Source organism: Pinus tabuliformis, chromosome 3_1 (assembly GCF_031772625.1).
Source record: "Pinus tabuliformis cultivar Carrire ecotype Pingquan chromosome 3_1, CPIR1, whole genome shotgun sequence".
Lineage (NCBI taxonomy): Eukaryota > Viridiplantae > Streptophyta > Pinopsida > Pinales > Pinaceae > Pinus > Pinus tabuliformis.
This window is the reverse complement of record NC_142301.1, coordinates 909,139,815-909,211,903: the sequence shown is the minus strand read 5'-3', so window position 1 is coordinate 909,211,903 and position 72,089 is coordinate 909,139,815.

Here is a 72,089-nt window from a genome sequence, read left to right as displayed (position 1 = left end):
ATCCGTCTTAGCTTCTACATCTTTCTTTAAACCATCCATCTTAGATTCTGTTCCTTTTTGTGCAAGGGACAGTTGTTGCACTTGGTCTTGTAATTTTGATATATCATGTTGCATTTCTTCCTCTTCTTCATGAGTCATGCTAGAGCTTTCAGGTTCCTTACTAGGTGTTTGCATTTTCTTTCCTCGGGGCATCAGTTACCGATAATAATGCTCTACTATGCCCTTTGAATTCCTTCAAAATAAATTTTCAAACCAAGCTTAAGCAAAAATTTAAAAAAATCTACACACCTTTTTTCACTTTGTAGGAGCTTGATATTGCCTCTGATGTATCTCTGTACTTTCCAATCATCTAGTTCTGAATTTGTGACCTGTAGTAGCTCTCTGTGTCCTCTTTCCAATGCCACCAGTCTGATCCAAATTGGATTCTCCAAGAAAGAGTTATGCACAATCTCCCAAGATGACCTGATTATAGACCTTTCCAGAAGAGTGAACTTGTATGAAGTGCCACGTGTACATTTTTTTGACCTTTGGTTCTGAAAAAAATATACAAGAAACTACAGTCCGTCCTCTTTCTGTACCTTCTTACTAAATTTCAATCCGATCCCCAGAGAGAAAGTTATGATGATTTTCCCTAGGTCACCTGTTTTGAATGTAATTCAGGAGTCTGTAAAAAGACCAACTTCCTCAGAGCATAGCTCCGCAAATATCGCGCGAAAAGATCTGAAATTTGGACCCAAGGTTCAGCGTGATTTCTTCTCAAATGGGTTTTTTTTGCGACTTCTGAAACATCACAGAAAAAAGTTATAGCGAAAATGCCACGATGACCTGTTTGGAGCAGCGAAACCCTAGAATCCAAAGCTTTGATACCAAATGTTATGAAACCAGCTCAAGAAAAGATAGAAAAGATAAATCCACGCCTTAGAATTCAGCCTCTTCGAGGGGGCAACCTCCTTTACATTACATAAATGAACAATTCTTGGATGATACAAATGACAAAACCTCCTTTCTATATATAGGATTCTAAGGAGTCACAATATAATCCAGCCGACCTAACAATAATAATATAAAGCCACAAAAATAACAATAGAGGGATTCTATGGGGCACAGAAATAACAATATGGGGGTAATAGGGGCACAACAATATAAATAAGGGGTATAACTACAATAGTAATGGGGTAATCACTAGTATTATAGGGACCCAACACTAACACAACTACAACAAAGCTCTCCATAGATCAACTGGCCACAACCCCTTTTAGGTGGGGTTGGGATTCCAACCAATATGTCCCATTGATGTGGCCATACTATTTGTACCTACTCAAGAATATTCAACTCATGTCTAGTTCGAAGTTGATCGAGCTAACAACTTCATTGAATGCATTCAACACATCCACCAACAGGTCCACGAAATATTAGATAGAGCCAATGCTAAGCACAAGTAGTGTCATGGTTTGCATCGAGTGCCACATAAGTACCAAGTGGGCGACAAAGTTTGGTTACATTTGCAGGAGAACCTCACTGGGCCACATTGAAAGCTTTTCCCACTCTGATATGGGTCCTACACCATCACCAAGGTTGTAGGGGACAATGTCTTCAAGCTCAAAATTCCACCATTCCTTGGTCTGCCCCGAGTATTCAATGTGGATCGACTACGACCATGCTTTCCTCCATTGTTGGACACATCTGACATTATTGAGAAACTGACACCAACATAGCTCAACCCAAGCTGCATCAAGTAGGAAACAATTGACAAGATCATGGTCACACATATCAAGAACAATTTCCATCAGAGGATCCAACTATATCGAGTTGTCAAAGAATTTCAACTCCTTCACCATGGAAAGTGGATCATCAAGGACCAAGTTCAATAGAAATTTCCTCACTTAATGGAGGCTCTGCATGCAATGGGGACCATTGCTTCCTAAGGGTGGATGATTCATCGAGGTGGATATTTTTTGCCACCCACCTATGCCACCTAGACCTCTAGTCAGTCTCATCTATTTCCTTGATTATAGCAACATTTACTATTTTTAGCAATTTTTTTTGGTCTTGAACTTCTAAGTTGTTTTGACCCCCTAAATGATGTTTTTTTAGGTCTGCAGCAGACTCATAAACATAAGCAAGGGTCTATGGCAAATCCTATAGTAATCATAGATATATTTCCAATGAGGTATCATATGCACCAAATATAGATCATATGACGAAGTTACGACCCTAGGAAGTTGGCAGCCCAACTAACCCCAATGGGGCCCAGAAACGCTTGGTGTTTCATCTCCTGGGATTAGGTATTTTGTTGTTTAGGGTTTTCCTTTTTTTTTCAATAATAAAAAGGCCCTTGAGCCTCATTTTAACACAATTCAAAGGCATTTAGCTGCCGCATCTCTCCTAAGATATAAGCTACCATCGCCCGAGCTAGTTTATTTCCATTATGTATGTAAGTGTATTTTAGTGCTTTGATAGTAATGAAATGAAGTTTTATTTCTGTTGCATCTATGTGTCCATTTTTATATCTTTATTATGTTTCATTCTTGCATAAGTCTTGATCATCTCCTCACCTTTAATGTATCTGATCTCGAAGTCAAACTCACTGATCATGGCCAACTACCTAGCCTACTTGGCATTCAGATTCAATTGGTCAAACAAATATCTCAACACACTGTGATCGCTCATCAATACAAACCTCCTACCAAGAATATTATTTCTCCACATATTCAAGGCATGAATAATAGTTGTCAACTCAAGATCATGAGTCACATAGTTCTGCTCGTGCTTATTCAATTTCTTGGACACATAACACACCACTTGTCCTTCTTGCATCAAGACTCCACCAAGTCCTCTTTTGTAAGCATCTGTATACACCACAAGCTCTTTATCCAAATCTGCAATCTTAATAATTGGATCATTTTTCAACAACTACTTCAATTGCCCAGAACTGGCTACACATTCCTCTATCCATTAAAATTTCTTACCTTTTCTTTGGAATGATGCAATAGGATATGCAATGCGTGAAAATTTCCTAATGAACCTGCTATAATAGCCTGATAACCCCATGAATGTTCTACCCTCATCCACATTCTCAGGAGCTTCCTACTCCATGATAGCCCTTATATTTTTTGGATCCACTATTGTGCCTTCCTTAGAAACAACATGTCCCAGGTAATGTACCTATGTCTGAAAGAAACTACACTTGCTAAGTTTGGCATACAAATGATGCTAGCTTAGCAATACTGCTAACAACTTTTTGACACCCTCTTTCTCATTCTTAGAATATATCAATATATCATCAATGAATACAATCACAAACGTGCCCAAATAAGGATGCAATACACTATTCATAAAGCACATTAAAGTAATTGGGGCATTATTCAAACCAAAATGAACCACAACAAAATCACAATTCCCATACCTTGTCCTAAAAGTAGTCTTGTAGATGTCCTCTTCTTTGATGCGCACCTGATGGTATCCTAATCTTGAATCAATGTTCGAGAGCACTACTGCTCCCTTCACCTGATCAAACAAGTCATCAATCCTCGGAAGCAGTACCTGTTCTTGATTGTCAGCTTGTTTAGTTGCATGTAATCAATGCACAACCTGAGAGTACCATCCTTCTTTGTCACGAACAATACTGGTGCACCCTAAGGTGATACACTTGTCTTAATATATCCCTTATCAATCATTTCCTTCAGCTACAACTTCAAATCCACTAACTATGGTGTGCTCATCCTGTAAGGTGCCTTTGATGCTAGTGTTGCTCCTTGTACCAACTCAATAGAAAATTCCACTTGCCTATGGGGAGGAAAATCTAGAATCTCTACTCGAAACACATCCTGAAACTATTATAATAGAAGGTACCTCTTGAATATTTTTTCATCCTCAACATCCTTACCCTTGTCACTGGAAATATGAACTGCAAACATTACACACCCTTTCCTGCAACTACTCTTAGCCTGCATAACTGTGACCATCCTAACTGATGTAGGCTTCCTCTTTCCCTACAAGATTCTCTTTTCCCCATTATCATCCAGGCACTCAATGGCCTTGTCATAACAATCTACTTTGGTCCTGTGAAGATACAACAAATCCATACCCAAAAGCATATTATATGATCCCAATGGTAGTACATTCAAATGTGTTGTTGTAGGCATACCATTAAGCTCAAATGCACAAGCTCTTACCCAATAATGAACTCTCTTCTTAGTACCTATAGCCAACTGCACCAACCTAGACTCTACATGCACTTCTTTTCCGAAGTCACACTTATCCACCAGGTCAAGATTAACATAACTATAATTATATCCAAGATAAATCAAAATAGAAACAACTTGACCACATAACTTACCTTCCATCTCAATAATGGATGTCTGGTGATATGCCTACTTGTTTTCCACGGTTGCATAAATTCGAGGAATGTTATGACCAACATCCCCAATTTCCGGTGCCTCCTTAGAGCTATAGATCTAAGGTCTGCCACCCTAGTACAATGGACAATCCTTCTTGCGATGATCTTTTCCACATATTCATCACTGCAATGGTCCCCTAACATCACCTCTATTATGCTGCTCTCGAGGCTGTGACCCATGTCCCTTCTCAACTACATTGAACTTCTTATAAGGAGCAACATTTTCTTTCTCACCTACATCCTGAGGTCTTCCCTGTTTCAGTGACCACTTCCCTTTAAATTTATCATTTCCTTTCAAAACACGCTTAGGATTAGCTTTTCAGTTTGACTACTCATAATAATACTTTAACTTCTGGATGGCCTCCTCCAATGATCGGGCTCATCAAACTCAATCCGATCTCTATATGTTGCTGGAAACCCATTGATGAATCTATGAATCTTATCCTTCTCATCCTTGAGGTAAGGCACATACCACAACTATTGGGTTTGTGTTATATTCTTTCCACAACTACCTCACATGCGGGGGGGGGGGGGGGGGGTGGGGTTTGTAGGGGGATTGTCTTGGGGCAGCGCCTCGGGAAATTGTTTTTGGACCCTATATTAGGTAGGAAGACCTACCTCTGGTTTTGTGCATGGATTTCACACATGGTTTTAGGCATGATGGTTTTTTGTCCATGGTATTTTGTAGATCCGGTCAAGGAAATTACGATTATGATCTAATCCAGGGTTAATGGATTGGATTTTATGGATGCTTCAACATGTATATATGTATTGTAACATTGAAAGGAATATAATGAAAAATCAATCTGGTGGTCCTGAATTTGGGATCTAGGGTAAAATCTCTGTGTATATCTGTTTTATGTTTTATGCTCTCGCCATTTTTTATTTTCTGCTTTTAAGAATTCGTTTGTAGGTAATTTCTGTATGGGGCTAAAACCTACATTTGGTATCATAGTGTCAGGCGGAAAGAGTCGATTGTGCGGACACAACCAACCTCCCTAGGAGCCTAAGACTCTCTAGTGACAAACAAAACAAACAAGAGCAATCCTTCTCTAAACATGCATTTACTATACGGGAAATCAAGTGTTTAGATCCTACCTGTAATCCAACGCTGTTGTAGCAGTCCAGCTCCTCTGATCCGGATGAGCTCCTCCTTCACTTTGAAACCTGCATACACTAACAATCAAACGATTAAATAGCACTTGATAATCTCATAGAATAAAACATATTTAACACATAGACCAAGGAGTACATGAAACAACTCATAAATAACAAGTTATTGAGAAGAATGGACTCCTTTGCATTAATAGGTAACAAAAGGAACAAATACAACCTGAGCCTTGGTGTTGTGCAAGTCCCTCCCAGGGTCCATCAAGAGTTCTCCTTTACTTTGACAAAGCTCACCCACTTCCAAATAGAACAAGCAAAGATGGCAATCTCTCCTCACAAGCTTCTAAATGGGAGTCCTAATTCCTGCAGCATTTACCCTTAGAAATGTATAGCTTTCAACCTCCTCTCCTTCTGGCCCAATGCCTGTATTTATAGTGCTCAAGAGGAAGTTAATCAGGTCCACCATCAATGGGATAATCCCCTCTTTGGATGGGATAGCTCCCTTATTGATGGGATAAGTTCCTCTTTGGTAGGAGTGCATGAACCATCTGGAGGCGCTCAATACACGTCGAACAACCTTCTAGAATGCTCTAGAAATGACCACAAGTGACTTTTTAAAGATGAAACTTGCGCATTTTAACCTTTTCAGGGGGACGCACCTGCCCCTTTACATACAGAGCGTCCAAAGACGCAGCTTTTGTGAACATTGGGTGCGTCCCGCAGGTAAGGTTGAGAGAACCTGCGTCCCCAGAGATAAATACATTTAGAAAGACTTTCTCTCTTTTTGGAGTTTGACATGGAGAGCAGAGGCATAAGACTTGCCTAAGAGGGTAGCATGACTGTTGATAGAGCCATCCTAACTGTGAATAGTCATGGTGACATTTTTTAGTGTAACAGATTGCCCCCTAAAGTGCGAAGCCTGAAATAGATTAAGGTTTTGTATTATCTAGGAAGGGTGAAGCGCTTTATCATTTCAAGGATTATCTCGTGGAGAGCCTGGTCAGAACCTGCAATTTTCAACACAAAATACATGTATAAGATTATATCATCACTGAGGTAGGCATTCCCATACTCAGATTAAAACTTTAACTAACAGACTAACTACTCTGATACAGGAATAATCTTGCATTACATCATAATCATAGACTTTTGTAGACACAGTATGGGCGCAGCCATCTGTTTATGATTAGTCTACTTAGATAATGAATACAAAACTCCTCGCAGCCTGGATGGTGGAAACTAGATCCAGGGTCTTCATTTCTACTTCTCGAATTGGTACGATTCTAGCCATGCGAATAAATGAGTTGATGTCGAACATGGTAGAAACCACTTGATTACCAGTCGATGATGTAAACTGTTAACAAGCGTGAGAGAGACCACCAGTAATGTCAATGGTTCTCAAAGTACCCAGTACAATCCATGAGATGTGAATGAATGAGTTGATGTCGAACATTTCACGGAATCCTTTGATCGAAAGTCAATGATGTAAACTGACGTCAAAGGCGAGAAACTTGCCATTGATGCATGCAGACTTCAAGGTACTGACGATTTCTAAGTCATCTCTCTAGATAATGTGCTGATGTCGATAGAAAGCGACCTGTTGCAGGCAAGCCTGCAACACGAAATCATTGTTCAAGTTGAAGAAATGTTGCTGTAAGGACTGACTCAGGGATGGTCAAATGGATGACAAGTATTTTGCAGATGAAAGTTTTGCTTGCAGACCTCTTGAACACATAACGACACGACAGATGGTTTGGTGATAAACGACTCAAAGTTAATCCCCGGAACCCGGCTGAAGACTTTCAAAGTGGTTTGATCAACTGTGAGGTGAAGGATTTCCCAACCCAGGTGAATGAAAAGTGTCGTGTTCAAGAGTGGTAATAAAGTTTCTTCTGAGACAAAAGGTAACAAATAGGCTCATTCTTCTCTCTTTTCCCCCACCATTTCTGGCAAGTACTTCTTTATTTTTAACAAGCTTGAGGAGGATAACATATGCTTGATTATAAGCTCATCCTTCGGATGAGTCCAACCTAGTTTTGATTCGAACCCTAGGAAGGAGTGGTTCGTTCCTGTTTGTAATTGAACAGGTCCTTTACTGTGAAATGTTTAACGAGCCCAGTATAGGAGAAACTCGGCGTTTTTCAATTTTAGAGAGTCTGAAAAACTTAAGAAGACTCCAAGTTGAACTTTTTCGTAGATTTGTGTCCCTCAAGCCCGAAAAAGTATAAAATAATACCTGGGGGAACCGCTTGATCTTGCGACCAAGGAGTACTTTCATAATTAGTGTCACTGACCTGAAAAGTAAAAAGCGATCAAGGACACGTCGTTTTATTTCCGTATCGAGTTTGAAACGACAAAAACCCGGCAATCTTTTCCTGATTCTACGGTCAGAAAAGAGCTATAAGGGGACCGTCTTTTAATTCCGTTTTAACGAGTGTAAAAGAAACGCTCGGCAATCTTTTCATTTTTTAGGAGTCAGAAAAGGGCTTAAAAGATGACTCTGATATTTTGGTTCGTGAAAAATGACAATTTTCCCTCTAAGTCCCTTTGTCCTGCACAAAAACAACACATTACTCATACCTGTTTAAGATAGGCAAAAATACATCGAAAAACATCCTTCCATGGTGAAAAATGAACAAATTCATCCAAAAAACCTATAAAAAGACTTTTTACCATGTCATTTTTACCATTTTACTGTTGAGGTTGAAAAAAGGGCTTTTGGCAAGAAACTTCCCGTGGTCGCTGCGGAAAATCCGACCGTCAGAATCGAACGCCGTCTCTTCCAGGTATTTTACAACATCCTACTCTTCAATTCCATCCGATTAAAATTGTATTTTAGGTTTTAGTTTTGTTTTTTGGGGGGGTTTAGGTTTCAAAATGCGCTCTGCGGTGGACGCAGGTGCCCTTCGGGTGACCTGCGTCCCCCGACTTTTTCCTATACAGGAAAATGGTCGGGGGACGCAGCCCACCTTCAGGCCAGCTGCGTCCGGACGCCCTGTGTTCTAAACGCGGGGTGCGTCCTCCGTGGAACGCGGAATTTGAAACCCCAATCCTCACAAACAACCATTCAAATTTCCCCAAATTAATTCTAATCATTGCTTCTTGGTGTGTAGGGCACTCACCATGTTGGATTGGAGAGAAAGAGAGCACGAGGACGTTGATTTAGCTGCAATTGAACATCAACCTTCCATTGATGCCCTAAAAGCATGCGGGCTATATAAATACTGGGCCATACCTGGCATGAGGGCTCAGGTGAGATTCTTAGAATGGCTGGTTGAGAGATGGAACGTTCAAGAGAAATGCTTTTACATAGGAGGGCACCAGCTCGAGATAGAGCCCTCTGATGTATACTTTCTCACTGGCTTGCCAAATAGAGGCGAGCAACTCAATCTAGCCGGGACTAGGCCGGGTGGCCAATCCCTTGTTAGTCTCCGGGAAGATTGGTGCACACCCAATGCACACCATTCGAAAGGCGTGGAAATCAAACACATCTCTCTGCGTGAACTCAAAGTTATAGCTTTCACGGTTACCAGGATTTGCGGCGCAGCCGCTTTACACATTGCTTCCGGGTCCCAAATGCGGATGGCAATTGACTGTTACCAAGGCACCATTTTCAACTGGTGTGATGCTGTGTCGGCTAATATGAAGAGCCAACTGACTAAGGCAAAGAACGGACGACTGAAAACTTTTGGATATGGGCCTTTAGTCGTGAGCTTTGCCTTAGAGAGAGTTCCGATGCTGATCCCTCAGCAACTCACTGTTGATATCTTGGGTCCTCGGGAGCCAAAGCTGGTACAATGGGTTGCGGTGATGGCCCGGCATCCTGACGAGGGCGCGGCGGTTGTTCGATTCTCTGATAGTTATTTTCACTGGTTAGAGGACCAGGTTTTTTCGATCCAGGACTTTCCGTATGCCGGAGTAGATTTTCGACATGATCCGGACACGGTTCTTCCACAGGGAGAACAATGGGATGACAGAGGTACTTTATTTTTCACAAGTTTTCAAATTATGTATTTTTTTTTTTTTTTTATATATATATCGTCTCAAAACTGACAGTAAAAATTTTCAAAATGCAGATGTTGGTCCACAGCGCCCAGCCAACCTCCGGCCTTTTGAAAGGAGACATCCAGTTGCACCGGTACCGGCCCCACAGGACGCGGCTGCAGAGGTACTAGCTGAGTTGGAGCATGATCTAGAGCGTCTGACGGCGGATATGCCTGAGACTACCATGGATGATATTCCTATCAGGCTTCAGCGCTATGTAGTCGCAGTCCCTGGACCGTTTAGGAGATTTTTGCGTAAGGTAGCCCGTGCAGTGGTGTCGTATAGGGAGCACCACCACTGATTGGCTAGTCACTTTGTAGACACATGCGACATTTTTGACTTTTTGTACTTTATCATTTTTGCCGATCATAAGGTGTTTTTCATATGTGATGAAATGTTTTTAAATTTACTTGCATGATTATCGTAAATGTCTGTCCAACATTCGAGAAGCAATTGCATCTGCTAATGTATTTAAAGACCTTGGAATATGCTGATATTCAATGTAATCAAATTCACGTTCCAAGAGACGCACTCTCAAAAACAACCTTAATAACACAGGATTTCTAATGGCATAAACTCTATTAAGCTGTAATACAACAAGTTCAGAATCTAACCTCACTATCAAACGTCGAATTCCAAATGAAATAGATTCGGATAATAATTCAACCACTGCACTGTATTCTGCAATGTTGTTCGTTGTTTGACCGAGGCTTACCCCATGCATAGAAACTAACTCGTCAGAGGGTGAATAGATAACCCAAGCTGCGGAAGAGATATTCCGTGTACTACGACAAGCACCATCAGCAAATCCAATGTATGTTTGGAGAGGCGTCGACATCTGCAATATCAAGAGTAAAACCAAGATAAGCCAGAATAACGACGAAAAACACACTCGCTAAGCTAAGCACACTGACTAACTAACAAGCATACTAGCTAGAAAGAAAACCTAACCTAACTAAAAAATCTCCATACCCACCATTTAAGCATAATACCTCTTTAGGTAAAGTCCATTTCTGGGTTTACCCAAAGAGTCCCCATCAAAATCTACCAGCTCATAAGCCCCTTTTGCTAGCTTTCGCTTTACAATATAGGGTCCATGCCACATAGGAACGAATTTTCCAGCACCTAGCTTATCGTTAGCTTGATCATATAATAGCACTAGGTCTCCCTCCGAAAAACTTCGAGGGGTCACATTTCTATCATACTGAGCTTTCATTCGCTTCGCGTGAGTCTCGATTGCCAATGCAGCGTCACGTCGAGTCTCATCTAATTTAGCTAAGTAAAATAAACGTTTCTCCTCTTCGGAAGTAGCTGGGAGTAATTCGACAGCCATTTGAAGTGATGGGATTTCGCATTCAATGGGTAACACAGCTTCCAAGCCATAAACTAGCTGGAAAGGAGTGAACCCTGTTGAAGTTTTCACTGAGGTTCGGTATGCCCATAGCGCCGAAAATAACATGTTGTGCCAATTCGACCGATGAATACCAATGGTTCGTCGGATCATGATAACCAGAACTTTGTTGATAGACTCAACCAAACCGTTGGCTTGCGGATAATAAGGAGTAGAGCTATCGTGGCGCAAACCAAGCTGGCTTGTAAGCTCAGTCATCATGATGTTTCGAAAATGGCTCCCATGGTCAGTAATGATTGCTTGTGGGACACCAAACCTAGTTATAATATGATTGAATACGAAAACTGCAGCTGTTTTGCCGCTTGCGTCGAATGTAGGCATCGCCTCGGCCCATTTAGTGAAATAATCAACCGCGAGGATGATATACGCATGCCCCCCGGCCGAGTGAGGGTTACAAGTAATAAATTCGATACCCCATTTGGCGAATGGACCAATGGCAATTATAGGGTGGAGAGGAGCAGGTGGTGCGCGCATCTTTCGATCAAACACTTGACAGTTGTGGCACTTCCGGACTGCAATGATACAATCTTTAAACATAGACGGCCAGAAATAGCCAGCGCGCAACACCTTCTGAGCTGTGGCATACCCAGACATATGACCGCCACATGCTCCAGAGTGACAATCATTCAAAACCTTCTCAGCCTCTTCATGAGTTAAACAACGTCGAAAAACTAAGTCTGCCCCCCGGCGATAAAGTGTATCTCCAATAATTTTGTATTGCTGGGATTGAAACCGAATTTTTCGACGTTCCGCTTTGGAAGCTTCAGGCCGAAAGGTTTGGGTTTGGAGATAGATGATTATATCTCCGTACCACGGATCTACAGTACTGATAAGAAACAAAGATTCGTCCGCAATGGACTCCTCTGCCACAGTCTCTGTGTCAGCACACGGGAAATCACACATCAATTCCGCAAAAACTAAGGATTTCTTAGACTTGGACTTCTCGAACTCCAAGTCGAACTCTTGCAGGATAACGATCCATTTAGAGTACTTGCCCCCTAGCAGTTGTTTTGTCAAAATATAAATCATAGGGTTGCAATCCGAAATAACTGTAGTTTTACGGAGAAGAATGTAGTGACGAAAACGCTGGACAGCTTGAACGGCTGCCAGGGCCAATTTCTCCACATGCGAATATTTTAACTCAGTGGGATTTAAGGTCCTACTAAGATAATATATCACATGTTCCGCTCTGAATTCATCTTCTTGAACTAACACCATTCCAATGGTGGAATGCGAAGCTGCGAGGTATAAGAAGTAGTCCTGGTTGTAGTTGGGAGGATGCAACAACGGTGCATGGGTCAACGCGTGTTTAAGTGCATCAAAAGATTGTTGGGCAATCTCGTCCCAAGAGAATTGAGCGTTCTGTTTCAACAACCGTGTAAAACCTTTAGTGACCTCGGCGTAGTTTGGGATGAATCGGCGTAAAAAGTTTGCTTTCCCTTGCAAACTTTGGAGTTGGCGCAAACTCGAAGGAGGAGGCAATTTGATGATAGCTTCGACTTTCGAGGGATCGACGCGAATGCCGGCTTTTGAAACAACAAATCCCAGCAATCGACCTGTTTCTATACAGAAAACACATTTGTGGGGATTCAACCGAATTCGATAATGCCTACACCTCATAAAGATTGCGCGTAAGTGGACAAGGTGATCAGCTCGATGTAATGAATGAGCAGGCAAATCATCGAGATACGGTTGCACAATGTGCTTGATATCATGAAATGCGTAAGACATCGCCCGTTGAAAAGTGGCCCCGGCATTCTTAAGCCCAAAAGGTAATTTGCAATAAGCAAATGTCCCCCATGGACAAATGAATGCCGTTTTTGGTTGGTCGGCAGGTAGAATATTGATTTGATTATAGCCCGAAAAACCATCCATGAAGGAAAACATTTCACTTCCGGCACAATCATCAATAATTTGATCGATATAAGGCGTAGGATAGTTGTCTTTTGGACAAGCTCGATTGATATCCCTATAGTCGATACAGATTCTTATTGTTCCTTGTTTCTTGTTGACCGGAACAATATTCGATACCCAATCCGTTAACGGGATCGGATAAATGAAACCTGCTTTCAACAGCTTTTCGACTTCTGCTTTAATGGCAGCCGCTTTTCGAGGGTGAATCTGACGCAACCGTTGCCGGACGGGTTTAGCATCCGGGTAGGTCTTTATTTCATGAACAACAATGGCAGGATCGATTCCTGGCATTTCCTCGTAAGACCAGGCAAACACATCGCGGAATTCTTGGAATAGGGCCTTGTAAGTGTGGATTTCATCTTCTGTACATGCGGCACCTATATGAATGTTCTCCTCAATTCCGGGCTTCACTGAAATATCAATGGGAATAGTACGAGAAATATTCCCTAAATTCAACTCTGAATCAGAATGTTTCGTTGGATCCTGAGCGTCTTTGACATATTCAGCGGTAAAGATAGATGAAAAATCATTTTCAAATACATCATCCTTAGGTAAAAACGAAGATCTGTGATGGAGATCCTCCCATGGTAGATCGTCTACACCTAGGATTTCGCGAAGTTGTTCGTCAGATGACACGACTTCGGGAAACGCTATCCGTTCTAAGGTTGAGGTGAAAAGTGATTCTTCACTGACCACATTCATTTGGTCGATCTCGGTTGAATGAGAGTCGGTAAAAGACATGACAGCTTCATAAGCAATTTCATATGGACTCAAAGGCATAGCATCACCGAATGAGTCTATCTCAGAGTCAGATGGGACAATCCAAGGATCATCATAAATAATGTTTTCTGATGTAATCATATGAATTGTTGCAAATGAAGGTTCTACGCTGAGTGGAGGGAGAGGAAAAGTTCCCAGTAAACCGGAATCCTTAACTAAACCTACACCAACGTCCCTATAAGGGATTGTCGTCTTACCGACATGCTGGATACTCTCTGAAGAGGCTGGGTCGGATGAAAAGTATGTCAGCTGATCAATAGTCACGATCTTACCGTTATGTGGAAACTTAATTACTCTGAAGACCGATGAAACGACCGCCGTCATAGCATATGACCAACTTCGACCTAAAAGAAGGTTGTAGTCTAGAGGGGCATCAACCACTTCCACATCCAGACTAACGGTTTTACCTTCTACCCCTATAGGCAATTCCTGTAGAATCCCAAACGGACGGAACCCACGGCCATCAAAGGCCTTAAGGATGGTGGGGGATTGGTTCAACGAAGGAGAACCAAGAGATCTCCAACATTGAATTGACATAATACACGTAGAGGCTCCCTCATCAATCACAGTCCGATGAATAGGCCTGTTTTTGACTATCACTGGAATTTGGAAAGCCATTTGATGGGGGAGACGTGGTGTACTATTTTCTAGATCGAAGATTATCAGGTTCGGGTCCTGAACATCAACAGCTCCGATAGCCGACAAAAGTAATTTTCGTTGTGCTGGGCATGATTGCAGCACTTCTAACGCCGACATTGCTGAGGGTGAAACAGCTAAGTCCTCAACAATGTTGTAATTCTGGGCTGCTCTCGCATGTGGATTGAAAGCAGACCTTCGAAGTACACCCTTGGCAGGCGGTTTAATTACTAAGTCCGGGTTAGGTTTTTCGATCTGTAGTGGATCGGAACCAGGAGCTGAGGTTGATGGGTTAGAATGAGAAGATTCTGCTTCCTTACCATCAACAGGAGCCTTACTACCATAATCTTGCGATCGAGTCGCAATCCGCACATGAGACATCATCAAAATGGGTTCTTCACTGGCATTCGAGGAAGAACCTATCATCTTATTCTCCTGCTCCGGAAATGGATTTTTTAACACAGCAGGAGTGGGAGAACCTTTGACTATTTTCACAACCTCGGCCCGATGAGGGCAATCTCTCGTAAAATGATCCTCTTCACAAATAAGACAAGGATATCGAGGTTTGCGTTTTTCGTCATTGGTTTCCGACTTTTCCGTTTTCTCCTTCGGAGCCTTGTCTGCTTTAGCCTTCTTCTTTCCTTTCTTCTTTCCACCGTTTTTTGATTTGGCCGTAGATGTCTCTACAGCGTGAATATCGGCGGTAAGTTCAGGAGAAGACTCTCCTGTCGGGGAATCAGGAAAAGTGATAATAGGAGTAGTTGAAGCCTTGGAAGACTTCTTCTTGCTCTTTGTATTCACGATACCAATCATACCATCAGCAGCATGAGATCCCGAAGGAGCAGCAGCAATTTGATTTGACTTTGGAAGATCCGGAATCTTCTCGTGTAATGTACCCGACTGAGTATAAACTAAGTCAAGGTATTGCGCCTGAGCAATGACTTGCTCCTCAGTAACTACTCCGGCCTTAGCTACATCTTCAGTAATCTTCGGTAATAATGATTTAACAAACCATTCAGCTAAGATTTGGTCCGGGATAAAAACTTTCACTAGCCTTCTTCGACGTCTCCACTCATGAATGTGATCAGAAATATACGTGGACGTTGATTGTTTTAGTGAAGTTAATAACTCCGTGCCGTTATCGTATCTGACCGGCAACTGAAAGTGAGTTAAGAACGAGGTAGCTAACTGGCTAAAATTGTAAAAAGAGGCCCGTGGTAACTCAATGTACCACTTGGCCGCGAGACCAATGAGTGTACGCTGGAAAAGACGTAAGCGGATCGAATCATCCGAGATAGAATTTGAAGCACACCAGAGGTGGTAAGTCATCACATGATTGGACGGATCCTCTCCAGACTTACCTTCGAACTTGGGTATATCACTGGGCAACTTATTTGGCATTGGCGGCCAGAACTGAAGATATTGAATTGGATCGTTCGTTAGGCGCGTCAAGTCCGGTAAATCCAAAGTTGCGATAAATGGTAACTGCCGGTTAGGATCTCTAAAACTCTGGGTCACAATACCAGCCCCAGGAGGAGGATATCCAGGATAACTAGGAACAGGAGTCGCATTTGGGATATTATATCCTCCTGGAAAACCAGGATTAACCGGACCGTACTGGGGTTGTTGAGGTTGTTGATAAGTGTACCCAGGATACGGTTGATACTGGTAAACCGGCTGTTGGACAGCTTGCCCAGGTTGGTACTGTCCCTGGTACGGTTGGTGAACAAATTGAGGTTGAGTAGTGACAACCGTACTTATACCAGGCTGACCTGCAGGCATCTGGACCGTGGTTTGAATCGTAGATCCAGACAACGGTAAAGATGTCTGAGGAGTGGTTACAGAGACAGTAGAAACCGGAGCCGTCGATACTCCAGAAGTAAGTATGGTAGATGTGGTGGTAGTTGCAGCAGCCGTTTGAGATGGAGTACTAGGTGCAATTGGCGGCTGAGTAACTACCGAAGTTACAGAAGTTTGAACACTTGACTGGACAGGTTGCGGTTGCTGGGGTGGACCAGAAACTACGGGTTGTCCAGCTTGAGGTACCAACTGTATACTTGGCTGCAACACCTGTTGACCCTGTGACGGATCCCACACTAACATTCCAGGGTATTGACCCGTAACAGGTTGAGGATACTGAGATCCATAGCCGGATTGAGGATAGGATTGATAATTGTAAGGTGCAGTTCCCATACCTTGACCATATGATTGACCTTGAGGTGGTTGATAGCCTTGACCTGAGTATTGACCTTGAGGTTGATAACCTTGAGGTAAATACAGATACTGGGGTTGACCTTGACCTTGAGGTTGGTATCCTTGAGGTTGATACCCTTGGGGTTGCCATCCTTGAGGTTGCCATCCTTGAGGTTGATATTGATACTGAGGTTGACCCTGGGGTACATATTGAGGCTGGGGTTGACCTTGAGGTATGTATTGCACCATAGGCGTGTACTGACCTTGAGGTTGCCCCCCAAACACAAATGATGTACCTTGAGGTTGCCCCCCAGGCGTTAACTGAGGCTGCCCCCCAGGCGGTAATTGGCCACCTTGAGGTTGGGAAACGGGAACTGAACCTGACATCATGTAAATGTCTCCTACACCCAATGGTATATTACCACTGTTTCCAACTAATAACCCATGATCAACGGGCTGAGGAGATGCCCCCGCAAAGGTACCAGAAAGAGATTGATACCCAGTGGGAACAGAAGGACCGCCATGTAAGAAAGATTCAGGACTTTGAGAAAACACGGACGACGGACCAGACATATTTACAGGAGTATGAATACCTCCAGGTGGAAAAGGAGTACGAGGTGTAGAAAAACCTAGCCCAAAGTTGTCTAAATAATTGGTTAACGAAAGGTACCAAGTAGTACTTCTAGGAGGACTGTAAAAGATAGATTCACGCTCCCTTAGATCAATAGTAAGTTGATCTTCAAGGTTAGAGACGCCTATTTCTTCCTCTGGAGCAAGTTCTTCAATAGCAATCAAACCAGTAGGAAGATTTTCGGTGATAATTCTTTCTATTCTCGGTGAATCAGGAACACTAGAAGTCGGAGTAACAGGTTCAGATATTTCTGGTTCTTCGCCTGTATCACTAGCAGACGAAAAACTACCAACAAGCTCAGAAACTGTAACAGCTTCGGGATTATACCCTGTCTCTAAGCCTTGGTAATCTGAATGGACTACCAAGGAAGATTCTCCTTCTTCAGGTGAACCTACTCTACTGCCACTAGGAGGAGTTACAAGGACCTTTAAACCTTCTAGATTACCTGGGTCGTCTCGAGGAGGCGATCCCCTAAGCCTACGGGATCTTCTCAACAATTCGGCCACAGAAACAACTTCAGGAGACTGGCCCCGAAGTCTACGGGACTGTCTCGGTAATTTCGCCACAGCTAAAAACTTTTAACTACTACACACGAAAACAAAATAAAAATTCAAATCAAACCACCTAAAGTCTCTAAAGAACCAAACAAATTTGAATCACACGCCTAAAGAATCTAGGGCGTCAAACCAAGCACAAACAGTAGCCTTCCAGACCGAAAGCGCTAGTTGGTGATGAAGCCCAACATCGCTGGATTCAGTACAGAAGTGGCGGGTGGAACAGTTACCCCGGCAACCTGCTTAATGAATAGACTGGACCAAGTTCCTCCACTTTAACCGTCTCGAGTGAAGTGAACCCCCCAGAAAATCCAAGTGAGTCTAGCCGACGTCTGCTCCAGGTACAGTGGGACCTTCCCTCCACCGTCACCTCGGTAGAATCCTAAAGATAATGGTCACTAAGGTTACCAACCGCAACAAATGCACCTGGGGGAACAGTCTAAACTCCGACAGCACGCAAGGGCAGAGTAGCAAGCTCAATCCCCTTGCCGGCTCCTTGACAATAATCCAAGGTTTACCGACAAGTGACCCCTGGCTCCTCGACAATGGTTAATCCGAGGTTTACCGTTTGTAATACGTGCGTGTCTGGCGTCGATCCCAACGAGGGGGGATTGATCCCCTCACTGGTTCGAACACGAGCTCGTGCTTCTCCTTTAAGAGGAGCTTTCCCAGAGTACAAGTGAGACAATTGGATTTATTCTATCACAAGATAAGCTACTTGTTTGGTTTTGTTGTCTTGGAGAGTTAATTACTCACCTACTCCAAGACACTAGCCTGATCTAAATTGGTGTTTCAGAGCCCTAGTAAATAAAAATTACTACGTCGATTTTACTTTAAGCGTTAATTTTATGGTTTTTCTTAAAGACAAAAGGTAGCGGAAGTGAAACCAATGGTGTGTAGACTCGACTCAAACCACTACAAAGATGCACCTAAGATGATTTACGCTACTTTCCTTTTTCAATGAAATTCTTAACTAAGAGAGTTGAGAGATGCAAATTTTATAGAAAACCACTTCCTTAGAAAAGATAATCAAAGAAACAATTCTCTTTATCTTTTCAAGCATACAAACATGACCACTCCTTACGTGCACGAAAAAACTCTTTTTCTTTCAAAACTTTTCAAAGCTACTTGAAACAAAACTTTTCAAAGGAGATGTTTTTGTATTTTCTCTTTTTAATTAAGCATATAAACCTATCTTAACAAAAAACAATCTCAAAAGCTATAAAATCTATGAAAACTTGACTCACAAGCAAATCAAAAGGGAAATTACTCTAGGCAAACCTAACAACGCAAAAGCTCACAAAGATGATTCTAGGTTGTTTTACTTGACCAAAATCAAATCAAGGACCAGCTAATGCAGAATCAAAAGACTAGTCAAAACAAAACTCAAATCTTTTTGTTCTTTTTGTAAAATGGAATTCAAGACTTAAACAACAAGCACTTCGAAATTTGCCCAAAGAGACAACTCAATGGTAAGTTGCTCACACAGGTAGACTTTATGACAGGTCTGACTTCTTAGAATGCTGACAAAACCAGAGAGATCTAAGGCTTGACAACTTCTACCGCCAAAGTCACTACAAGACCTACTCAAAAATCAAACCCTAGGGCTTACACTTCGATGAAATCCACTAAAACACTCAATGCTATCGAAACCAGTTCAGGTGAAGATCTCTGACAAGGGACTAATGAATCTGGGCAGTAAAAACTAATAAAAAACAAAATCTAAGAGCAAAAATGCAAAAAATGGAATTTTCTCAAATTTTAGCAGCGGACGCAGGCGACCCGTTAGAACAGGTGCGGGCCCGCTCTGTGCACACAGAGACAGTGCGTCCAGGGACGCATTGTGCAACACTCAGAGGGTGCGTCCTACTGAAAAACTCAAGAAAAACCAAAATGAATCTAATCCTAAGCTAACCCACCCAAAGACAAAGTCACAGAGCCAAAACCAGAAAAATAAACCAATTTTCTCAGAGCAAAGTTCACACAAAGGAAAAGACTTTTCACATCAATGGATTCCCCAGTGGAGTCGCCAATTTGTCAGGCGGAAAGAGTCGATTGTGCGGACACAACCAACCTCCCTAGGAGCCTAAGACTCTCTAGTGACAAACAAGACAAACAAGAGCAATCCTTCTCTAAACATGCATTTACTATACGGGAAATCAAGTGTTTAGATCCTACCTGTAATCCAACGCTGTTGTAGCAGTCCAGCTCCTCTGATCCGGATGAGCTCCTCCTTCACTTTGAAACCTGCATACACTAACAATCAAACGATTAAATAGCACTTGATAATCTCATAGAATAAAACATATTTAACACATAGACCAAGGAGTACATGAAACAACTCATAAATAACAAGTTATTGAGAAGAATGGACTCCTTTGCATTAATAGGTAACAAAAGGAACAAATACAACCTGAGCCTTGGTGTTGTGCAAGTCCCTCCCAGGGTCCATCAAGAGTTCTCCTTTACTTTGACAAAGCTCACCCACTTCCAAATAGAACAAGCAAAGATGGCAATCTCTCCTCACAAGCTTCTAAATGGGAGTCCTAATTCCTGCAGCATTTACCCTTAGAAATGTATAGCTTTCAACCTCCTCTCCTTCTGGCCCAATGCCTGTATTTATAGTGCTCAAGAGGAAGTTAATCAGGTCCACCATCAATGGGATAATCCCCTCTTTGGATGGGATAGCTCCCTTATTGATGGGATAAGTTCCTCTTTGGTAGGAGTGCATGAACCATCTGGAGGCGCTCAATACACGTCGAACAACCTTCTAGAATGCTCTAGAAATGACCACAAGTGACTTTTTAAAGATGAAACTTGCGCATTTTAACCTTTTCAGGGGGACGCACCTGCCCCTTTACATACAGAGCGTCCAAAGACGCAGCTTTTGTGAACATTGGGTGCGTCCCCGCAGGTAAGGTTGAGAGAACCTGCGTCCCCAGAGATAAATACATTTAGAAAGACTTTCTCTCTTTTTGGAGTTTGACATGGAGAGCAGAGGCATAAGACTTGCCTAAGAGGGTAGCATGACTGTTGATAGAGCCATCCTAACTGTGAATAGTCATGGTGACATTTTTTAGTGTAACACATAGTTGTTTTGCATTCAAGGGGACACCTTTGATGCTGAGTGGTTTTGCTCGGGCCTGTTGTAGACCTTGTTTAGTGGGAGATCCGCGGGATCGATTCCTGTGGTGAAAGAAGATGGTGAGTAGTGGAAAGATAGAGATTGAGAAATTTAATGGTCAAAGTTTTGAGTTGTGGAAAATCAAGATGGAGGATCTACTAGTGGATAAAGATCAATGGATCGTGGTAGATATGATTACTAAACCAACGCAAATGTCACCTGAAGAGTGGGTGAAGTTGGATTGGAAGGAAAAGAGCACAATACGACTGTGTGTCTCAGATTCAGTATTGCTGAATGTATCAAGGGAAGCTTCGGTGAAGTCTTTGTGGGACAAGTTAGGGAATTTGTACCAATCTATGACTCTAATGAATAAACTATTCCTACGGAAAAAATGTATAACCTGATGATGAAAGACGGAGACTTGGTGACAGAGAATTTGAACACCTTTAATACTATGGTAAGTCAGTGATTATCTGTTGATATTAAAATTTTAGATGAAGATAAGTGCATCAGTTTGTTGTGTTCTCTACCAGGTTCATGGGATAGTATGGTTGTTGCAATAGGTAGCAATGCAACTTCCTTGCAGTTTGATGAAATAGTCTCATCCTTGTTGTTGGAGGAGATGAGACGGAAAAATATCGAGGGCCAGAATGGTGATGCCTTGTCTATACAAGGATGGTCTCAAAACAGAAACAAAAATAAGTCCTCGAGTGGGAGATCTAAATCTAGAGGGAGATGTAAATCTCTAGGAAAACTTGTAAAGGTGTGTGGGAAATGTGGAAAGGAATGGCACTTCAAAAGGGACCGTAAATCTAAAACTCCTGAGAAAGGAAAGGGATCCGATGATGCTCCTTTTGCAGAGGTGAAAACCACCTCAGATGAAGGTGGGGATGTGTATGTGGCTTCTTCTTCAAGTACACATGTAGATCATGAGGCGTGGTTGATTGACTCAAGTGGATCCTTTCACTTCACTCCCCATAGGGAGTGGTTCTGCGAGTATGAGAAATATGATGGTGGTGATGTCTTCTTAGGGGATGGCAGGAAGGCTAGAATCTTCGGTCGCGGAAAAGCCAAGTTGAATTTGCAAGATGGAAGGATTAGAAAACTTCCAGGTGTTCTGCATATTCCTGCATTGACTAGAAATATGATTTTTGTAAGCAAGATGGATGATGCAGGTGTAAAAACAGTGTTCGAGAAAGCTACCTGCAAGATAGTTCAGGGAACACTGGTATTGATGCGGGGAGTTTGGAGAGGAACTCTATACAAGCTTCAGGGTAGCATTGTTATTGATGGGTGCAACAGTTTTGTGGTTCCTAAAAGTGGAGCAGAAAATCTAGTGGTCTCTGGAGAAAATACCATGCTATGGCATCAAAGGCTTAGACATATTGGAGAGAAGGGCCTTCGCATACTTCATGGTAATGGTATGGTAGAAGGTATGTCTAATTTCTCTTTGTATTTTTTATTTCTGTCTACATGGAAAGCAAAATCGGGTAAGTTTCCCCTCTAGTGCTAAGAGGGAAAAACATATATTAGAGCTTGTGCACAGTGATGTGTTTGGACTTATGTCGGTTCCATCATTGGGTAAGTCTGTGTACTATGTATCATTTATAAATGAATTATCAAGGAATACATGGATATATTTCCTCAGGAATAAATCTGAAGTCTTTGACACGTTTAAAGAATTTAAAGCTCTAGTGGAAAACCAAATAGAGAAGAAGATAAAGGTGTTGATGATAGATAACAGTGGAGAGTTTTGCAAGAAGGAATTTGAAAGAATGAACAGAAGAATACTCCATACACACCTCAACAAAATGGAGTTTCAAAAAGAATGAACAGGACGTTGATGGAAAAGGCAAGAAGCATGCTCAGTGGTGTTGGGTAGGAACAGGAATTATGGGTAGAGACAATGGAGAATGCATGTTACCTAGTCAACATATCACCTTCATCAGTGTTGGAGGATAAGACTCCACAAGAGCTATGGACTGGTAAGAAACCTTCTCTTTCACATCTAAGGGTATTTGAATGTGATGCATATGTACATGTTCCAAAGGAGAAAAGAACAAAGTTGGATAGTAAATCTGAAAGGTGCATCTTTATTGGGTATAAGGATGGTTTAAAAGGTTATAAGCTTTGGAACCCAGAAACAAGGAAGGTTGTGTACAACTGAGATGTGGTGTTTAGAAAGGTGAAATATGTTATTAAAAATGAAGTCCTACCAAATGAACATGAGAAGATAGAGTTTGAGATAAAGGAGGAAGAATTAGACTCTACAGCAGAAGAGGAATCAAAAGATGAAGAGCCACATACTCCAGTTGTGAGAAGATCAATTCGAGAAAGAAGGCAGTCATAAAGGTATAGTCCATTTTCTTTCTATTCAAAATTTTCTTTATCTATTACTGATGATGATCCCAGAAATGTGAGGGAAGAAGTAGATTCGGAGGATGGCAAACTCTGGAAAGAGGTCATGGTTGATGAAATAACATCTTTGCACAAAAATAGGCTTGGGATCTGGTGGAGTTGTCAGCTAGAAGGTAACCCATTTGCAACAAATGGGTGTTTAAGAAGAAGATGAATGCAGAAGGCAAGGTGGAGAAATACAAAGCTCGGTTAGTAGAAAAAGGTTATTCCCAGGTGCTGGGAATTGATTTTGGTAATAATTTTTCTCTTGTTTCCAAGGTAGCTTTTATTAGATTACTTTTATCTATTGTTGTTGCTTTTGATTTTGAGGTAGAATAGATGGATGCAAATATAGGATTTCTTCACGGGGATCTAGAAGAAGATATCTACATGAAGAAACTTGAAGGCTTTATGGTGAAGGGTAAGAAAGAACTGGTATGCATGTTAAAAAAGTCTCTGTATGGGTTAAAACAATCATCAAGGATGTGGTATCAGAAATTTGATACATATATACGGGGACTTGGATTCACCAAAAGAAAAGAAGATCATTGTGTGTATTTTAAATTAATTGGTGACCATGTTATTTATTTGATCTTGTATGTGGATGATATGTTGCTGGTTGGAAATGATAAAGAAATTATCCAGGATTTGAAGACCCAATTGTCCTCCAAATTCGACATGAAATATCTTGGTGTTGCAAACTATATTTTGGGAATGTAAATTAAACGAGATCGGGCAAAGAGGAAGCTCTGGTTAAACAAAAGGAAGTATGTCAATACAATACTACAGAGGTTTAATATACAGGATAGTAAATCGGTGAAGGTTCCTATTCCTGTAAGTGTAAAGTTATCTATTGAATAGTGTCCCAAGACATAAGAAGAGGAAGAACACATGTCCTGTGTTCCATATGCAAGTGTAGTTGGTAGCCTAATGTATGCAATGGTCTGTACTAGACAAGACATTTTACATGCAGTGGGAGTATTGAGCAGGTTTATGTCAAAACCAGGAAAGGATCATTGGACAATAAGAACCGGGTTTTCAGGTATTTGCGTGGCACTAGTGATTATGGTTTGTGCTATCAAGGAAGACCATGATTTTACAGAGTTTTGGACATCCGTGGCTTTGTTGATGCAGACTGGGCTAGAGACATGGGTAAGAGAAAATATACAAATGGGTATGTGTTTAACCTATTTGGAGGTGCAATCAGTTGGATGAGTAAGAGGCAGTTTGTAGTGGCACTTTCAACTACAGAGGCATGATACATGGCATCCACTCATGCAAGCAAGGAATCAGTTTGGTTGTGGAGATTGTGTTCAAGTATGGGGTTAGTACAACGAGATATAAGGAGAGACTGTGACAGTCAAAGTGCATTTTTCTTGGAAAATAACTCTACTTATCATTCAAAGACCCAGCACATTTAAGTTCAATATTACTTTGTGTGGGATATGATTGAGGAAAAGAAGGTGTTTCTAGTAAAGGTGGACACTTTGAAGAATATTGTAGATGCATTGACAAAGTATGTGAGCATTGAGAACTTCTCTTGGTGTAGAGAAAAAATGGGCATTGTAGGGTTGGACCAATGACTAAGATTTCCTGTGGAAAGAAAACAACAAGTGGGAGAATGTTGGGTGTGGTTTATTCTTTCCACGACTACCCCACACGAGGGGGGTTAGCCCCCCCTATACATTATGCTAGGCTCAACGCCTCCGGAAAAATATTTTAGACCCTATATTAAGTGGGCAAACCTAACTATGGTTTTGTGCATGGATTTCACACATGGTTTTGGGCATGATGGTTTTTTGTCCATGGTATTTTGTAGATCTAGTCAAGGGAACTACGGTTATGTTCTAATCTAGGGTTAATGGATTGGGGTTTATGGATTCTTCGTCATGTATATATATGTATTGTAACATTGAAAGGAATATAATGAAAAATCAATCTGGTAGTCCCAACTTTGGGATCCAGGGGAAAATATCTGTGTCTATTTGTTTTATGTTTTATGCTCTCCTCATTGTTTATTTTCTTATTTTAAGAATTTGTTTGCAGGTAATTTCTGTACGGGGTTAAAACCTACAACAAAAGCTCCAGGAACCTGCTAGTATACTCATCATCTATCATAGAACTCATCTCCACCTCATAAAATTCCTTAGCTCTGTCATCATAGTACCTCTCTGATAGGTTACTTCTTTTCAAGGAGTCTCTCGAACTCATCCCAAATCAACTATTCTTATCAAATACCCTTGAAATTATTCACATATTTCCACCAAATGTTTTCTTTCCTTGAGCCCTTTCAAGTCTTTCCTAAACCTCAAACCAACTTATCAGTGTCAGTTTTGCAACTTCTGATTTCTGCCTTCAGACTCATTATTGTATCTACTAAACTAGGAGAATACTCATATCCTTGCTACCCAACTAATTTGTATGGAAATTTATGGGAACTATAGTCTACCATTTTGTTCATCATCTTTGATTATATTCTTCCTACAAGTAGGCCATGTTAGATAAACCAAATAGATAACAAAATCAAATCCATACCTCATTGACATTTAGGGGAGGCTTATCTCATCTACAAAATCAATACACATTAGCATGATACATATATAATCATAATAATATCAATCTAACAACATCATGCATGACCATACCAACTATATACCATGACCCCATGCATGACAACCATAACCTTACAACATCATATTTTACACAAAAAGAGCGCAACCTGCTTTGATACCACCCTGTAACTGTCTCCTACCACATTTACCCACTTTCACCGGTTTGCTTGGGGTAAACATGAGCTGAGGGTCACTATGATAAGACTCAACCCCCTATATGACCTTAAGTAAATGGAGTGAACAAATTAAAACCCTACTGAATTCCCTCAGGTGTTACAGGACCTCCAGGAGATACTCACCCCCTCTAGGTGTCCAACCCCTGACCTAAATCTCTTTTTCACTAACCTGGGCTCTTAGTCGATCCCTCAACAAGGCATCCAAGTGAATGTAATCAACAGTCACTCCCATAGGCCTGCTTCCCGACGAATATGGAATTTTCTAGTTAGTTCTATGCGAGTGACCCCAAATTATGAGCCACTTTTTCAGGGCTAGGACTCAGGCCTCTACCCAGAACTCAATGAAAATTATAAAAATGATAAATAACATAGAAACAAAGCTTCTAAACCAAGAACTTTAGCAAGGAATTTACTTGACCCCTCCCTACCAGGACGGGCATTCTGTCAAATGCATGGTAAACATGCAACCTACAGGTCATGAATATATATTTGGAAATAGGGGTATGAAAATTATTTGAGGCTTACCAATAAGGACTAATTCCTTCTCAGAATAGCTATCATAACACCAATTAGATCATACATTCATTAACCATACATTCATTGATTAAAATGTGATAATATCCATACTTAGATCTTTCATATAACCATGCATATAACCATAACAACCTAGGTAAAAATTCATGTAAAAAAAATATAATACCAAGATCATGGGGCACATATTCCAGGCTAAATGTTGGGAAAAACATCCTAGTGTGGGTGTTCATTTTGGTTTATTATGGCTAAGGAAATTGGCAAAGGAAATGGAAAAGGATTTAGAAAGGCATGAGGCATTAATTGGTATTTTATTTATGAAAATAATGGAAATTGAGAGAAAAGGAAGGTGAAAGGTCACAGGTTTCATGTGAGGAGGAAAATGAACGAAAATAATGGAAAATGAAGAAAATAAAGGCCACATTGATAAAAAGGCTCCTGAGGATTAGTTCATAGACTTATGTGAGTTCAAATTTGGAGTTTTCTCTCTATTATCTCTCTCTCACACTCTTGGATACTTATAGTTTTCTTGGAGCACTTCAACATTGGATCAAGAAAGGCAAAGAAGGAAAAGAGAAAGCAAAATAACAAGCAAGACAGAGCAGGATCAAGCAACTATAGTGGGTTTACTTGCAGGTATTGATTTACATGTGTGATTTCCTTCCTAGATTTGGAATGCATGATTATGCATGTGTGTTCTTGGTTCTCTTGTTTTCATGGGAATGGGTTTTGCTAGATGTGATAGTTTTTTTTAGCCTAGCCTTTCCATTTTCGAATAGCCATGGTGTGATGGGGTCCTCATGTTTTGGTTGAGCTAGATTACTAGATGGATTCAAAGCTAAGTGAGTTGGATCTCTGAAAGAAAAAAACACATGGACTAGTGATCCTTGAATCGAAATGTGGATTATGATAAAGCCACCGGCCTATTAACCCCTGAACTAGACTGTGGGTTGTGGAAAAGCCAAGTATTTTGTGCCTCAGTGGGCCTAGGAATCCTTGACTGGTGAATGGCAAGATATATGGTAAAAACTAGAGTTGGTTTCCCTTGATAGGGCCTAGGAATCCTTGCCGGTGAATGGCGGGATATATGGTAAATCCTATAGGGTGGTTTCTTGATTATGGCCTAGTGATCCTTGAATCAGACTGTGCATTTTGGTAAAGCCTAGAGACTAGGAGATAGGAAAATTCCTCACATTGTAGGTGGAGAAATTTGATGGCATGCATGCTTGTTTATGGCTTAGTGATCTGGTGAGGATTGTGGTAAAGATTGATTCTATTGATGAGGGTGAGGTGGTTTAGCCTTGGGAAGCCCTGGTTGGTTCCTTTGGTTTGAGTCCCACATTCATGCTTGTATTATGGCATGGGGGTTATTGGCTAAAAGAAATATTTAGTTCAACCAATCTATGGTTGTGTTGTATGTGGAAGTCCCAAACCTGGTCGGCTTATGAATTCATTAAGAATATTCCTTCTCCTTGGTATTTCATGTGTAAATTTATTGGTTCATATGTGGTATTTATGGTGGTTGTATCCTTGTTATTTATGTTGGTTATATGCTAGTTATGAGCATGTTTTATGACAATTATGATGTATGGCTCTCATCATGTTTTGGTTGATAAATGAATGAATAATGAATATATGAACTAATAGATGATAATGTAGCTAATGTGAAAGGCATCAATGCTTCCTTATGAATTTCAAATAAGTATCAGACCCCTATGCTCGGCTCTATTGTTATGACTTGTACATTACATGTGCACAATGTGTTTGACGAAATGTTTGTCACGGTTAGGCCTGGTTAGGTCAAGTTCTTGATCAATTTTTTTGTTATAGGATTTTTATTAGTGTCATTTATTATCTTGGAAAGTCTCATCAAGTTCCAAGCAGTTGTTTGGAGACTAGCCCTAAAAAAGGGGCTTAATCTTGCAGTCTTTGGCACATAACTAGCTGAAAAAGACTACAGTCTCTCCCTTGCAAGAATTATGGGAGTGACTGGAGGGTCCCAGTCGCATGAATTCCCATTTCATGGGAGCGAATGGGGGTTTCATTCTTTGAAAGGCTAGGTTAACTTAGGGGTTGGGCACCTGGAGTGGTAGAATAGCTCCTAGGGTCCTGTAGCACCCGAGGGACGTTTGTAAGGTGTTGTTTCATCAGTTCCACTTCCTTAACTGCACTCTGGGAGTTGAATCATATCATATTAAGTCTTTGTTACATGTTTACCCTGATGGACTGGTTATCTTGGGTAACTGTGGGAGGAGGGTGTTACTGAGTGGTATCAGAGTGTGGTTCAACACTTGGACTGGATGGGAGGAATGTGCTTGATGTGTATGCATGGCGATGGTCATTTTTGCAGTTGTGTTGTCATGTAGAAATTTATGATGTTGTTGTTGGGAAGTGTTTGTCATGAATGCACGATGGTTATATATGAATTTGTTATGCATGTCAGTGTCTATATGTTTTTATGCATGCATTGTCATGGTTAAAGTTATGCATGTATAGTAGGTTAGACATGCATTGTGACGTCATTGTACGTAGTTTGTGTCATCATGATGTCATTGTTTGATATGATGCTAATGTGTTGGCTAAGATAGAGCAAGAGATGTAGATCACCAGAGTGAGGTTGCAACACTGAAATTCGGGGTAAGAGAAGATCGTCATATAGATTTGTATGCTAGCCATGCAGGTATGTTGGTTAATGATTGTTATATGAATTAGGGTTGTATACATGTTTGTCATTCTAGTGTTATTGTGGTTACATGTATGATAGATGTTAGTTAATCAGTGTGATCATATGCACATGTGTTGGATAGCCATGAAGGATACTAACTTGTTGGTATATGCATTGTGGTCATATGCATGATGGCTATGGTGATTGTAGTTGAGGTCTTGATGTTGTTATGTTTTTTGCTAATTTGGATTGACCTATGCATATGATTATGGTTATGATATTCAGGCATGAGATGATATATTTGCGATAGTGTGTTGTAATAATCTATACTGGATGTGCATATGTGATTGTTATGCATAAATGATAATTGTTTATGAGCTTACGATGTGAACATGTTAGCTAGTTACTGATATGGATATCATGACCTTATTTATGTTTGAGTTGATGTGTTGTGAATTGACGTAGGAGCATTCAGGCCTAATCAACAATGTGATGAAATGATCACATGTTTGACTAACAAAGGGTTGGAAGACAATATTTTAGTTAATTTTATTTATTTAAATGTATGAGAGTGTTTATTTATTGTAAAATATGAGAAAAAGGGTATAGTGGCTGAGTGATCCTCCCTGTGTGGAGATCAGGCTAAACAGTTAGATTTATTTGGTTTGAATAGGATATGAGGGATTTGAAAGACTTGATTTAGCATTTGTTTAGAAAAGAGTAGAGTTGAAGAGATTCTCTAGGAGAGAGTAAGAGATTTCTGGATCTGAATTAGAATTGGCTCATGAATCCACTTTTGTATAAATATAGTCTTTTGTATAATTTAGGGGTTAGCTAGGTTAGCTGAAGAGATCAACTAAAGGTTGGATAGGTTAGCTAGAGGTTAGCTAGGTTAGAATTGAGTAAGAGAGAGCGAGGGTTTCAAGATTGAAACAGGGTCTTTTATTGTTGTAATCGAGCCAGAGGGCTGAGACTTTGTAAACTTATTGTATTGAATAAAATGATTTAGTGTGCGTGAATGTGTTGTTTTTATTGAAATCCTTCACTTGCCTCTGTATAGTTGCCTTCGGAACAACTAAAGCATCCTTCTCTGTTTGTATGCCTTAAGTTATAAATCGCAGCGTTCAAAGCATAATTGGGGTCCTTAGTGTTATAACAGTGGTTGAGCCTACTTCAAAGATATCATAGCTTACTGTTATATATGAATGTCGTGTGTGAAAATGGAGTATGGCAAAGGAAACCTGCGAAAGGCATAAGTCCAACAATATTAAACTAACTCAAGTAAAGAGACAAAATAAAGAGGTGAAGAGTAATGCACAGGGGCTATTGGATCTCATAGATCAATGAACAAGATTAACATCAGAGATTAGAGTCCTTCACATCGCATCGAAAACTTTGTTTTAAGAAGGGTGCACCTTAGACCTTGGACGATTGTGATGAGAAATTGCTGAAATATTGCATTAGCGGAAAACCTTTGGAGTTATCAGAACCGACTGTGGAGACATAGCAATTGCGATCCTGTGATTTAACGTCAATTGTTGGATCGGAAGCCAGATCGACTGTTCAAAATTAATCGCATATTACGGAGTTAGTTAATCGGCGGAAGGTGGTTTCCATAAACAGTAAGCGGAATATCGGGTGGCACTAAAGTGGTAAGTGGTATTTAGGGCTAGTCACCCGATACCATTCATCAATCGACACGTAGCAGTGGAGGAGAGAGAGAAAAACACTTTACCGGGCGGTTAACCATCTCGCAAGTTATCCACCTGATATTAATATCAACTGTCAGATCAAGCGGGGTTGATTGAACGGTTGAGATTGAGTGAATTGTTTGCTCAGATTTGGTGAACTGTAAACCGTTGGATCAGAAAGGGATCAACAGTGGAGATTTAATCACTGAGGAAAGGGTTTGAAATACACTAACCTGAAAGTTTATAGATGCGGGTGTATTTCTATTTGAGGTCTGTTATTATGCGTCAGAATGGGACTGGCGTCCGTTGGTCAGGCTTCCCGTATATTTCTTTGTATTCGAGTTTTGATTGGTTACAATGTTATGTGAACTACGCTAATAATGAACGCTTCCGATAGATGATTGTGAGCATAACCATAAGTCCATGGAAATGGATCGATAACTGGTATATGAAGGGGGGATTGCCTTGTGATTGGGGTTTCCTGTGTCATTTTTGGTATCAGAGCTAGCTCAATGCTCTATAAAGAATGGTTTGGAAATTGAATTGCAATCTCAACATATGTATAATTGCACTGAAGTGAATTTGATACAGATGGGGATTAGACTACAAAGGGCACTGAGATCAGAATGGGGAAGCAGTGAAATTCTGATGAAGGTCTGGTAAGAATGTTTATTTTGATAATTTTGCAAATATGTGTTTTGAATGTTTAAAGAACAACAAGGGATTGAAATTTAAAAGGAGAAGATGTTTTCCTTTTAGGAAAATGAAATTTCCATGTAAGTTGATTGAATGATTGGTTTGATTTAAAAGGTAAATTGAAATGAAAGATTTAGAAGTTAAAGCTAAATAGAAGAGTGGTTTGCTATGGCATTGAAGTCATTTAAATGATTTGAAGAATTTTGTGAAAACTGAGAATGATTGAGGATTGCTTAAAGAATTGTTGAAGACAATGATATTGATAGATGAAGGAACAGTTAGACTGAAGGTTGGATTCAATAGATCTGAAAAGAGTGTCACTACAAGGAATGAATTTTGGAATTTGTAGAAGCAAAATAGGATTTGCTTATAAACAGGTTATTAGAAGGAATTGATAGTGTCTGTCATGAATTGGTAAAATAATTGAAATTCAGATCTAATCTTAATTGATCTTGAAAGCTGAAGAGTCCATTATGAAAAGTAAAATGGGAAATAGTTGTTGGCTGTATGAAGGCTTTTGAATGGAAATTTTAAATGAAATAGTGAACAGATGAATCATTTGGAAAAGATTTAACTGATGGAATGGGAATTAGTTTTAAGACATCTTTGAAGAAATATTGTAGGCTTGAAAGGTACTTTGATGTATCTTGAGACAAGATTGTGCAAGTCAGTGGAAGCAGTGGAATTGTTGAAAATGAGTTGTACCAACATCATAGCATATGAGCAATGTTAAAGAAGATAGAGCAAGAAGAACTATAGGATGAGTAAAGGTGACAGTACCCGACAGTAAATGAAATTACTGAATGCAAGAAGGAGGTGAGCAATTGAAGATGCAGAGCCTAAATCAAGGAGTGTTCGAGAGAAGTTGAGAAAAAATTCCAACTGTGGTTGGTAGAAGTTGTTGAGGCAGCTCCACAATTGTGATTGTGGATAGGGGATAACAATTCCAGCAAGAGGAGCGCTGGGTAGAATTGTTAGTCAGTGAAAGGTTCGAGGAAAGAACCAATAGATGCCAAAAGGCTAAACTCTGGAAAGTTTGGTGAGGCATGAAGGAGACTTGTTACAGATGAAATGAAAAAGGCTAGTTGCATCTCACTAGTGAACAAGGAAAGTTCACCAAAGGAAGAAATGGAATTGACTATTGATAGTCATGACAGGGGTACAGAGGAAAGTCACAGACAAAGGAAAAAGAGTGCTGAAGCAGTTGGGCTCAAACAAATGAGTAAAGAAGAAAGGAACATAGAGTTGGCTGAGGTGAAGGCAAAACTCAGTCATTTGAAGAAGCTGGTATTGAAAGGAATTAGAGAAAAATGGAAACAAGGATTTTATGTGGGAAAAAGAGTTAAATGGCCTGTCAGAGAATTATTTGCTGAGAAATTAATACTCTGAACAGTTGAGGATGGAGGAGTAGAATACATATGTGAACCAGAGAAAGGATATCTCCCTGGGGAAGGAGACAGTGAAGATAGTGATGACAGTGATGAAGATTTGATCTATGTAGATCAGAATGAGAGAAATGTGTTGGTGAAAGAGGCAAAGGCAAGAAAACCACAAAAGGAGATGCATAAAGACTTTCAAGACTTCAATTGGTGGAGGAAATTAAAAGGTATGGCTGAATGGTTGTGTCTTCTCTTAGTGAAAACTTATTGGATCATGTTAGAAGGAATTTTAGCATGGATAGAAGACCGATGGGAAATGGAAAAAGGGAAGGAAACATATGCATTGCAGATTTGTGAAGTGAAGAGAAGAAAAGCTGACGCAGAGAACTCAGCTAAAGAAGTTAAGTCAAGGAAATCTTTGAAAGATCAAAGACTTATCACAGAAGAGGAGGAGGCATTGTTGTCTTATTGGATAAATTGAGTGTTGGAGGAAGCTATGTAGAACATTAAGGTATTCTACAAACTTCTGATGAAGTTGCCAAGCATAGTCAAGAAGTTGCAGTCCCAGAAGTTTTCTTTAATGAGGAAGAAGTCAGAGATGTTGAGGAAGAATTTCTCAATAACTTAGTGAACTATCAGAATAGTTCAGAGAAGCATGAGGAGTTGATCACTGAGGCTTCAAATGAAGAGCCTTGTATTTTTGAAACTGACATGTTGTGTATGTTTTCAGGTTTGACAGGTGATGAAAAACAATTGGACAATGTGCTTATGCATGTTGATGAAGAAGTGAGATTACTGGAAGAGATGGCTAAAACAAAAAGAAACATTGAGAATGTATTTAATAATCTTGAGAATGATGGTATTGACAGGGAAATTGTCATGATTAAAGAAGCTGAAGATAAGAAAATGAAAGTTTGTGATGATAACCAGAATGAAATATCTTCAGTAGAGAATCAAAATGAAAGTATTATAGAAATTGTGAAGGAATATATGATGATGTTGACAGATGTAGAAGTTCAGGAATTCTGTGATTTTAAAGTGGATTATTTTTATGAATCTGTAAACCATGAAGAAGATTTAAAAAACTAGAATTTTGTTTCTGTTGTAGGAGAAGATAAAACAACATCATTTTGTTGCAATGGTATAAGTATAGAAGATGAAAGGATACTTCACAATGATATGCTCCAAGAAATCCTAGCTATTGAATTGTTGAATGATAGTCTTTTGTTAGAACAAGGAACACCGTATAATACAGAGGAAAGTATGGAAATGAAAATTGATGACAATTCATAACTTATGCAGAAGGATAGTATAAAGATTTGATGGCAGAATTACCTATGGAAAGTGAAAACCATAGTTATTTTGAATCTGACAATTGTGATGGAAATTCTGTTTTATATAGGAAGGAGGAGTCATATGCAAATGACATGCTTATTGAATATGAAGGAATTTGTATTTTTCTGGGAAGGTTATTAGATGAACCTGATAACATAGAGGAAAGGATTATCTTTAATGATAATGGAAGGGGAGCTGTAGAGTAGAAACAATAGTTTGTAAATGACAGAGGCGAAGAAGAATTGGACAGAAATTTCATAATTTCTATGGTGAGGAGAAATGTACAGCAGGCAGATGTCAATGGAGTTCAGTTGAGAACAAATGGTAAGGAGGAAATTGAGAAATTGTGGAAGATGAAATCAGATGAGAAGAGGGATAGCAAGGAAGAGAAATTAACAAAAGGAATTTGTATCAGTAAGGAAAGAGGACTGATCTAGGTGGCTCCGGAAAGACACACAGGGCAAAGAGGCTTGATGAACACTCGAAAATCAAAGTGTTCAGGATGATGTCGACCCAGGACCAGAGTGTAGATCTCGTCCTCCTGATTCCAACGGTGAGAATGGCACTCCAATCCGAGTCCAGATGATGAAGTTATCGCGAAAAGAGTTTGCCTTAGTTCCTTTGAAAAAGGAGGCATTTCTTATAAAAATGGGTTTTAAGCCTTATAAAGGAAAATCACAATCGAAGGAGTCCAAAGGGCAGATTAAAGGCCGGCAAGATGAACCCCCGATCAGCGATCTCTGACTAATCGTAACCGGGGGCAGGCTATCGGCGATATCGGGACTTAAGACATGCGATGGAGAGATCAAATTGGCGATCGGCGTCAGCCGATGCCAAATGCAGGACCCCTGGGCCATAGCGATGCGATTTTCCGATGGCTACGTGCAATCTCAGCCGTTGAATCAGAAACAGATCAACTACTAGGATTAAATTGGTGGTCGGGAGATCGACGATCCTAGATACCAAGGGGCGATGTGATAGCGACATGCGATGCAATTTGGACCGTCCGATCAAGGAATAGATCAACGGTCCAGATCTAATCGACATATCGGCGATCGACGATCCTCTGATATATAGGGCCATTGACAGAGCGATATTCGATTGCGATATAGTGCGGACCCGATGGGTTTATGGACCCGATTTGATGAAATTTGAAGTCCGAGGTTTTTCATTTTTTAGTGTTTCCGCGTGTATTTCTATTTAAACAGAAAAAGGGCTATTTTCAGGGTATTTTGCACCCGCTGATCCTTCTTTGCAAATGGCTTCTATTCTACACCAACAAACTCCACATTTGAAGCAACCCTGTCCCAAAAATGTGTTATAAAACACGATGAGTGACGGAGAGCTGAGGCTAAAGAATGCTATGCCAGAGAGAGCTTGAGAGCTAGAGGGAGCCCGAGAGCCTGAGTGCTGGAGTGCACGAGAGCCTGAGTGCCAGAGAGCCAAGGATCAAGGCTGCACCGGATGAAGAGCCATAGAATGAAAGGGCCAGACTAGACAGTGCCCGCGAGTTACTCAGCGAAGCTTGAAATCCAGAGCGCTTGAAAACAAGAGTGCTGAGAGCCACAGATCCACTGAGCTTGATCAAGGCAGCGCAAGAAGGTGAGCCAAAGAACCAGAGGTCAAGCAGAGCCATAGGACTACATCGACGTAGCCAGAGCACTACACAGCTAGGTAGCCAGAGAGCTACATTGTAGAGCATCCAGAGCACTCTTCTTCTTGCAATCGATGTTGTGAGATCGATGTTTCAGCAAGATTCAACACTTTGATAGCTCCTATTTCAGATTACTGATTGTGAAAGCCAAAAAACTATCGATGCAAGGGGAGCTGAAGTCCAGATTGGTAATGGGCTATACCTGCGCATCGATGTGAACCACGTTATTCACAGCGGATTGTTTTTGCTAAAGATATGAACATCCACTTCTTCAGATGGCTTTGGTGTGAGGTATATGATTATTGTTCATGTACTTCTTCTTTATGCATTATGTTGCATAGATCCTTGATTGATATTGATGCAGCATCTTGTTATTACATGTTGTCATGATTCCTTGCTTGATTTGATGCGGAATCTTCTACTTGATGTACTTGCTATCATAACTCATCATGTTATGATTTGAGATCCCTTGTTGTATGTTGTTGGGATACTCTTGTTGTCGTCATGCATGTTTTGTTTTTGAAATCCCTTTTATGCCATGTTGGCTGGATGTTCATCAAGCATGTTTTTGTGTCATACTGACAGGAGTCTTTTGATTGAGAGTTCCTGTTGTGGAACATCTCTTAGAGCCACTCCTACGTGAGGGAATTTTTCCTTGTATGACCGCGAGATCGTCTCTTGTGTACATCACCTTTATTGACAACACTTAATGCAGTTGCTTACACCATCTTGACACGGGGGCTTGGAGATGTAGTCCCTCCTGGACAAACTCCGTTATCAACGGCTTATGTTTTTATGTGTTGATGATTGTCTTGTTCCTCTTCTTTTCCACATGCAGATGCATTCATTAATGTTATTTTAAAATGCAATTTTAACACATCATGAAAGTAAAAGGTCTTGGAAGGGTCCTTCTTCACACCCGGACCCGGATCAAGTGGTATCAGAGCGGTCTTTGCGTTAATGTGAATTGTAGTGTGAACAATGACAAAGGATGAAAGAGCGATGTACGAGACCATGGTCAACATTTCCAAGAAAGTGGAAATCATGTATGAAACTTTACAGAAAGAGACAGAGGAAAAGGAGCGATTGCAGCTTCAGTTGCAAGCCACAGAAGAGGCCATGAAAGAGCTAAAGCAAAACAAACATAATCTTCAAACAGAGAATGATGAATTGAAGATGCGCCTACATGAATAGAAAGAGGAAAAAAAAAGTTTGCTACGACAGCTGCAAGCAAAGGACGAGGCCTTGGAAAAGCTGCAGCGTGACCCATGCGAGGTAAAAAGTAGTTGTCCATCTTCATGTATGTTTCCTGATAATGATTTCGCTGTTTTCAAAAATCATACCACAGGTGTTGGCTCCAAACTGTTGAAGAGAATGGGGTATGAAGGAAAAGGCTTGGGTATTAATGGCCAAGGCATTGTCAATCCCATTAAAGTATAGGAATTACCCCTTTAGGAAGGACTTGGGTATGTCAGGAAAGAGGTTGGGGAATGTGCCATGATAGTTAGCGATCCACCAACAATGGATGATGAGAAGCCCTCATCAGTTCTTTCCAAATCGAAAGAGGAGGTAAAAGATGTTGATTTCCTTTCGATTTCATCTTCTCATAGTATGATGTCTGTTGGAGATTTGGAGATCCTAATTACAGGGACAAACATGAAGCTCCTAAAAAGGATGAGGCACGAGGAGAAAGAAGAACTTGGTGTTAATAACCAAGGCATGACTCAACCTTTGGAGGTTGTGCACGAACATCAATTTGCAGGCTCGAGGTACACTAAAGGAGAGTTCTCGAAGGTGTTAGAGTTGTCCGAGACATCGTTGAAATCATCGAGGAAGAAGAATGATGGGAACACATCCCCATCATCCCACGGCAGTGCCCATTGTAAGGAGGGACCTCAGGCAAGCTCTCATCACCATACTAACATCAGAGACAACAAGGGAAGGTATAACCATTTTTGATCTTCAAATATTCATTTTGATTATGATCATGTTGTTAATAATGAACGAAGATCCAAGCATCGAAAAACATGTACCTTTTGTGGTTTACCTAACCATACCTTTTCTAAGTGTTGGAAAAGAATGGAAGCACTCATGAGGCATGAAAGACCCTCTCAACAGCATGAAAAGAAACAGGTTAAGCAGATATGGAGGAAGAAAACCTATTGCAGTCATTGCGATAGAATTGGCTATCATGTTGAAAAGTGTGCAACAAGAAATGCTTGTTGAGATTGCAACAAGATGATGGAGCTTAGTGAAAAGAGTCGCCTTCACTAAGTGGGCCTGCAGGCAAATTATGGTGCAAGTTCTATTTTTGATCCCAGCAGGGATGATCACAGTATGGGTGATCACAGTATGGGTGATCACAGTATGAGTGATCACAGTATGGGTGACCACAGTATGGGTGACCACAGTATGAGTGATCACAATATGAGTGATCAAAGTCTATTTTTAGACTGGCTGTCAAAAATAGAAAAGTCAAATATTATTGTCTCATAATAATATTTGGACTATAAACTTGATCTTATTCTCTTGGAGCACTTCAGGATGAGCTACGGATGTGGTACATGCAGATCCCAGAAGGAAATACGTGGTTACCTATGGGATGACTAATATTTGCATGCAGGACTTCAGTTAGAACTCAAGTGAGTTGAGTTTAGTGGACTGGAGGTGCAGTTGATGGAGTTGTGTTCAGTTTAACTTTGTTAAACTAGTTGTATTTAGTCTAACTGATCAATAGACTAGAGATGAGTTGGGTGAATTAGTTATTAATTAATTCACAAGTTATTAAATCATAATGAAACTACAGAATACATCAGTTAACTTAGTTGCATGTCAGTGCATGTTCAGTTCAGCAGGTATTGAGCTGTGGAGGCAGGCAAGCAGTGGAATAGATTTGGAGATCAGATCTGAGCTGTATTGTGTGTAGCATGTGGAGATAGTACTGAATACTTGTGAGGAGTATTGTACCATGTATTGTTACATGATTCAATCACTATAATATACAGATATTTGGGGTTTTTAGCGAGATGCTTTCCCCGGAAAATACTATGTTGATATGTGTGATTGATGCTTCTATGTGCGCCTGTGAATGTTTCTACTTCTGTAAATTGATGATCAACGTAGAGGAGGTTATGTATTATGCATGTTCCACTTATAAGTGTATAATCAGGATAATCTCTCTGAATATGTCTCATATTATTCAAAATTTCTACATATCAAAGAGCCACTTTTTGGAGGCTCCATCCAGAGCAGTGCCTTAAAAACAAAGCGTTGGTGCGTGAACCAGGAAGAGAAGTTGTTCGACAAGCAAAATCACCAAAAGGAGGCGACCCATTCACCATGATAAGTGAAAAATGGTTTCTAGACATGTTGTCATTTCATGGTCATTCTTTTGTAAATCACTTGTTGCATTTTAAAATGTAAATGTGATGATGTGTTTCCATCACTTGGTCAGCAACAATGATGTTTGGTCATGTTTTGAGTTGTATTTTACACTTCGAAAGTGATGTCATGTTTCCATCACTTGTCAAAACAATAGTGTGTGGCCTTATGTATGTAAATCATGTGTTGCAGTGATCATGTGTTTTCCATCACTTTTTGAAGCAACAATGATATGTTGGCCTTGTTGTCATAGCTGGAGTGTTACATCCATCTTGTTGTAAACTTGACCACTGAGTATGTGTTATAAACTCGTGGCAAGTGTGGGACGTTTGGGTCATTATTTGGTCATGTCATTCAAGCATGTAATTTGCAAACAATGTACAATAGGTCACACAGGTAGCAGGTGTCGGTTCGTCGCTTAAGGCTCCAAAGAACAAAGGTGAAGGAGATGGAAGCGAGACCTTTTTAGGATGCTTGTGATGCAGGCAGGGTACAAAAAGAGCTGTAGATTATTTTTCATGCTTTTGGAGGACCAAAAGATCCTTAGTGGGGAGGATTGATCCAGGTGGCTCCAGAAAGACACAGATGACAAAGAGGGTTGATGAACACTCGAAAATCAAAGTGTTCAGGATGATGTCGACCCAAGACCAAAGTGTAGATCTCGTTGTCCTAATTCCAACAGTGTGAATGACACTCTAATATGAGTCCGGATGATGAAGTTATCATGAAAAGAGTTTTCCTTAGTTCCTTTGAAAAAGGAGGCATTTCTTATAAAAATGGGTTTTAAGCCTTATAAAGGAAAATCGCAATCGGAGGAGTCCAAAGGGCAGATTAAAGGTCGGCAATATGAACCCCCGATCAACGATCCCCGACTAATCGCAATCGGGGGTAGGCTATTGGCGATATCGAGACTTAAAACATGCAATGGATCGATCAAATCGGAGATCGGTGATCGGCATTGGCGGATGCCAAAGGCAAGACCCCTGGGTCGTAGCGATGCGATATGTCGATGGCAACATGCAATCTCAGCCGTCGGATCGGAAACAGATCAATGGCCAGGATTAAATCGGCGGTTGGGAGATCAGCAATCCCAGATACCAAGGGGTGTTGCGATAGCGACATGCGATGCAATCTGGACCTTCCGATCAAGGAACAAATCAACGGTCTAGATCTAATTGGCATATCGGTGATCAACGGATCAGCGTATCAGCGATTAGTGATCTGCTGATATACAGGGCCATTGACAAAGCAATATGCGATTGTGATATAGCACGGACCCGATGGATTTATGGACCCGATTTGATGAAATTTGAAGTTCGGGGTTTTCTGTTTTTTAGTGTTTCTGTGTGTATTTCTGTTTAAACAGAAAAAGGCCTATTTTCAGGGTTTGTTGCACTTGTCGATTCTTCTATGCAAACGAATTCTATTCTACACCAGCAAACTCCACATTTGAAGCGGCCCTGTCCCAAAAACGTGTTATAAAACATGATGTGTGAAAGAGTCTCGAGGCTGAAGAGTGTTGTTCCAAAAAGAGCTTGAGAGCTAGAGGAAGCTCGAGAGCCTGAGTGCTGGAGTGCGCGAGAGCCTGAGTGGCAGAGGGCCAAGGATCAAGGCTGCACCCGACGGAGAGCCGCAGAACGAAAGGGCCAGACTAGATAGTTCCCCACGAGTTACTCAGCGTAGATTGAAAGACAGAGCGCTTGAAAATGAGAGTGTTGAGAGCCGCAGAGCCACTGAGCTTCATCAAGGCAGCACGAGAAGGTGAGCCAAAGAACCAGAGGGTCAGGCAGAGTCGCAGGATTGCAGCGATGTAGCCAGAGCGCTACATAGCCAGGTAGCCAGAGAGCTACATTGCAGAGCATCCAGAGTAGCCTTCTTCTTGCAATCGATGCTGTGAGATCGATGTTTCAGCAAGCTTCAACACTTTGATAGCTCCTGTTTCAAATTACTGATTGTGAAAGCCAAAAAACTATCGATGCAAGGGGAGCCAAAGTCTATATTGGTAATGGGCTATGCCTATGCATCGACAATGTGAACCACATTATTCACGGTGGATTGTTTTTGCTAAAGATATGAACATCCACTTCTTCAGATGGCTTTGGTGTGAGGTATATGATTATTTTTCATGTACTTCTTCTTTATGCATTATGTTGCATAGATCCTTGATTGATATTGATGTAGCATCTTGTCTATTACATGTTGTCATGATTCCTTGCTTGATTTGATTCGGAATCTTCTATGTGATGTACTTGTTGTCATAACTCATCATGTTATGATTTGAGATCCCTTGTTATACGTTGTTGGGATACTCTTGTTGTCGTCATGCATGTTTTGTTTTTGAAATCCCTTTTATGCCATGTTGGTGGGATGTTCATCAAGCATGTTTTTGTGTCATACTGATAGGAGTCTTTTGATTGAGAGTTGTTGTTGTGGAACATCTCTTAGAGCCACTCCTGTGTGAGTACATTTTTCCTTGTATGACAGCGACATCGTCTCTTGTGTACATCACCTTTATTGACAACACTTAATGCAACGGCCTACACCATCTTGACACCGGGGCCTGGAGACGTAGTCCCTCCTGGATGAACTCCGTTATCAACGACTTATGTTTTTATGTGTTGATGATTGTCTTGTTCCTCTTCTTTTCCACATGCAGATGTATTCATTAATGTTATTTTAAAATGAAATTTTAACACATCACAAAAGTAAAAGGTCTTGGAAGGGTCCTTCTTCACACCCGAACCTGATCAAGGACAGTAGCAAAATAAGATTTGGAAATCTGGAAGAACAGAAGTGACAGTGGCAGAAGAATTGAATCAGCAGCATGATGAAAGTGATGACCAGTTACAAAGTAAAGTTTGGGATACTAGATGATCAGCAGAAGAAACACATGACCAGGAGATCATGAAAGCTTTCAACTTTGGGAGTCTAATGCAAGAGCATTCAGGCCTAGTCAGCAATGTGATGAAATGATCACATGTTGTGACTAACAAAGGGTTGGAAGACAATATTTTAGTTAATTTTATTTATTTAAATGTATGAGAGTGTTAATTTATTGTAAAATATGAGAAAAAGGGTATAGTGGCTGAGTGATCCTCCATGTGTGGAGATCAGGCCAAACAGTTAGATTTATTTGGTTTGAATAGGATATGAGGGATTTGAAAGACTTGATTTAGCATTTGTTTAGAAAAGAGTGGAGTTGAAGAGATTCTCTAGGAGAGAGTGAGATTGGATCTGAACCAGAATTGGTTCATGAATCCACTTTTGTATAAATATAGTCTTTTGTATAATTCATGGGTTATCTAGGTTAGTTGAAGAGATCAGCTAAAGGTTGGATAGGTTAGCTAGAGGTTAGCTAGGTTAGAATCGAGTAAGAGAGAGCAAGGATTTCAATATTGAAATAGGGTCTTTTATTGTTGTAATCGAGCTAGAGGGCTGAGACTCTGTAAACTTATTGTATTGAATAAAATGATTTAGTGTGTGTGAAAGTGTTGTTTTTATTGAAATCCTTCACTTGCCTCTATATAGTTGCCTGCGGAACAACTGAAACATTCTTCTCTGTTTGTATGCCTTAAGTTATAAATCGCAGTTTTGAAAGCATAATTGGGGTCCTTAGTGTTATAACAGTGGCTGAACCTGCTTCAAAGATATCATAGCTTACTGTTATATATGAATTTTGTGTGTGAAAATGGAATATGTCAGAGGAAACCTACGAAAGGCATAAGTCCAACAATATTGAATGAAATCAAGTAAAGAGATAGAATAAAGAGGTGAAGAGTAATGCATAGGGGCCGTTGGATCTCATAGATCAACGAACAAGATTAACAACAGAGATCAGAGTCCCTCACATCGCATCGGCAACTTTGTTTTAAGAAGGTCGAACCTCAGGCCTTGGATGATTGTGATGAGTGATTGCCGAAATATCGCATCGACGGAAAACCTTTGGAGTTATCGGAACCGGCTGTGGAGACATAGCGATTGCAATCTTGCAATTTAACGTCAACTGTCGAATCAGAAGCCAGATCGACAGTCCAGAATTAATCGCAAATCACATATCGCGGAGTTAGTTAATCGGCGAAAGACGGTTTCCATAAATAGTAAGTGGAATATCGAGTGGCACTAAAGTGGTAAGTGGTATTTAGGGTGGTCACCTGATACCATTCATCAATTGACACGTAGCAGCGGAGGAGAGAGAGAAACCGCTTTATCGGGAAGTTAACCATCTCACAAGTTATCCACCCGATATTAATATCAACCGTCAGATCAAGCGGGCTTGATTGAACGGTTGAGATCGAGCGAACTATTTTCTCAGATCGGGTGAAGTGTAAACCGTTGGATCAGAAAGGGATCAATGGTGGAGATTTAATCACTACGGAAAGGGTTTGAAATACATTGACCTGAAAGTTTATAGATGCGAGTGTATTTCTATTTGAGGTCTGGTATTATGTGTCGGAATGGGACCGGCGTCCGTTGGTCAGGATTCCCGTATATTTCTTTGTATCCTGAGTTTTGATTGGTTACGGTGTTATGTGAACTACGCTAATAATGAACACTTTCGATAGATGATTGTGAGCATAACCATAAGTCCACGGAAATGGATCAATAGCTGGTATATGAAGGGGGGATTGCCTTGTGATCGAGGTTTCCTACGTCATGAAGTTATATCATGCTAAACTATATTGATTGTTTAGACAAGATAGCCTCCCCTGAGATACGTTAAGGTATGAGTTTGCTTATGTCATATACTTGGTGCTTGACTATTTGATTATGTCGTCTATTTGGTGTTTGAGTGTTTGGTGTTTATTATGTCATTTAGTTGATTTATCTAACATGGTATATTTATAGTTTGTTTGAATCTTTGATTAATTGCATGATATGAGTATGTCTCTATAATATTGCATGAGGTAATGATCTTATTTTAAGACGGTTGTACTAACACATTATGTGTTGAGACAACTGATATGTCCTTAAGCGCCAGTGTGTGCTAGTTGTAGTATTATGATTTTGACTATTAGTTGATTATGACATGGTTGTTAGTCTTGGTAAAAATGGGTTTCAAATTTATACACATGATGTCTTGATCTTTGGAACGTGTGAATGACATATGTGAAGAGTTGCAGGGAAACATGCTTGACATTAGCATTACCAGGTAATAGTTGATGTTTTTATATAACTAACAGATGGGTGATGTGATAGTACATAGTAGGACTCGATTGCAGCAAGACAAAAGAAAGGAATTGGGTAAGAATTCCTTTCAAAATGTTTGGAAACCACATTTATGAAGGAATGAGTTCCTTGCATGACTACAGGAACTCTTATTAACCCTAATCTTATTTGAAAATATGTGGATATGTGTTATATTCATGGACATGTTTTTGAAAGGTATAAAAGTTGGTGTCTAGTTATAGCTAGATCTATCAAGGGAATTGGAGTCCCTTGAGAGATGCCATGGATGTGTTTAGCTACAAGGTAACGCGCTTGACACAAAAAGGTAAGATAGCTAGTATATTGTATATTTATTTATGCATTGACAGTTATGTTTTTGTGGTAGTATGATGCAGAGGATTGCATGGTTAAGGAGTCTGCCGTGAAATATTGAAGAAGGCTCAAGTTGAGATTTCCCTTAGAAGCATTGGGAACCCATGGGGATTGAGTCATGGTGTTTGTTGCTAGTTTTGTGCTTTCAGTGCCCTGTGATTTGTTTGAGCTTGATTTGTCATTTTGTTTGCTTCTGTTGCATGGCCATGCCACTTTTCTTGTGGTGTCGTGTTTCTATTGGTGTTTCAATGTTTTCTTCTTGTTTGTTTCTTGGTCTTTCCTTTTATGTTTGAGAGTCTTTGGAATTGGTTGGGAAGGAGGAAGTTAATGGAGGTCGGGGAGGAGATGAATGAAACCCAATAGGTAATGTCAGATTCAGATGAAGCTCGGTGCATGTATAAGGGAAATTGAAGGAAAGAATATGACAGTTGGTTGGACTGGTTGGGTCCATTGTGGTAAATGGACGGTGGTAGTACAAACATGATAAAAGTAATATGGAAGGGCAAAGTAAATGGATTTGAGGCGTCAGATGCCATGGCTATGTTGGGAGTCATTGTTCTCGATATTGTGCATGTTGTGAACTGATAAAGGGAGTTATCTTAACCTTGACCTTATGGCATCTGGTAATTATGTTATGATCATGATTGTGATGGTGTCTACATATGTTCACATGTATGTATGTATGTATTTCATGTCTAGACGGGTCATCATGGATCGTGATTATTCTTATGTTAATGCTTATATGTATATATGTATGTTTGTCGTTGTCTGACAAGATCATGATTTTTTTATCCTAATGTTTATATATATATGTATGTATCTATGTATCTATGTCACTCTCTGACAAGGTTGTTAGGGATCGTTCTTGTGGAGGAATGATTTCTTATGTAGGTGAATGGCATGAAGAGGTTCCTAGCTATGAGGAATCAAGTGGAAAGAGTAGTTCTGACAAGTCTATGATGTCAATATGATGTGGTTATGAGTTGATATTATGTGATTATACTATGTCTATGTTATGGACAGACTATACTGAGGGATACATCAATAGAATGAAAACAACATGAGCTGCGACATGCTAGGATAAGCATGGATGGCAGAGAGACACTGGAAGCATGGTTGCTTGGTAGAGACAGTGTGGTGGATGTGTAGTGCTACTGTTGTGTATATTTTGTGCATATTGTATACCTAGTGATTGTACCTATGGTGTTGAGTTCCTGTTGCAGATATGGTGTTGTGTGCATATTGCATATGTAGTGTTGGGTATATATGTTGCTATGTACATGTTGGACATGCGGTGTTGTGTACCTATTGTATTGTGTGCATGATGGATATGTAGTGTTGTGTTCATGTTGGATATGCGATGTTGTGCACATATGGTGCTATGTACATGTTGTATGTCCAATGCTTTGTACATATTGTGTTGTGTGCATGTTGTACATGTGGTGCTATGTACATATGGTGTTGTGTGCATGCTTGTACATGTGGTGTTGTGTACATGTTGTACATGTGGCATTGTGTGTAGGTGGTGTTGCGTACATGTCGTGAATTTGGCGTTGTGTACATGTGGTGTCGTGTACATGTCATGCATGTGGTGTTGTGTACATGTGGTATTGTGTACACATTGTACATGTGGTATTGTGTACACATTGTACATGTGGTGTTGTGTACATGTGGCATTGTGTACATGTTGTGTAGGTGGTGTCGTGTACATGTGATTTTTTGCACACGTTGTGCAGGTGGTGTTGTGTACAAGTGGTAATGTGTACATGTTGTACATATTGTACTAGTGTACATGTGGTATTGTGTGCATGTCATACATGTTGTGTTACGGGCTATCTATGTGTATTATGTAGTTGTGGTATCGTGACATGTGTATTCGTCGTGTTTTACTCTGTGTAGTACATGTATTGTGTTGTGTTGTACGCCAGGTGTAGGTACATGTACTGTGTGGTTTTGTACATTGGGTATAGATGTATGAGTTGTGTTGTACATCGAGTGGAGGTGTATGTGTTGTGTTGTACATTGAGTGTAGGTAAATGTGTTGTGATGTACATTGTGTATGTGTACATGATTGAGGAAAAGAAAAGGCACTAGGTGTTGTTGGGTGTGGCAACCAATGTGCGTACAAAGAGGACAAAGGATAAAGGTAGAAGCGAAGGACCGATTGAAGGATAAGTATCAGTATGTCATTCAGTTTTATTATGCATGTGATCTATGATTTTGGTTTATGATGGTTACATGTTATCTATAATTTTTATTGTGATGGTTTCGTTTTGAGCTAACTAGATGCGATATGTTTATACATTATGATTTGATCAAATAGTTAGTTTGACTTGTTGTACCTTATTGATGAGATACCAATGAGGTATGATGCAAATTTATTACAATTTAATTTAAATCTAATGGAAGTTATGTGCTTGGCACATGAAGCATGGAAATGCTCGGTTTGGGTGGTTGAAACTGACGACAAGAATTAACAACAACATTAAAAGGAATTGGAACAGGAAACAATATGTTGGTAAAGCACTTCAGGAGCAAGGTTATTGTGGGACACTAGTACCCAATAATGTCCACTGATTTCCATGAGCATGCTATGGCCGGTAGGATGGTTTTGAGGTAGGGATATGCCTTGGTTGTTTGAACTTCCTATGCAAGGAAACCTTGCCAAGGGATGGATCGCCCGAGATAGGGGGTTTCGGGGAACTTGGAAGGTGAGTGACTACACGAAAGGGGGTGAACGGATTGCTCGAGGGACTGTGTAGTAGATAAGGGAAGGTTGGGGATGGATTCTTTTGGTCATTATCATTTCCAGATGGAACCAGATGCACATTGAGAGTGTTCCCTAGAACAATGAGCCGATAATTGTTCACTAAGAGGACAAGTGGCGCAAGATTATAACACTGGACATTGGATGCATATTTGATTTTGATAGTGGATTATGGACTTCTTGGGAAGGAGGTGAATCCTGGTACCACTTTTGAGAGTGGAGGTTTAAGCCTCTGGATTCCCTTGTTGCTGATCCAGACATCGTATCCTTTTATTTGTTGGTTGAGAAAATGTGCATATGTGTATATTATTGTAAATATTGTATTGAGTTGTATTATAAAACTCCATAGAAAGTATGCTTATTTGTTGGTTGAAGAAAATGTGCATAAGTATATGTGATTGTTATTGTAAATACTGTAAAAAGTTGTGTTATAAAGCTCCAATAAATGGTATGTTTGTCATTTTTTCAGAAACGGTTCATTGTAAATACTTTAATGAGCTATGTTATAAAGCTCCATGGGAAATATGTTTTGCTTACAACATTATTGTTGGTTATAGGTGTCATTGAACACTGAGGATGGTGTTCCCCCAAGGGGGAGGGTTCTGTAACAACCCTAGTAAAAAATCATGTAAAAAAAATATAAGACCAAGGTCATAGGACATGTATTCCAAGATGAATGTTGGGAAAAACATCCTAGTGTGGGTGTTCATTTCGGTTTATTATGCCTAAGGAAATTGGAAAAAGCAATGGAAAATGATTTGGAAAGGAATGAGGCATTAATTGGTATTCTATTTATGAAAATAATGGAAATTAGGAGAAAATTAAGGTGAAAGGTCACATGTTGCATGTCGGGAGGAAAATGAACGAAAATAATAGAAAATGAAGAAAATAGAGACCTCATTGATATAAAGGCTTCTGAGGATCAGTTCATAGACTTTTGTCAGTTCAATTTTTGAGTTCTCTCTCTATTCTCTCTCTCACACTCTTGGACACAGAATTTTCTTGGAGCACTTCAGCATTGGATCAAGAAAGGCAAATAAGGCAAAGAGGAAGCAAAAGATCAAGAAAGACATAGCATGATCAAGTAGCTATAGTGGGTTTAATTGCAGGTATCGATATGCATGTGTGATTTCCTTGCTATATTTGGCATGCATGATTATGCATGTGTCTTCTTGGTTCTCTTGTTGTCATGGGCATCGGTTTTTCCAGGTTTGACAATTTTTTTCAACCTAGCCTTATCATTTCCGAATAGCCATGGTGTGATGGGGTTCTCATGTTTTGGTTGAGATGGATTGTCGGATGGATTCAAATTTGAGTGAGGTGGATCTATGAAAGAAAATAGCACATATCCTAGTGATCCATGAACTAGACTGTGGATTTCAGTAAAGCCATTAGCCTAGTAACCCTTGAACCTAACTATGGGTTGCGGTAAATCTAGGTATTGTGTGCCTCGGTGAGTGTATGAATCCTCGACCGATGAATGCAGGATATACAGGAAATCATAGAGGTGGTTTCCCTTGATCAGAACTAGGAATAATTTCCAGATAATGGTGGAATATACGGTAAAGCCTAGAGGGTGGTGTCGCAATTATGGCCTAGTGATCCCTAAATTAGAATGTGGATTGTGGTAAAGCCTAGAGACTAGGAGATAGGAAAATTCCGCATAGTGTAGGTGGAGAAATCCAATGGCATCCATGTTTTTTTATGGCCTAATGATTTGGTGAGGATTGCGGTAAAGAATGATTCTATTGATGAGGGCGAGGCAGTTTAGCCTCGGGAAGCCCTCTTTTGTTCTTTTGGTTTGAGTCCTGTTAGCCCCATTGGCATGTGGCCCAAAATGGATCCAAAACACTCCCGAAGTCTTCAAAATTTGCTTAAGGATCATTCAAAGATCACAACAATCGCATGCCAGGGGCCCTTAGAATGGTGGAAAAGGTCTATCGAGAGGTAGAAAACTAGAGAAAACAGTTAAAAACCAAGTATCAGAGGCATACATAGTCAAACACACAACAACCGTCAGATCTGGCCAATCAATGGTCCAGATCTGATCGGCGGGTCGCAATCGGCGGAGGCAAGTGGAGGGTATCGGCGCAAATAGTATGGAACTTGCGACAGCGATCGACGATGCAACATGGACCGTCGATGAAGCGTGCAGATCAATGGCCCACATTGCATCACAAGATTGCTATTGGAGATTGACAAAGAGAGCTATCAATGACCCGCGGCATGAGCGATATGCAATTGTGATCAAATTGCATCACTATATTGCATCGGAGCAACACCATGGGCAGGGCCTTTACACATATATGTGTGCAACCTGATGAACTAGACCCGACGGTATTTTAAATATTACTTCATAATATTTGAGGTCCGCAGGAAGGCCATTTTCATTGCATTTTCGCAGTTTGACGTATTTATAAAATACAAAGGGGAACCTTGAAGTGGGACCAGATCGACTTTTTGATATGCGATAAGACCCAGACTCGATGGGGTTCAGGAATGAAAATATATATTATTGCAGGTCCACCAAAGCCAATTTTTCATATATTTCCAGTGTTTTTAACATATTCAAAAATACAAAAGGAAGCAAGGGAACAGGCCACTGGCAACATGCGATAACGACCCAGAGGGCGGACCCGATAGAGGAATAAGCCATATTTGAGGGCTTTTGAAGTCCGAAATAAGCAGAGATGGGTAGGGTTTTACAGTTGCAGCGTTTTCTGTCTAAAACAGAAAACAATCATGGTTATCATTTGAAAGGGGTTGTTGCAGGGATTTCATAGGCTCGATAGCCATTCCATTGCAGGTACAGGTGGCCAACCATCCTTAGAGGCATTATGAAATAATATCTACATGCCAGAAGAGGGATTCGACCAGGAGACATTGGCCGGCGGACAGAGGCCAAAAAGGGAAAAAGCCCAAAACAATGCAACAGAATCAACCCAAAGAGATCATGGAGCATCTCTGGCACGAGCAAGCTCCCAGACAGTGTAGCCAACTACCAGAATGCAATTACTCTGCTGTCAGAAGAAGAAACCTCTGAGCCCATGCGTGCCTAGTCATGGCATCAGACAGTTAAAAAGAACAAGGAGGATAGATTAAGACACTTCGAGCTTTTGAGAGCTCAAGAGCATTATAAAAGGCCTATAAATGGCTAAAAGTTAAATGTATGAAGGGTTCAACTTCTGGAGACTGTGGATATTTTGTTCCTTGCAGCATCTCATCTTCATTCTAGTAATACAAGCTTCTTTTGCTGTTACATGTTCAATATCCATTTCTCTTCTGTTCTAAGCTTGCACTTGGATAGTCTATTCATGATTTCTTATGTGTCTAATGCCAGATAACTGTCATCTTATCTCTGCATTGATAAATTGGATTTGCAATTGAATAGGTTATTCATGTTTTCTTCTGTGTCTAATGCCAGATAACTGTCATCTTATCTCTGCGTTGATAAATTAGATTTGCAAGCTTCATTTACTTCCTGTAGCTATCCATTCATATATGTTTATGTATGCATCTGCCGATACAGTCAGTATTCTCCATCTATCCATTGAATCTATAAACTATTGAGCATTAGTGGTCTAAAGCCTTGCCAAGCTGAGGGTGTTCATGCATGTTTGGAGTGAAAACAGAGTTGAAACGGTTATCTAGCTTGATCCAAACCTTCATCTTTTCCAATAGTTCCGAGAATAATATTGAAGATTATATGTTACCAGGAATCTCCGAGCTACAACCTAGGAGAGCTTCTTGGAGTGATAACATAATTGGCGCCATTGCCGGGGAGAGGAGACTGAAGCTCAGCTTCCTTGGGAGACTACACAGATCTAGCTTTGATGATAGACAAAGTCTGGGCACTTTTTTGGTTGTAATCATCTATCTGGTGACTCTACTAAAGGATGAACCTCTTGGCGACTCCACTTCATAGTTCTGGCTCAGTTTGTGAGGCATACTCGGAGAAATCCTCAAAAGTCACAAGCTGACCCAGTACCTGACCCAGTACCTGACCCTGAAAAAGTCATCAACGAAAGAGAGGTATTGCAGAAAGGAGCATCAAGTTCAGGTAAACCTAAATAATATTCCACATATCTTCAAGAAAATCCTACAATAGAACAAATACATGTTGAGAGTATAGCAACTAATACTAGAAGTGAAGAAAAACTCTCAGAGATTCATAAAGCCCCTTATTATTTAAGTTCTTCTTTTGTTGTAAGCCCAAAGGAAACCTCACCTCCTATCCATCATACTCCTTTAGTCCTAGCAGTCACTCCTCAGCCCTCTATTATTCAACATGCCAGTACCCTTATAGCCACCACAGCTATGGTAGGACCACAAGCACCCACCAAAATGGAAAGAATCATAGCTGCTAGGTATGGACCGCTAGTACTGCCCACTCCTTTGAATGCCATGCCTACTGGAGAATATCATAATATAGGTCTAAGTTCACTGGGACTGAAGGTGTTATAACTGAAGAACATCTTGAGTCATTCTATAGCTATGTTGATAACCTAGACATTAGTGAAGATGATGTGTGGATGAGAGTCTTTGTCCAAAGCCTAGATGGAGAGGCTAGAAAATGGTTTAGAGAACTAACCCCAAGATCTATAGCAGATATTGAAGCTTTAGATGATGCATTCCTAAAGCATTGGGGGGATAAGAAGGATCTCCTCTACTACCACACTGAGTTTGGGAACTTAAAGAGGGAAAATGGTGAGTTGCTGTCTGATTTTAATAAGAGGTTTAACTGCATGTACAACAAGATACCAGCTGAAGTAAAACCCACCACTACCTCTGCTAAACTCACCTATGCCAGTGCTTTTGATTCTGACTTCTGCCTACTGTTGAGGGAGAGGCGATGTGCTACTTTCGTTGATATGCAGGATGCAACATTGGAAGTAGAATCAAACATCATGGCTATAGAGAATCTCAAGGGAAATATTGATAGAAGAAGACAAAGGGGTGAGTCTTCATCATCTTCAGATCCCAAGATCGATAAAATGACCAAGATGATAGAGTCATTAGCCTCTGAAATCTCCAAATTAAAGGTTGAGCATCACTTTGGGAAAGGAAGAGTTCCTAATACCTCTGCTCCTAGAAATCTAAATCCATATGCAAGAGCTAATGAGCAATTGCAGATTTTGCAAAGAAGCAAAGATGCCAATGAAGACCAAAGGGTGAAGACCCCTTTTCAAAATGTAGTCATGGAAGAGGAGAAGTTTGATGAAGATGATGAGATCCATTGTATGGAAGACAAAGGTAGTGCCCCCTTTTTGACCTTAGTTGCCTATGAAAAGTCATTATTCAATAACCAGATCAACCAAGAATGGGATGATGAAGCTGTTCTGCAAACTGAAGATCAGCACAGATATAATCTGAGGTCAAAGATGAATAATGCCAAGGAAAATCCTGTTCAAAGAGCTGTTGTCCCTCCAGTACAGCAAGCTAATAATCAGAGGCAGCCGACAGTTGATCCCGTCATCCTCAAAGCTCTAGCTCATGAGGTAAGAGGCCTTAACAAGTCTCCTTCTCCTTTCAGTTTTCAATCAGAAATTCAGAAGCTAAGAATACCTATACCTCTGATTGAACTAGTGAAGAATGAGTCCTTTAATAAATCTATCCTTGTGGCCCTTGAGTCTAAAGCCATCCAAGCCTCCACTGACTATGTAAATCTCCAAGATGACAAACCAGCTGTTATTCTCAGCCCAATGATTGAAAATTGTGAAGACAGTTCCCCATCATTCTATGTTTCTCTGACTATTCATGATAAAATCCTTTACAACGGCCTTCTGGACACTGGAGCCAGCCATAATCTAATGCCTAAGGCTGTCATGGATAAATTGGGTCTTGACATTACCAAGCCTTATCATGATCTGTTTTCTTTTGACTCTAGAAAAGTGAAATGTCTGGGATTAATCAAGGACCTAGCCATCACTTTGTCTTAGCTGCCCATGAAGAACATGATGATGGATATTGTGGTAGAAGATGTAACCCCCAAGTTTGGCATGTTGCTTTCCAGAGGTTGGATCAAGTGATTAGGTGGAACATTACAAGATGATCTGTCCTACACTACTGTCCCAGTTTTTGGAGGTGAGAGCAGGAGATTATACAGAGAGGATTAGTTGGCTTATATCATTAGCGATGAAAGGAATCCCACTAATCATCCCATCTATGTTGTTGACACTTATTTTGGAGCTTGTTTTCTTCAAATTGAAGAATCTCAGTTGGCCTCCATGCAGCTTAAAAAACCAGTTTGCCAGATCATAGAGAAAGAATGCTTGCAAATTTGGGAAATTTTCTTGGATGGAGCTTGCTCTAAGGAAGCTGCAGGGGCAGGTGTAGTCCTTGTGTCCCCCACACAAGAATGCACTCATTTATATTTCAAATTAACTTTTCAGGTCACAAATAACATAGCAGAGTACGAAGCCTTGATGTTGGGGTTAAATGTTGCTAAAGAAATGGGCATCAAAGGTCTGAAAGTGTTTGGAGATGCAGACCTCATCATTCAGCAGGTCAACAAAAATTTCCAAGCAAAGCATCCAAGGCTAAAAGCATACAGAGATGAGGTGAAATATAGACCCTCTCTGCATGACAATGTCAAATACTGGAAATTTTTTGAATCTGATGATGAAATAATAGGCTTTTACAAGTCTTTGATGAATTTGTTGAAATGCACATTGACCAAGAAAATGAAGCCATTGAAGAAAATGACATGGCAAGGAGAATGAGTAACCTAGTTGAATTACAACAGATCAGAGAGCAGCTAGTTGAGAATTCAAGAATTCATCAGAAGAGGATCAAAGAAACCTTTGACAGGAAGGAAAAAGTGGACAATTTCCAAGTTGGTGACTAGTTTCTCAAATGGGATGCATCGAAGGAAAATATGGGCAACCATGATAAATTTGATGCCTTATGGACAGGTCCGTTTGTCATCGCTCAAGTTCAGATGAGCAACATTTTTATTTTGCACAATTTAGAGGGGGATGGTGTTTTTGATAGCCGAGTCAATGGGCGGTTCTTGAAACTTTATTTCATTTAAGGCTTTAAAGCCTTGGTATTGTAAACATGTTTTTCCAGTTTTTATTTTGTTGCAAAATAGACTCCATGCCCAATGGAACACTAGGAGGAAGATTTGATTTTGGTTTTACAAGAAAGGCATTGTTCTATAGTTCTTGAAACCTCACAAGGAGGCTTTCATCCCCAGAAGGAGCCAATGTTATCCATGTTGGCATGTGGCCCAAAATGGATCCAAAACACTCCCGAAGTCTTCAAAATTTTCTTAAGGATCATTCAAAGATCACAACAATGGCATTCCAGGAGCCCTTAGAATGGCGGAAAATCACTATCGGGAGGTAGAAAAGCAGAGAAAACAATTAAAAACCAAGTATCGGAGGCATACACATTCAAACGCACAACAGTCGTCAGATCTGGCCAATCAACGGTCCAAATTGATCTGCGGGTCACAATCGGCAAAGGCAATCGGTGGGTATCGGCGCAGACAGTATGGAACTTGAAACATCAATTGGCAATGCAACGTGGACCGTCGATCAAGCGCGTAGATCGACGACCCACATCACATCGCAGGATCGCTATCGGAGACTGATGAAGAGCGCTATCAATGGCTCGAGGCATGAGCGATATGCGACTATGATCAGATCGCATCGCTATATCGCATCGGAGCAACACCATGGGTGGGGCCTTTACACATATATGTGTGCAACCCGATGAACCAGACTTGATGGTATTTTAAATATTATTTCATAATATTTGAGGTCCGTAGAAAGGCCATTTTCAATGCATTTTCGCAGTTTGACGTATTTATAAAATACAAAGGGGAACCTTCGAGCGGGACCAGAGTGACTTGCGATATGCGATAAGACCCGGACCCGATAGGGTTTGGGAATGAAAATATATATTATTTTAGGTCTGCCGAAGCCAATTTTCATATATTTCCAGTGTTTTTAACATATTCCAAAATACAAAGGGAAGCAAGGGAACATGCCACTGGCGACATGCGATAGCGACCCAGAGGGCAGACCCGATAGAGAAATAGGCCATATTTGAGGACTTTTGAAGTCCAAAATAAGCAGAGATGGGCGCGATTTTACAGTTGCAACATTTTCTGTGTAAAACAGAAAATAGTCATGGTTATCATTTGAAAGGGGTCGTTGTAGGGATTTCACAGGGCCGATAGCCATTCCATTACATGTACAAGTGGCCAACCATCCTTAGAGGCGTTATGCAATAATATCTACATGCCAGAAGAGGGATTCGGCCAGGAGACAATGGTCGGTGGACAGAGGCCGGAAAGGGAAAAAGCCCAACACGATGCAGCCAAATCAACCCAAAGAGATCATGGAGCATCTATGGCACAAGAGAGCTCCCAGACAATGCAACCAACTACCATAACATAGTTACTCTACTATCAGAAGAAGAAACCTCTAAGCCCATGTGTGCCTAGTCATGGCATCAGACAGTTAAAAAAAACAAGGAGGATAGATTAAGACACTCCGAGCTTTTGAGAGCTGAGGAGCATTGTAAAAGGCCTATAAATGGCTGAAAGTTAAATGTATGAAGGGTTCAACTTCTGGAGACTGTGGATATTATGTTCCTTGCAACGTCTCATCTTCATTCCAGTAATACAAGCTTCTTTTGTTGTTACATGTTCAATATCAATTTCTCTTCTGTTCTATGCTTGCACTTGGATAGTCTATTCATGATTTCTTCTGTGTCTAATGCTAGATAACTGTCATCTTATCTCTGCATTGATAAATTGGATTTGCAATTGAATAGGTTATTCATGTTTTCTTCTGTGTCTAATGCCAGATAACTGTCATCTTATCTCTGCGCTAATATATTAGATTTGCAAGCTTCATTTACTTCCTGTAGCCATTCATATATGTTTATGTATGCATCTGCAAGTATAGTCAGTATTCTCCATCTATCCATTGAATCTATAACTATTGAGCATTAGTGGTCTAAAGCCTTGTCAAGCTGAGGGTGTTCATGTATGTCTGGAGTGAAAACAGAGTTGAAAAGGTTATCTAGCTTGATCCAAACCTACATCCATTCCAATAGTTCCGAGAACAATATTGAAGATTATATGTTACCAGACATCTCTGAGCTACAACCTAGGAGAGCTTCCTGGAGTGATAACAAGTCCTACATTCATGCTTGGAATATGGCACGAGGGTGATTGGCTGAAAGAAAGATTTGGTACAACCAATATATGGTCAGGTGGTATGAGGGAGTCCCAAACCTGGTTGGCTTATGCATTCATTAATAAGAGTTCCTTCTCCTTGGTATTTCATGTGTAAATATATTGGTTCATATGTGGCATTATGGTTGTTGTATCCTTGTTATTTATGCTGGTTATATGCTCGTTATGATCATGTTTATGACAATTATGATGTATGGATTTCATCTTGTTTTGGTTGATTAATGAATGAATAATGAATATATGACCTAAAATATGATAATTTAGCTAATGTAATAAGGCATCAATGCTTCCTTACGAGTCTCAGTTAAGTATGAGACCCCTATGCTCAGATCTATTGTTATGACCTGTAGATTACATGTGCACAATGTGTTCGACGAAATTTATGTCATGGTTAGGCTTGGTTAGGTCAATTCCTTGATCAAGTTTTGTGTTAAGAGGCTTTGTCATAGTTTCATTTATTGTCTTGGAAAGTATCATCAAGTTCTAGGTAGTGGTTTGGAGACTAGCCCTAAAAACGTGGCTTAAATCTTGTAGTCTTTGGCACAAAATTGGATGAAAAATACTTTAGTCTCTCCCTCACAGGGATTGTGGGAGCGACTGGAAGGTTTGAGTCGCATGCATGCCCATGTCATGGGAGTGACTGGGGGTTTAATTCATTGAAAGGCTAGCTTAACTTAGGGGTTGGGCACCTAGAGTGGTAGATTAGCTCTTGGAGGTCCTGCGGCACCTGAGGGAGGTTCGTAAGGTGTTGGTTCGTTGGTTTCACTTCCTTAATTACACTTATGGAGTTGAATCATATCATAGTAACTCTTCGTCACATGTTTACACTGATGGACCAGTTAGCTTGGGTAAATGTTGGAGGAGGGTGTTACAATAACCAACATATAACCAGATAAATAACAATGATAGAATAACCATTAAAGCCACATAATAAAAAGTATAATTACTCAACAATTACAAGGGTAAATAGCTCTTATAATTCATATGAAAAATCCAACCAAGTCAGGGACTTCTACGTACCACCCGACCACCGATTGAGCTTAAACAAATCTTTCTTTCAGCCAATCATGCTTGTGCCATATTCCAAGCATGAATGTAGGATCTCATGGGATAAACTAATCCATAAACAACCAAGGGAATCCATAGGTTAAACCACCTCCACCTTCACCATACTGTTATCTCACCTAAACCGCTCCTGAGATCACAAAACCAAACCTAGCTTAGATGCCTTAGAATTCCTTCACAATCCCTTGAGGAATGTTCTTATCTCCACCCACCTATTGAGGGCTTCCTGGAGAAAACCATCTCCACCCCCAACCCTTGGGATTTTCCGGAGACCACCTCATCCAGAACCAAATCCTTTCGGAAATCCAAAGTTTAACCAAGAAAGAATCCCATCACACCATGGTTATCCGGAAATTGTAAGGTAAGGCTAATACCATTGTTTAAACCTGACAAAACCCATGCTAATGACAACAAATGAACCAAAAACACATATGCACATGCCATGCATGCTAAAACCAGCTAGGAAATCATACATGCAACATGTTACCTGCAAGTATTCCTGCTAAAGTTTCTTGATCCAACCTTTCCTTTCTTGATCCTTGCTTTCCTCTTCTTTCCTTGTACTTCCTTTGCTCTCCTTGTCCTTCCTTTACCTGCTTGCTTTCCTTCTCCTCTTGGAATTCTTCCCCTCTCTGAGACTAATTCCAAAACAAAACTAACAAAAGGCCCCAAACTAATTCTTTGATGTCTTTTTATTATTGATTCCTCTAATTTCTTCATTTTCCTTAATTTTTTTCAATTTCCTCCTCACATGCAACTTGTGACCTTTGACCTCCCTTTTTTTCCTATTTTTCTTTATTTTCATAAACAAAATGCCAAAAATGCATCTTTCCCTTTTCAAAGCCTTTTCCAATTTCCCCTTAGCCATATTACACAACAAGTGATTCCCACTAGAATGTTTTGCCCAACATTCACCTTGGAATACGTGTCACATGACCTTGGTATTATTTTGCCCTTATTAACTTTATTACATGAACTTTTAAACTAGGGTTGTTACAATAGGCTAATTACACACTGAAAGATATAGAAAAAGAGCATGAAGGAATAAGATAGAGAGATACTAGTCAAGGATATTTGTCTTGCTTAGATATGGCACAACATTCTTGCTTGAGGGGAGAGTCTTTTCTTCAAAGGATTTCCATGAGGAGGAGATATATGAAGCTAACGAGACACAACACTTATTGGCTAACGTATCAATAATTTTATTTCATAGTTATTTTGTTGTAAGTAGGGATGATCATTGAAATTGGTCGAGTTCTCGTTGCTAAAACATCTAGTCTATGGGAGATCACGAGGTCAATTCTCCTCGAAACCCTTAATAAGCCAGTGAGATGTGATCCCCTTGAGTTGATATACCTAGATATTTCTTCGTAAGATATATATATACAACAATTTAAAATAAAGTTATAATTTATTTAATTTTTATGATTTTTTTGAATCTTGGTAATTTGAAATGTATCATGAGGTTAGTGTTTTGATGTTTATAAATTATTTAATTTATATAGATGCACTAATAATATTTTTGTCTTAATACATTTTATAATGTTTTTAAATCATGAAGCGAATAAATGATGAAATTTTGTAAAAAAACCTTCAGATATTATGATGTATACCTAACGTGGTTATCATTCTAGGCCCTTAAATGCTTGGCCAATTTGGTTAATTATACTAAATATAATGTATGATGAATATAGAGTATAAAGAAACAAACATAATTTATAATATATAATATATATAATATATATTTTTATTAAATTTATTAATAGATGAATTATAAAATATAAGATTTGATTTTATATATGGTGTGAAACCCTTGGTATGATTTCCCTTTAATTTTTGCAATGAAATATATTCTAAATGATAAATGAATATATATTTTTATGTAATGGCTTGAAGAGTGGGACCACATATCCATGATCAAAGGAGAAAGAGGAAAAATAAGCTTGTGTAGAGCTCATTAGCACCACTATTTAATTATGGGATGTTTAATTTATTAGAGGAAGCTTCCAAGGGGGGATGAAGAGTCCAAGAGGAGAATGAAGAGGTGCCCATGAGAAATTATAAAAAATTATTTGCACAACAATGTTGGGGTTTGACCTCCTCTTGGGGGAGCTCATTGGGAGCATTGGAATGACCTGCAAATGTGAGAGGGAATGCAATTCCCTAGGAAGTTAAATTGTGGCATGGAGGAGCTCAACAAATTATGAGGAAAATTGGAATGAGTGCTTGCCAAGAGTTGGATGAGAAACCACTCAGGGTATTTGCTAAAGAGTGGATAAACCACCTGATCTTATAACTAATCTCTCTCCTTTTTGAGCTGAGTATGACCTCTCGCTAAAAACTATTGAAGAAATTTCCCTTAGATCGTGGATCTGGCTTGGGGGTGACTATTGCAAGTGATTATGGCTACAATGAGTCTAAGGTTGGGTGGAAAATCGAAGTCCCACCTTCCGTTTGGCCATTGGCTTTACTCTATTTGCATGTATTTAACTAAGAGATGAGAAATTGAAGCCTATACTTGTGGAATTTAATTTTATGGATTTGAGAAATATTGCATGGTTGTAGAATGTTGCTACTTGCAGTTATAAGCTAAATCCTTGGAATTTTATTATGTTGCATGTGAAAGTTATGTATATGTCCAATATGTTGATTCAATGCTTATGTTCATGCAGAGGAATGTTGATCTTTGTGTGAATGGGTAAAGATAATTCCTATACAATTGATGAGGAATGGAAAATTCTTGTATGTTTGATGCATTAATGTTTGCTCATGCTCCTTGGTATTGAATTTTTCATACTGGCCATAGTGTTGATAAAATGTTTAGATTAACAGCAAGGAATTCCATTATTCTTATGTGAAAGTGAGGTGCTAGCCCTCTGAGAAATTTCTCTAAAATGGGCTTGTTCCTATGATCATTCTAAGGAGATACTTGACCTAAATGATTTCAGTATGAAAAATATAGGTAGATATTTGCAAAAATGCTTGAGTGTTTGCCTTAATAACTAATTTTCCCATTGGCCATAGTTTCTAAATTGTAGAGCTCGAGAAGGATACTCATGAGCTCTAATAAGCTATATTTCATAGGTGAGTTATAGGTCAACCTAGGTTGATGCCTTAATAAGCTTAAGAGAGATAAGCCAAATGGATAAGAGTCATGGGTGTCCCATCCCATACAAAATACATGTATATATATGCAGGTCGGCCGAGGGCCTTAAAGCTCATGAGGGATAGCTCTAAAGAGATTCACATTTATCATTTAGTTTAGAATATATATATAAGAGGAATCAACAATTGGGTTAGTCTTGTACTCGCGTGATATAGGGTCAATTCTGACAGTTACCACTATACTTCTAGGGTTTACAACTTGTCTAACTCTCCATAGACCGGGTTACTTTTAGGGTATAGAACCTTGTATCTCTTAGTTTACAAAATAATCAAATCACCTCAAACACCAATAGAACTACACCTTGGAGAATAAACTATAATTATAATTATAATTATGAAAAAAATTAATATATTTTGAGTTTTTTTTTTAAATTAATTTTTCAATTTTATTTTTTTTTGTAAAATTTGTTAGATATTAAAGAGATTTATATAGATATCTTTCTTACTACTGTAATTTGTCATGGGGAAACTAGACCAATGTTAGAAGAGTAAATATTTGAACCAAATTTTGAAAAAGAAACAACATTGGTTGTACCTTTTAAGTCTGAGTATGTTAGCATATTTATCACTGATGACATAAACATAGGCTAGATGTATAGAAATAGTAACCTGAAGATCAAAAGATATAACATATAAATATTATTATCTTGAGAATGGGAGATCAAACTAATGAGACTACAAGCTATGAAAACAACTTAGGACAAGGTTGACACTTTAATGGCCTTCGCAGGGGTGGGGGGGGGGGGGTGTGGGGCGCTTGGTGAGGAAGTACCTTTTCCATGCAACAAAATGGCCTATATCATGTTAGTGTCGGTATCTTCATCCCTCCATCAGTGATCAAATTCTCTTGTTGCATTGCATGCTAAGTGTCTCACTCGATCAGCTGCATTCCATTAGGGTCATGGATCATCTGATGGTAGTGGCATATTATACATTCTCCCTCACGTTCATTACCTGCTAGCCCATTTTCATACATCTAAATCATCTGCATTCGTTTTTTGTCTTTAAATCTGCAAAAGTCATTTTTAGGGTTTTAGGTCTCATTAGGTCTATGGTTTCGTCAATAATGTCTTTAAAACGCACAATAATGGTTAGCAGGCCCATGAGGAGGTGAAATAAAGTCCCAGAAACAATAATTTCAACAATCACATGCTCGACGATTGATTTTTCCTCAAAACCCTGTTTTGAGGAAAAACAAAGTTTTTTATGTTTCATGCACTAAATTTGATGTAATCTCATTTTTTTCCATATGTAATAATTTCAGAGGCAGCCTTGGTCACCTTGCCAAGCCTCCGCAACTTCACCACCTACAAAAGAAACAAAAATTCAAAGCATTCAGTCCATCAAAGGCAAAAGTAAAGCAAACTGCTCAAAACAGAGTTTTAAAAGAAAGTGAAATGAGCAAACATTAGCAAAGTGGGTTTTCTTGAATGAAAAATTAAAGCCATTGCAATATAAAGTGTTTTCAATACAAAGAAGGCTCATTTGTGTCCCCAAGTGAAAGAGAGCAAGTCCATTTGTGTTTTCAAGAGCCAAGAGAGAGATTGTGTGTTTAAAGGGCGAAAATCGCAAGCGCGACGCACCTGGGTTAGAGCGCAGCGCACAGAAGCAGCGCGGCGCACACAGAGCCCACTCCCCGTTGAAAATTTGTATTGGTGTGACACATCGAGGCAACACGGCACACTTGTGAGTTGGCGCAACACACAGGACTACAACACCCGAAATCGCTCACAACTTCCTCCAAAACTCTCAAAATCACTAATTCCTCATTGTCCAAGTAAGTTAACACTCCCTCATGGCCAATGAATGAGTTTGTCTTAGTGTTTATGGTGATTCAAAAGGAAAAATTGAAACCCTAGTTACTTGTACAGTTTGTTAAAAAACCACTGCCCAGGGTTTATATATTGCTATTTTGCTGCTAAATTCCACCCTTGTCATTTTCATTCCCTCACTCCCTCACTTCATTTTCTCCCTCCCTTTTCATTTATATTTACCCATTCCATATTCCCCATATCCCTAAACTACTAACCCTAAATCCCTAATCCCACTATCCCAAACCCTAGTCAAATATCCCCAAACCCTAATTGCTATCCCAAACCCTAAATATCATCCCCTAAACCCTTCTATTCCCTAAAAACCTATCAGTAGCATTCCCAAACCCCTCATACACATTCCCTCCACAGTCCCTCATAAATTCATATCTTTGGCAGCAAAAACCTATTGACACCATAAAATCTCTTCATACTCATCTAAGAAAACTCAAGCATTGGCAAACATGGAGTCAGATTCTTCCTATGACAGAAATGAGGAAACAGTCAGTGACTCTTCTAGAGAAATTCATGCACCAAGGAGGCCTCATAAGAGTGGAAAACATAACCAGGAGCCTACTTCACTTGCCGAGCTGTTGGCCTGTCCTCTTGCTGTCACATGCTTCCAACATCAATCCTGTTATCAATTTTGTGAGATGGTGGAAAGAGTCAAATACCACCATGAGCTGGCCAGACTGTTTGTGCTCCATCTTCACAATGGCCAAGTCAATTTGGTAGGTGTGACATTCACCTTGACACTTGAGACAATTGCTCAAGCAACCAATATTCCGAATGTAGGTGAGCAGTGGAATAAGGGGCAGCTGGTAGACAAAGATCATTATGAGCCTTATATCAAGGCTGGTTTTCAGAGACATGTCAGTAGATTTTTCCCATTCAAGTACCTACAGGACACATATGCTCCCTTGATGAAACTCATAATTAAATATTTCAGCTGTGAGGGCAGATTTTCTTATCTGTACACCTATCATATCATATTGTTGATGCACTTTACTAGGGTGAGGATGATGAACCTCCCTTATTTCATTTGCCAGAATATTGAGAAGATGACTACATTAGTGCAAAGGAAGCCTCCTCATCAGCAGTATAACAACATCTATCACTTTGCACTAATCAAAATTGTGGTTTTGCATCAGCTTGGTTTACTGAATGTGTCATGGGAGGATTTCATCTCACATGAGGTCTTTATAGGTCCTTAAGTGCCCCCATCATTTTTTCATGAGGTAGGAGAGCCTTCACATCAACAAGAGGTTCATGAGACACAAACCACTAGTGTGCCAGTGTTTGTCACATACCAAAAGGGCACTAGGAGATTGTTTGCAGCAGCAAAACAAGTACTATCTCCACCCGGGGTGGAAGGGGTCTCATTTCCTCCATTAGCAAAGTAGGTACAGGACAAGGGTAAGAAGCCCTTAATGATGAGGGACCTTCAGGAGGTCAAGAGGCAGATTTCATTCTTATTCAGGATTATGACACTGATTTGAGCTCAAAGCTCAAAGAGATCATTCGGGAGCAACAAGATGACATTCATCATTTGTCCCTCAACATGGAAAGGGCCAAGTGGATAATTAATTATTTGGAGTAGAGGAACAAACAGCTAGAGGATCAAAAAACCATCATGGAGCTCAAAAACATAAAGGCAAACCGGCAAGCTGCCAAGAGGAGGAAAATCAAGTTGACCACACTTGAACAAGAAATTCAAGCTGATCGTGAATCTTGGCTTGAGAGGACAAACATGCACTTGGAGAAGATGTTGGAGAAGGCCAATAGAGAGAAAAACATGTTGAGGCACATGGCATACCACTACTTGGCGAGAAACAAGGTGTGCAAAGCGAGAATCAGGATTTTGAAGGCCAAGTTGAAGAAAGCCATGAGGAAGAGAAAAAAGAAAGATAGGCTCCAGATCTTGGTTGAGGCTTCCTTAGATCAGCATAGCACTTGATGAAGAACACTTTTGGGAAAATTTTTGCAAATTTTGAATTTTTGGCCTAAAAAACAGGGTTTTCTTCTTGGCACGCTCTTTTGCTAGGGACCTCATTTTGAGGAAAACTTAGCATTTTTGGATTCCTCGTGGAAAAATATGAATGCCCTCACATGGCCAAGAAATTTTGACAAATTTTGAGCTTCCAAAAAGGTCAAAAACACCTCAAAAATGACCTTTCTGCCCCTTTTTAGCCACACAGGAAGCAGTGTTGGGAGAACTCATTTTTGGAGGGGAAAATGGAGACCAAATTCCGAAATTCCACATGTTCTGGAAAGTAGACAGGCATACCTTTCCAACAAGCCCACTTGGAGAAAATTTGGTGCACAATAAGGCCTCCAAAATCAGCCCCAAAGCAGCACGGCACATAGGGACAAGAGCGCCGCGCACAGGATGAAATTTTCTCATTTTGGCCAAAAAACTCTATTTTTCGCCTAGTTTCTTCACGGTTTGACTTTTCTCTTTCTAATAGTCAAATTTATGATGTAATTTGATGTGACTTGATGGATTATGATGTAAATATGCTAAATTTTCACTCATAGAAGTAGATTCATCATGAAAAAGTGGTTTGCAACTGAATGAATCAATTTCCTAGGTTTTAGAGGCAAATTGTTCCACTGCCTACTTTTTAGTTCTTAGCTTAGATCTTGTTGAAACAGCTCCTAAACTCATGAATTCGACCCCTAAATCCTAGCATGAGTTGTTTTATGCCTATATCTATTAGTTTTTCAGTCATTGGTAAAGGTTGGAATTTGGCAGAAGGTTGAACTCTTGTGAATGCTTTGAGCATTATTGTACATTCATTTCAGCAGTTTAGCAAAGGAATAGACCAGGGTTTGTAGCACTTTATGGGATTATTGTGGCAACTTGATTTGGTATTGTTTTTCCTTCTGTAATTGCAATTCTACATGTGTTTTATGTATGCCATCATCTCTCTCTGTTCATCTTAACTAAATGAAACAAGGATAAAGGTAGAATTCATTGAAGTTGCAGTGCTCTACCTAGGGTTTGTTTAGTTATTTATGTTTTCAGTTGCTTGAAGAGGATCCCTGAGACTTTAATGCCCTCTCCAACTCCTCACCAGTCTAAAAGCTCTCCATCTCACTCAATTTGAAGTGCTAAACCATTTGCCTACCTCGCCCCGTAGATATCTCTGCAAGACTGTGTCCATTCTCTGTACCCAAATCTGCCTTTCACATTTGAGCTAGCAAAAAAAAATTAAATTCATTCAAACTCCTCAGCTCACATACCTAGCCTAAAATCAGTCTTAATATCAGTCATCTCAAGCTTTATTGACCATATTCTTCTGAGATTGACAAGGAGAGAGCTCTCTCCCAACCTGGTAGGGCTAGCTACCAGGTTAAGCATAGTTTGATGTTACCCTAGATCCTACCTTTCTCAGCCTGAGGTAGATTTAGGCTATAACATATCAGAGCAAGTCTCAAGGCCATATCTCAATGCTCAAATCCCAAGTCCCAATTCTCTAGTTGGATCTCGTCCAACTACATTAAATTTTCTCTTTTGGCTTCATTTGACTGTAAGAGCACTTTACTAAGTGGGGGCTTGATTTTCAAGAATAGTTCAATTGTGCAAAGGTGCCAGTTTTGGAATTCCCAGGCATGCCATAGATCAGGGACCTATTCTACCACTGAAATGAGTTACTCTACATCCAATAATTCGTCTATATCCATATGGACTTCCACAACTACATTCTCAATTTCATTATGGATTTCAGGAGGATTTTATGTGTGATAGTGCTTGACTAAATTGTGGGAATGAAGGTGAGCTTGAATGCTCCCTTATACCCTTCTAGAAGAGCCTTGGAAACTCTAAGACCACTATTGAGGCATGCTAGTGTAGAGGGGGAGGCATGAGGAGTCTTATGGGATGTTGATTGCATGGGTAGAGATTCATGAGGGTAGTAAAGAGTAGGCCACACTAAGTAGCAATGGATATGAGGAGAGCTAATAGCCCAAGAAAATGGGAAGGAAAACAATAACATGAATGCATCGGGGTGGTTCATGGCACAAATGGGAGCTTGAGTTGAGGGAGAGTGGCAAGAGAAATGGACTCAAGTTAGTGGAAATAGGTAACTAACATGCAGAATGCGGGTTATGTAGGCAAGACCACAAAGAGAAGACTATGCATACAATACTGTATTGTGGCCACCAAACATTAATGATATATCAACATTTAAAATGATTATGTAAAGAAATGCAATTAAGGAAAAACAACCAAAATACTTGGTTAAAAATTATTGGAGTGATAGACCTATATTGGAGCATGGAACCCACTTGTCTCCCCTAGTCCAATCAGTGTAGGTGTAGCTCCCTTCATGCATAGACCATCGCTCAGCTTCAAAACTCCATGATGGTGTCTTTGTCACCCTATGCATGCAAGCCTAGTATTTTTCCAAGATATTGGTAAAGAACCAAAGGATGGGCTCATCAGGGGAGGCTAGATTAGGAGGACCTAGTCCTACTCCCATGTGGATTATAGAAACAATGATTTGTTAATGGAAATTAGTTACATGGATGGAGTGATCTTGGAGCAAGAGGATGAAACTAATCACAACCAGAATGGCCTTATTCGTGCTTGCCTTAGACATCTCCCTATTCCTATGGGATAATTCTCCCACTTTCCAACCTACACCAATGAATGTGATGTGATGTATATCATAGCATGATGGATCATGAAACTGAAGGGATAATCAAGCAAAGTGTGGGATATCCATGCCTCCCACCTTAATTGAGTATGGTGATGGTAGTGGATATGTCCCCCCTTGCACATTTCTTATTTTTGTCATCCCATCCAAGGAAGGCTCATTGATCCTTATGGAAACTTGTTCCTGATCTCCTTGGAGAGTAAGGGAAATAAATCTCACAATAAGGCAGAAGATTTGATAGAGGACTAGTGGGAAGAGAAGGATAAGTTTTCCTCTGAGCAACCAAGGTTTTATAAGAAGTTAGTAACCATGTTCCCTCAGCAAAAAATGTGGAGGGGGATGAGAAAAAGGATATGGTAAAGGAGAGAAACAATACAAGAGAGGTAGTTCTTAAGCCTCAGACAAGAGGAAAACTTGTCCACACATGTAGCATTAAGGAGCCTCTTTAGGGTGGAAATTACTAGGTGAGAGTCTCCTTCAATGATTATTTTGTGGAAACCTAAGTTTGTGGCAGCTAAAAGTCCCTTTTCAAGAGTAAGGAGTTCAAAAAAATTATTGATGTTGAAGCACATGGAGCTTACTATGATGTAAATTGGGTGCCCCTCATTATCTCTGAAAATTCTAATATATCCAACACTTCCTATATTTCCTTTATATGCTCCAATGAAGTTTAATTTGAGGAATCTTGACAGGTGGGAGGGGGGGGGGAGGGGGTAAGGGCGAAGAGAGAGTTTTACTACGATAGGGGATTCTTATGGGGAAATATTCCAATATTTATGGGATCATGTACCTATCAAGGTTGATTCTTGAATATTTTGGAGAACTTAGAGCCAAACCACTTCCTCATTCATAGATTTCATATAGAACATGTGATTGTTTCTTTTCTTCCAAATCAACCAATGCACAAATCCATGACTGAGGATCCTAGAACAATTAAGTATGGGATTGTGCAAGGCTGAGAGTCTCCATGTTATTAAATTTTTAAGGATGCTCAAATTATGCATGCCAGATTATGAAAATAGAATAGCTACCTAGGTCTATATGTGTTCTACAAAGGCACAAACATTGAAGATGTGATCTATTGTTTCCTGATTATTTTTTCACATATGAAATACCGACGAAATGTCTCATGGTTCAATCCCAAGTGATAATTTTTTTTTTTTTGAAAGAAGCCTCAAAATGTGGGAAACTTTAGGCCAAAGGTTCAGGGACTAGATATGAGACCAGATTGTATCTTAATTAATTTGGTTGTGCTCTGAGAAAATATGACATCCCTCATTTATTGTAAATGTTCCAAAGAGCTTATATCCCCATCTAATCTGTTTGAGCCTTAGTAATTAAGAGTTTCCTTTGTTGTAGCTTTTTTAATAGAAGGAACCATTCATGAGCTAGGAGAGGCATGTTCTGGTCTTCTATGGATTTTCAAGCTCTCTAGGTATCATTACCTGGTTTAAGTTTCCAATACTAGTTGATCGAATTGTAGACTCCTGCCTTTAGTAGGGCCTCTAGGTGGTAGTATTCTACCTTCCCTCTAATCTTGGGCATTTTTTTCCATGAGTCTTCCAATTTTTTTTAGAATTCCCCTTCTCAACCTTCCAGAAGTTGTGTTTCTATATTAGATGTTTGTTGAGCTCTGCCCTATTCCATATTGTAGATCTTGGGATATTTTCTTTGGTTCTTATATTTTGTTAAGGAGTTTGGTTTAGGAAATACTTCCCATTCCATATGATTTTTTATAAGTTTGAGCCTCCTTGAATCTAGCACCACCATAGTTTAGCGCCAAAAAATTTCTTAAGGATCTTAGGGTCATAAAGGGATAGACCACCCGTTTAGTTTCGGAAGGCATAGATTCTCCCAAGAGACGAAAGCTCATTTTCGTTCCTTAGTGGCCCATCCCCATAGGACAAAACTGTAGAGAATCCTTATGCACCTCAAAACTCCCTTTGGGGTTGCTAAGATTGTGATGTGATATAAAGAGAGAGATTGAAGAACTGATTTGAGAAGGACAATTCAATTAGATATATTAGGGATTTGAAGGTCTAGTTGTCTGGCTTAGAGGATATTTTTTCAATGAGTTCTTGCCAATGAACATTATTCAGGGGGTTATCCACAAAGGGGGATCCAAGATAAAAAACAAAAAGAGTTGAATATTGAAAGCCAACGATTTTGGCATCGTGAGCCTAAACTTTGGGGTGGGTGTTATATAATAAGATTTGAGTCTTTCAGGGGTTGATAGAGGTTCTTGAGAATAGAAAGAAGTCATATATAATTTTCTTAAATGCCTATGCCTCTTTAACTAAAGGGAAGCCCATCAAAATAATATCATCCAAGAAATTTTGGAGAGTTATTAGGCTTTGAATACCATTGAATCATATTCCTTTGATGATACCCTGTCAAGCATCAAAATTGAAGGTATCTTCCCAGTCATTTCAAAAGAAGGTAAAAGACAAAAGGAGACAGAGGATACCCTTATTTAACACCCCTTGTTGAGTTGAAAGTGTGTGTCAGAGAGATGTTGAGGAGCATGGAGAATAAGGGTGAGGAGAAAAGTGATCCAATCAAGTTTGTCTATTATTTTGAAAATCCAAAAGCTATAAGGATGTGATAGAGATAAGAGAAACTAATATTATCAAAGGCTTTGGAGAGATCTAATTTGATCACCATGCTCAATTTCTTGAGCTTACTTAAAGGATTAATGAACTCATGTGTGACTAATATGATATCCAAAATTTTTCTTCCTACTACATACCTCGATTGCTCTTTATAAATTAGGGAGGGAAGTAAGGGATTTAGACAATTGGAAATGATATTGGAGATTATTTTGTAGATAATGTTGCTGAGGCAAATTGGCCTATAGTAATTGGGATCATTAGCCAATATGATATAGGGATATGGGTTAAGAAGTTGGAATTTAGGGTAGGTAGGACAACCCTTGTTGTCTTAATATCCCCTACTAGTTCATGAATGTATTTCCCCAAGAAGGAACAAAAATATTGAAAGAATTTAGTAGTGAAGCCATTTGGTCCCAAGGCTTTATGCTTTGACATTCCCATAACACCTTATTCAATTTCATCAAACAATATTTACTTCATGAGGGCATCATTTTTCTCTGCAGAGACTAGAATGGGAATGTGATTTAAGATCTTGTTGATCACTAAAAGTGTATTTGGGGAAGGCTTCCTCATGAGTTTATTGTAGAAACTATTGAGCTTCTTCTCAAGTTCGTTATGATATATTAATTTTCCTCTTGTATGGTCTAGAAGTGAGAAGATGCAATTGTGGTTCATATCTTTTAACATGGATTTGTGAAAAAAATTCATGTCCCTCCTCCCCTCTTTAAGCTAGTTGATTCTAGATTTTTATTTCCAGAGGATCTCCCCCTGCTTCCTTTGCTTCTATAGCTGGGTTAGAGTGTCTCCCTCTTGTTGAGTGAGCTCCTCTATGCACCCCTTGAGGATTATTCATTGTTAGATGACTTCCATTTGAATTTCTAGCTATTCTTTGGCTTCAAAGATGTTACCAAATTCATCTTTGTTCCATTCACGAATTTAATACTTGAGGTATTTAACTACAATTGGAATTTATACATTAGGGAGGGGCTAAATACATCTATTTATTTCCACCACTTCTTAGAATAGGGAAGGATAAATGCCTCCAAAAAAATGTGTTTCTCCAATAAGGATTTTGAAATAAGAAATATGTCAAGCCTGCAAGTGATTTGATGCTTACCTCATTAACAATTGTTCCAAGTGAAGATTCTATTGATTGTGTCAACATCTGTGCTGAGCATGGATCAGATTGTCTCTTTGAACAAGTGGGATTTTGAGTCCAAGTGTTTTACCTCTCCCTTCTTTTCTTTCAAGGATTTTATCATATTGAAGTAACCTCCAATTATTTCAATATTTCTAGTCATTAGCTTTTTGAGTTGAAAGTGGGAATTTAGGAAAACAACTTTTTTTGCCAGAAGGTGAGTCCCATATATAGCGAAAAAAACAACTCTTTTCATTGGATCCTAGAGGCTGAAAATGACTTGCAAGGATTTGATGGGCTAAAACCCAGTTGGTAAACTCAATTTCTAAAATGGTTCTAGAGGACTACAAGGCCTACAATGTAGCCATTTGCATCTAGGGCTACAAATGTACTACCCTTCCAACATTTCTGCATTAAGTAATCTAACTTATCATTGGAGCACTTGGTTTCTTGGAGAATTATCACACTGGGCATGTCCTTTTTAGTAAAAATCCTTGAAGAGCCTTTTCAATTAAGGCCCCAAATGTTCCATGAATAATCTCCACTGAGAAAGGGATTCATAGGAGGAAAACAACCCAATGATTAGTGTAACTTTACCTGAATTGGTTATAAATTCACCTGCTTCTTGGATTAACTAATTTTTTGTTTTTTCTCTCTCTCTTTTAGTTTTCCTTGGTTTTTTTTCAATTATATTTGAGGGCATGTGCATGGACCTTTAGTGCTGAACTAGACTAATTTGTTCTTGTTGATAGGGGGCCTTCAGATATTTCACTTTGAGGTAAGCTTGATGAAATTGTTTAATTTT